The 72,089-nt window shown below is 50.0% G+C and overlaps 1 protein-coding gene across 2 annotated transcripts; it reads left to right on the top strand.

The window, feature by feature from the left end:
- Positions 1–16,180: 16,180 nt before the first annotated feature.
- On the top strand, positions 16,181–70,224 carry SNX18 (sorting nexin 18). 2 transcript variants are annotated; one of them, XM_063961947.1, is made up of 3 exons: positions 16,181–17,841; positions 41,151–41,227; positions 67,667–67,750. In XM_063961947.1, exons 1-3 carry the CDS (start codon positions 16,338–16,340, stop codon positions 67,673–67,675), a joined length of 1,590 nt encoding a protein of 529 aa, XP_063818017.1. In that variant the 5' UTR covers positions 16,181–16,337; the 3' UTR covers positions 67,676–67,750. The 2 variants fall into 2 exon arrangements, with proteins under 2 accessions (XP_063818017.1, XP_063818025.1); XM_063961955.1 differs by lacking the exon at positions 41,151–41,227 and having other exon boundaries at positions 16,190–17,841; positions 67,667–70,224.
- Positions 70,225–72,089: the final 1,865 nt, after the last annotated feature.

Here is a 72,089-nt window from a genome sequence, read left to right as displayed (position 1 = left end):
ATGGAGGAGAAGAATTGGGGATAATGGAATGGAAGAAGTTCAGAGAATATTGGATGAGGAGGAGATGCTGGGGAGTACCGGGATACTGGGAGTGGAAGCAGTACTGTAACTGGGATACTGGCTGAGGGGAGATGCTGGGGGGTTCCGGGATACTAGATTAGGAGAGATGCTAGAGAGTACTGGGATACTGGATGAGGAGGAGATGCTGGGGAGTACCGGGATACTGGGAGTGGAAGGAGTACTGTACTGGGATACTGGATGAAGGGAAATGCTAGGTAGTACTGGGATACTGGATGAGGAGATGCTGGGGAGTACTGGGATACTGGGAGTGGAAGCAGTACTGTAACTGGGATACTGGATGAAGGGAGATGCTAGGGAGTACCGGGATATTGGATGAGGGATCGTGCTGGGGAGTAACTGAGCTAATGGAGGAGGATAAGATGCTTGGGGATAGTAAAGTGGAAGAAGACATGGGGATATTGAATGAGGAGGAGATGCTGGGGGATACTTGGGTGTGGAAGAAGACATGGGGATATTGAATTAGGAGGAGATGCTGTGGGACACCGGGAGTGGAAGAAGTTACTAGGATGCTGGGAGAGGAGGAGATGCCGTGGGGTACTGGGATACTGGGACTGGAAGAAGTAACTGGGATACTGGATAAGGAAGAGCGGCTCGGAAGTACCGGGATACTGGAAGTAGACCCAGGGATATTGGATGAGGAGAAAATGTTGGAGAGAGTACCGGGATACTGGGAGTGGAAGAAGTAACTGGGATAGTGGATGAGGAGGATATGCTGGGAAATACCGGGAAACAAGGGGTGGAAGAAGTAACTGGGATAATGGAGTACAAGGAGATGCTGGGGGATACTGTAATACTGAATAGACCCAGAGGTACTGGATGAGGAGAAGATGCTGGAGAGAGTACCAGGATACTGGGAGTGGAAGAAGTAACTGGGATAGTGGATGAGGAGGATATGCTGGGAAATACCGGGAAACAAGGGGTGGAAGAAGTAACTGGGATAATGGAGTACAAGGAGATGCTGGGGGATACTGTGATACTGAATAGACCCAGAGATACTGGATGAGGAGGAGATGCTGGGAAGTACCGGGATACTGGATGAAGGGAGATGCTAGGGAGTACCAGGATACTAGAGGAGGAGGAGATTCTGGGGAGTACCGGGATACTGGATGAGGGGAGATGCTGTGCAGTACCGGGATACTGGATGAGGGGAGATGCAGGGGAGTACCGGGATACTGGATGAGGGGAGATGCAGGGGAGTACCGGGATACTGAATGAGGGGAGTTGCTGTGCAGTACCGGGATACTGGATAAGGGGAGATGCAGGGGAGTACCGGGATACTGGATGAGGGGAGATGCAGGGGAGTACCGGGATACTGGATGAGGGGAGATGCAGGGGAGTACCGGGATACTGGATGAGGGGAGTTGCAGGGGAGTACCGGGATACTGGATGAGGGGAGATGCAGGGGAGTACCGGGATACTGGATGAGTAGAGATGCTGTGCAGTACCGTGATACTGGATGAGGGGAGATGCTGGGAAGTGCCGGGATACTGGATGAGGGGAGATGCTGTGCAGTACCGGGATACTGGATGAGGGGAGATGCTGTGCAGTACCGGGATACTGGATGAGTGGAGATGCAGGGGAGTACCGGGATACTGGATGAGGGGAGATGCAGGGGAGTACCGGGATACTGGATGAGGGGAGATGCAGGGGAATACCGGGATACTGGATGAGGGGAGTTGCTGTGCAGTACCGGGATACTGGATGAGGGGAGATGCTGTGCAGTACCGGGATACTGGATGAGGGGAGATGCTGTGCAGTACCGGGATACTGGATGAGGGGAGATGCTGTGCAGTACCGGGATACTGGATGAGGGGAGATGCTAGGGAGTACCAGGATACTAGATGAGGAGGAGATTCTGGGGAGTACCGGGATACTGGATGAGGGGAGATGCTGTGCAGTACCGGGATACTGGATGAGGGGAGATGCAGGGGAATGCCGGGATACTGGATGAGGGGAGATGCAGGGGAGTACCGGGATACTGGATGAGGGGAGATGCAGGGGAGTACCGGGATACTGGATGAGGGGAGTTGCTGTGCAGTACCGGGATACTGGATGAGGGGAGATACTGTGCAGTACCGGGATACTGGATGAGGGGAGATGCTGTGCAGTACCGGGATACTGGATGAGGGGAGTTGCAGGGGAGTACCGGGATACTGGATGAGGGGAGTTGCAGGGGAGTACCGGGATACTGGATGAGGGGAGATGCTGTGCAGTACCGGGATACTGGATGAGGGGAGATGCAGGAAAGTACCGGGATACTGAATGAGGGGAGTTGCAGGGGAGTACCGGGATACTGGATGAGGGGAGATGCTGTGCAGTACCGGGATACTGGATGAGGGGAGATGCTGTGCAGTACCGGGATACTGGATGAGGGGAGATGCAGGGGAGTATCGGGATACTGGATGAGGGGAGATGCAGGGGAGTACCGGGATACTGGATGAGGGGAGATGCAGGGGAGTACCGGGATACTGGATGAGGGGAGTTGCAGGGGAGTACCGGGATACTGGATGAGGGGAGATGCAGGGGAGTACCGGGATACTGGATGAGGGGAGATGCTGTGCAGTACAGGGATACTGGATGAGGGGAGATGCTGGGGAGTGCCGGGATACTGGATGAGGGGAGATGCTGTGCAGTACCGGGATACTGGATGAGGGGAGATGCTGTGCAGTACCAGGATACTGGATGAGGGGAGATGCAGGGGAGTACCGGGATACTGGATGAGGGGAGATGCAGGGGAGTACCGGGATACTGGATGAGGGGAGTTGCAGGGGAGTACCGGGATACTGGATGAGGGGAGATGCAGGGGAGTACCGGGATACTGGATGAGGGGAGATGCAGGGGAGTAAAAGGATACTGGATGAGGGGAGATGCTGTGCAGTACCGTGATACTGGATGAGGGGAGATGCTGGGGAGTGCCGGGATACTGGATGAGGGGAGATGCTGTGCAGTACCGGGATACTGGATGAGGGGAGATGCTGTGCAGTACCGGGATACTGGATGAGGGGAGATGCTGTGCAGTACCGGGATACTGGATGAGGGGAGATGCTGTGCAGTACCAGGATACTGGATGAGGGGAGATGCAGGGGAGTACCGGGATACTGGATGAGTAGAGATGCTGTGCAGTACCGTGATACTGGATGAGGGGAGATGCTGGGGAGTGCCGGGATACTGGATGAGGGGAGATGCTGTGCAGTACCGGGATACTGGATGAGGGGAGATGCTGTGCAGTACCAGGATACTGGATGAGTGGAGATGCAGGGGAGTACCGGGATACTGGATGAGGGGAGATGCAGGGGAGTACCGGGATACTGGATGAGGGGAGATGCAGGGGAGTACCGGGATACTGGATGAGGGGAGTTGCTGTGCAGTACCGGGATACTGGATGAGGGGAGATGCTGTGCAGTACCGGGATACTGGATGAGGGGAGATGCTGTGCAGTACCGGGATACTGGATGAGGGGAGATGCTGTGCAGTACCGGGATACTGGATGAGGGGAGATGCTAGGGAGTACCAGGATACTAGATGAGGAGGAGATTCTGGGGAGTACCGGGATACTGGATGAGGGGAGATGCTGTGCAGTACCGGGATACTGGATGAGGGGAGATGCAGGGGAGTGCCGGGATACTGGATGAGGGGAGATGCAGGGGAGTACCGGGATACTGGATGAGGGGAGATGCAGGGGAGTACCGGGATACTGGATGAGGGGAGTTGCTGTGCAGTACCGGGATACTGGATGAGGGGAGATGCTGTGCAGTACCGGGATACTGGATGAGGGGAGTTGCAGGGGAGTACCGGGATACTGGATGAGGGGAGTTGCAGGGGAGTACCGGGATACTGGATGAGGGGAGATGCTGTGCAGTACCGGGATACTGGATGAGGGGAGATGCAGGAAAGTACCGGGATACTGGATGAGGGGAGTTGCAGGGGAGTACCGGGATACTGGATGAGGGGAGATGCTGTGCAGTACCGGGATACTGGATGAGGGGAGATGCTGTGCAGTACCGGGATACTGGATGAGGGGAGATGCAGGGGAGTATCGGGATACTGGATGAGGGGAGATGCAGGGGAGTACCGGGATACTGGATGAGGGGAGATGCAGGGGAGTACCGGGATACTGGATGAGGGGAGATGCTGTGCAGTACAGGGATACTGGATGAGGGGAGATGCTGGGGAGTGCCGGGATACTGGATGAGGGGAGATGCTGTGCAGTACCGGGATACTGGATGAGGGGAGATGCTGTGCAGTACCAGGATACTGGATGAGGGGAGATGCAGGGGAGTACCGGGATACTGGATGAGGGGAGATGCAGGGGAGTACCGGGATACTGGATGAGGGGAGTTGCAGGGGAGTACCGGGATACTGGATGAGGGGAGATGCAGGGGAGTACCGGGATACTGGATGAGGGGAGATGCTGTGCAGTACAGGGATACTGGATGAGGGGAGATGCTGGGGAGTGCCGGGATACTGGATGAGGGGAGATGCTGTGCAGTACCGGGATACTGGATGAGGGGAGATGCTGTGCAGTACCAGGATACTGGATGAGGGGAGATGCAGGGGAGTACCGGGATACTGGATGAGGGGAGATGCAGGGGAGTACCGGGATACTGGATGAGGGGAGTTGCAGGGGAGTACCGGGATACAGGATGAGGGGAGATGCAGGGGAGTACCGGGATACTGGATGAGGGGAGATGCAGGGGAGTAAAAGGATACTGGATGAGGGGAGATGCTGTGCAGTACCGTGATACTGGATGAGGGGAGATGCTGGGGAGTGCCGGGATACTGGATGAGGGGAGATGCTGTGCAGTACCGGGATACTGGATGAGGGGAGATGCTGTGCAGTACCGGGATACTGGATGAGGGGAGATGCTGTGCAGTACCGGGATACTGGATGAGGGGAGATGCTGTGCAGTACCAGGATACTGGATGAGGGGAGATGCAGGGGAGTACCGGGATACTGGATGAGGGGAGATGCAGGGGAGTACCGGGATACTGGATGAGGGGAGATGCAGGGGAGTACCGGGATACTGGATGAGGGGAGTTGCAGGGGAGTACCGGGATACTGGATGAGGGGAGTTGCAGGGGAGTACCGGGATACTGGATGAGGGGAGTTGCAGGGGAGTACCGGGATACTGGATGAGGGGAGATGCAGGGGAGTACCGGGATACTGGATGAGGGGAGATGCAGGGGAGTAAAAGGATACTGGATGAGGGGAGATGCTGTGCAGTACCGTGATACTGGATGAGGGGAGATGCTGGGGAGTGCCGGGATACTGGATGAGGGGAGATGCTGTGCAGTACCGGGATACTGGATGAGGGGAGATGCTGTGCAGTACCGGGATACTGGATGAGGGGAGATGCTGTGCAGTACCAGGATACTGGATGAGGGGAGATGCAGGGGAGTACCGGGATACTGGATGAGGGGAGATGCAGGGGAGTACCGGGATACTGGATGAGGGGAGTTGCAGGGGAGTACCGGGATACTGGATGAGGGGAGATGCAGGGGAGTACCGGGATACTGGATGAGGGGAGTTGCAGGGGAGTACCGGGATACTGGATGAGGGGAGATGCAGGGGAGTACCGGGATACTGGATGAGGGGAGATGCTGTGCAGTACCGGGATACTGGATGAGGGGAGATGCTGTGCAGTACCAGGATACTGGATGAGTGGAGATGCAGGGGAGTACCGGGATACTGGATGAGGGGAGATGCAGGGGAGTACCGGGATACTGGATGAGGGGAGATGCAGGGGAGTACCGGGATACTGGATGAGGGGAGTTGCTGTGCAGTACCGGGATACTGGATGAGGGGAGATGCTGTGCAGTACCGGGATACTGGATGAGGGGAGATGCTGTGCAGTACCGGGATACTGGATGAGGGGAGATGCTGTGCAGTACCGGGATACTGGATGAGGGGAGATGCTAGGGAGTACCAGGATACTAGATGAGGAGGAGATTCTGGGGAGTACCGGGATACTGGATGAGGGGAGATGCTGTGCAGTACCGGGATACTGGATGAGGGGAGATGCAGGGGAGTGCCGGGATACTGGATGAGGGGAGATGCAGGGGAGTACCGGGATACTGGATGAGGGGAGATGCAGGGGAGTACCGGGATACTGGATGAGGGGAGTTGCTGTGCAGTACCGGGATACTGGATGAGGGGAGATGCTGTGCAGTACCGGGATACTGGATGAGGGGAGTTGCAGGGGAGTACCGGGATACTGGATGAGGGGAGTTGCAGGGGAGTACCGGGATACTGGATGAGGGGAGATGCTGTGCAGTACCGGGATACTGGATGAGGGGAGATGCAGGAAAGTACCGGGATACTGGATGAGGGGAGTTGCAGGGGAGTACCGGGATACTGGATGAGGGGAGATGCTGTGCAGTACCGGGATACTGGATGAGGGGAGATGCTGTGCAGTACCGGGATACTGGATGAGGGGAGATGCAGGGGAGTATCGGGATACTGGATGAGGGGAGATGCAGGGGAGTACCGGGATACTGGATGAGGGGAGATGCAGGGGAGTACCGGGATACTGGATGAGGGGAGATGCTGTGCAGTACAGGGATACTGGATGAGGGGAGATGCTGGGGAGTGCCAGGATACTGGATGAGGGGAGATGCTGTGCAGTACCGGGATACTGGATGAGGGGAGATGCTGTGCAGTACCAGGATACTGGATGAGGGGAGATGCAGGGGAGTACCGGGATACTGGATGAGGAGAGATGCAGGGGAGTACCGGGATACTGGATGAGGGGAGTTGCAGGGGAGTACCGGGATACTGGATGAGGGGAGATGCAGGGGAGTACCGGGATACTGGATGAGGGGAGATGCTGTGCAGTACAGGGATACTGGATGAGGGGAGATGCTGGGGAGTGCCGGGATACTGGATGAGGGGAGATGCTGTGCAGTATCGGGATACTGGATGAGGGGAGATGCTGTGCAGTACCAGGATACTGGATGAGGGGAGATGCAGGGGAGTACCGGGATACTGGATGAGGGGAGATGCAGGGGAGTACCGGGATACTGGATGAGGGGAGTTGCAGGGGAGTACCGGGATACAGGATGAGGGGAGATGCAGGGGAGTACCGGGATACTGGATGAGGGGAGATGCAGGGGAGTAAAAGGATACTGGATGAGGGGAGATGCTGTGCAGTACCGTGATACTGGATGAGGGGAGATGCTGGGGAGTGCCGGGATACTGGATGAGGGGAGATGCTGTGCAGTACCGGGATACTGGATGAGGGGAGATGCTGTGCAGTACCGGGATACTGGATGAGGGGAGATGCTGTGCAGTACCGGGATACTGGATGAGGGGAGATGCTGTGCAGTACCAGGATACTGGATGAGGGGAGATGCAGGGGAGTACCGGGATACTGGATGAGGGGAGATGCAGGGGAGTACCGGGATACTGGATGAGGGGAGATGCAGGGGAGTACCGGGATACTGGATGAGGGGAGTTGCAGGGGAGTACCGGGATACTGGATGAGGGGAGTTGCAGGGGAGTACCGGGATACTGGATGAGGGGAGTTGCAGGGGAGTACCGGGATACTGGATGAGGGGAGATGCAGGGGAGTACCGGGATACTGGATGAGTGGAGATGCAGGGGAGTAAAAGGATACTGGATGAGGGGAGATGCTGTGCAGTACCGTGATACTGGATGAGGGGAGATGCTGGGGAGTGCCGGGATACTGGATGAGGGGAGATGCTGTGCAGTACCGGGATACTGGATGAGGGGAGATGCTGTGCAGTACCGGGATACTGGATGAGGGGAGATGCTGTGCAGTACCAGGATACTGGATGAGGGGAGATGCAGGGGAGTACCGGGATACTGGATGAGGGGAGATGCAGGGGAGTACCGGGATACTGGATGAGGGGAGTTGCAGGGGAGTACCGGGATACTGGATGAGGGGAGATGCTGTGCAGTACCGGGATACTGGATGAGGGGAGATGCTGTGCAGTACCGGGATACTGGATGAGGGGAGATGCAGGGGAGTATCGGGATACTGGATGAGGGGAGATGCAGGGGAGTACCGGGATACTGGATGAGGGGAGATGCAGGGGAGTACCGGGATACTGGATGAGGGGAGATGCTGTGCAGTACAGGGATACTGGATGAGGGGAGATGCTGGGGAGTGCCGGGATACTGGATGAGGGGAGATGCTGTGCAGTACCGGGATACTGGATGAGGGGAGATGCTGTGCAGTACCAGGATACTGGATGAGGGGAGATGCAGGGGAGTACCGGGATACTGGATGAGGGGAGATGCAGGGGAGTACCGGGATACTGGATGAGGGGAGTTGCAGGGGAGTACCGGGATACTGGATGAGGGGAGATGCAGGGGAGTACCGGGATACTGGATGAGGGGAGATGCTGTGCAGTACAGGGATACTGGATGAGGGGAGATGCTGGGGAGTGCCGGGATACTGGATGAGGGGAGATGCTGTGCAGTACCGGTATACTGGATGAGGGGAGATGCTGTGCAGTACCAGGATACTGGATGAGGGGAGATGCAGGGGAGTACCGGGATACTGGATGAGGGGAGATGCAGGGGAGTACCGGGATACTGGATGAGGGGAGTTGCAGGGGAGTACCGGGATACAGGATGAGGGGAGATGCAGGGGAGTACCGGGATACTGGATGAGGGGAGATGCAGGGGAGTAAAAGGATACTGGATGAGGGGAGATGCTGTGCAGTACCGTGATACTGGATGAGGGGAGATGCTGGGGAGTGCCGGGATACTGGATGAGGGGAGATGCTGTGCAGTACCGGGATACTGGATGAGGGGAGATGCTGTGCAGTACCGGGATACTGGATGAGGGGAGATGCTGTGCAGTACCGGGATACTGGATGAGGGGAGATGCTGTGCAGTACCAGGATACTGGATGAGGGGAGATGCAGGGGAGTACCGGGATACTGGATGAGGGGAGATGCAGGGGAGTACCGGGATACTGGATGAGGGGAGATGCAGGGGAGTACCGGGATACTGGATGAGGGGAGTTGCAGGGGAGTACCGGGATACTGGATGAGGGGAGTTGCAGGGGAGTACCGGGATACTGGATGAGGGGAGTTGCAGGGGAGTACCGGGATACTGGATGAGGGGAGATGCAGGGGAGTACCGGGATACTGGATGAGGGGAGATGCAGGGGAGTAAAAGGATACTGGATGAGGGGAGATGCTGTGCAGTACCGTGATACTGGATGAGGGGAGATGCTGGGGAGTGCCGGGATACTGGATGAGGGGAGATGCTGTGCAGTACCGGGATACTGGATGAGGGGAGATGCTGTGCAGTACCGGGATACTGGATGAGGGGAGATGCTGTGCAGTACCAGGATACTGGATGAGGGGAGATGCAGGGGAGTACCGGGATACTGGATGAGGGGAGATGCAGGGGAGTACCGGGATACTGGATGAGGGGAGTTGCAGGGGAGTACCGGGATACTGGATGAGGGGAGATGCAGGGGAGTACCGGGATACTGGATGAGGGGAGTTGCAGGGGAGTACCGGGATACTGGATGAGGGGAGATGCAGGGGAGTACCGGGATACTGGATGAGGGGAGATGCTGTGCAGTACCGGGATACTGGATGAGGGGAGATGCTGTGCAGTACCAGGATACTGGATGAGTGGAGATGCAGGGGAGTACCGGGATACTGGATGAGGGGAGATGCAGGGGAGTACCGGGATACTGGATGAGGGGAGATGCAGGGGAGTACCGGGATACTGGATGAGGGGAGTTGCTGTGCAGTACCGGGATACTGGATGAGGGGAGATGCTGTGCAGTACCGGGATACTGGATGAGGGGAGATGCTGTGCAGTACCGGGATACTGGATGAGGGGAGATGCTGTGCAGTACCGGGATACTGGATGAGGGGAGATGCTAGGGAGTACCAGGATACTAGATGAGGAGGAGATTCTGGGGAGTACCGGGATACTGGATGAGGGGAGATGCTGTGCAGTACCGGGATACTGGATGAGGGGAGATGCAGGGGAGTGCCGGGATACTGGATGAGGGGAGATGCAGGGGAGTACCGGGATACTGGATGAGGGGAGATGCAGGGGAGTACCGGGATACTGGATGAGGGGAGTTGCTGTGCAGTACCGGGATACTGGATGAGGGGAGATGCTGTGCAGTACCGGGATACTGGATGAGGGGAGTTGCAGGGGAGTACCGGGATACTGGATGAGGGGAGTTGCAGGGGAGTACCGGGATACTGGATGAGGGGAGATGCTGTGCAGTACCGGGATACTGGATGAGGGGAGATGCAGGAAAGTACCGGGATACTGGATGAGGGGAGTTGCAGGGGAGTACCGGGATACTGGATGAGGGGAGATGCTGTGCAGTACCGGGATACTGGATGAGGGGAGATGCTGTGCAGTACCGGGATACTGGATGAGGGGAGATGCAGGGGAGTATCGGGATACTGGATGAGGGGAGATGCAGGGGAGTACCGGGATACTGGATGAGGGGAGATGCAGGGGAGTACCGGGATACTGGATGAGGGGAGATGCTGTGCAGTACAGGGATACTGGATGAGGGGAGATGCTGGGGAGTGCCGGGATACTGGATGAGGGGAGATGCTGTGCAGTACCGGGATACTGGATGAGGGGAGATGCTGTGCAGTACCAGGATACTGGATGAGGGGAGATGCAGGGGAGTACCGGGATACTGGATGAGGGGAGATGCAGGGGAGTACCGGGATACTGGATGAGGGGAGTTGCAGGGGAGTACCGGGATACTGGATGAGGGGAGATGCAGGGGAGTACCGGGATACTGGATGAGGGGAGATGCTGTGCAGTACAGGGATACTGGATGAGGGGAGATGCTGGGGAGTGCCGGGATACTGGATGAGGGGAGATGCTGTGCAGTATCGGGATACTGGATGAGGGGAGATGCTGTGCAGTACCAGGATACTGGATGAGGGGAGATGCAGGGGAGTACCGGGATACTGGATGAGGGGAGATGCAGGGGAGTACCGGGATACTGGATGAGGGGAGTTGCAGGGGAGTACCGGGATACAGGATGAGGGGAGATGCAGGGGAGTACCGGGATACTGGATGAGGGGAGATGCAGGGGAGTAAAAGGATACTGGATGAGGGGAGATGCTGTGCAGTACCGTGATACTGGATGAGGGGAGATGCTGGGGAGTGCCGGGATACTGGATGAGGGGAGATGCTGTGCAGTACCGGGATACTGGATGAGGGGAGATGCTGTGCAGTACCGGGATACTGGATGAGGGGAGATGCTGTGCAGTACCGGGATACTGGATGAGGGGAGATGCTGTGCAGTACCAGGATACTGGATGAGGGGAGATGCAGGGGAGTACCGGGATACTGGATGAGGGGAGATGCAGGGGAGTACCGGGATACTGGATGAGGGGAGATGCAGGGGAGTACCGGGATACTGGATGAGGGGAGTTGCAGGGGAGTACCGGGATACTGGATGAGGGGAGTTGCAGGGGAGTACCGGGATACTGGATGAGGGGAGTTGCAGGGGAGTACCGGGATACTGGATGAGGGGAGATGCAGGGGAGTACCGGGATACTGGATGAGGGGAGATGCAGAGGAGTAAAAGGATACTGGATGAGGGGAGATGCTGTGCAGTACCGTGATACTGGATGAGGGGAGATGCTGGGGAGTGCCGGGATACTGGATGAGGGGAGATGCTGTGCAGTACCGGGATACTGGATGAGGGGAGATGCTGTGCAGTACCGGGATACTGGATGAGGGGAGATGCTGTGCAGTACCAGGATACTGGATGAGGGGAGATGCAGGGGAGTACCGGGATACTGGATGAGGGGAGATGCAGGGGAGTACCGGGATACTGGATGAGGGGAGTTGCAGGGGAGTACCGGGATACTGGATGAGGGGAGATGCAGGGGAGTACCGGGATACTGGATGAGGGGAGTTGCAGGGGAGTACCGGGATACTGGATGAGGGGAGATGCAGGGGAGTACCGGGATACTGGATGAGGGGAGATGCTGTGCAGTACCGGGATACTGGATGAGGGGAGATGCTGTGCAGTACCGGGATACTGGATGAGGGGAGATGCTGGGGAGTGCCGGGATACTGGATGAGGGGAGATGCTGTGCAGTACCGGGATACTGGATGAGGGGAGATGCTGTGCAGTACCAGGATACTGGATGAGGGGAGATGCAGGGGAGTACCGGAATACTGGATGAGGGGAGATGCAGGGGAGTACCGGGATACTGGATGAGGGGAGTTGCAGGGGAGTACCGGGATACTGGATGAGGGGAGATGCAGGGGAGTACCGGGATACTGGATGAGGGGAGTTGCAGGGGAGTACTGGGATACTGAATGAGGGGAGATGCAGGGGAGTACCGGGATACTGGATGAGGGGAGATGCTGTGCAGTACCGTGATACTGGATGAGGGGAGATGCTGGGGAGTGCCGGGATACTGGATGAGGGGAGATGCTGTGCAGTACCGGGATACTGGATGAGGGGAGATGCTGTGCAGTACCAGGATACTGGATGAGGGGAGATGCAGGGGAGTACCGGGATACTGGATGAGGGGAGATGCAGGGGAGTACCGGGATACTGGATGAGGGGAGTTGCAGGGGAGTACCGGGATACTGGATGAGGGGAGTTGCAGGGGAGTACCGGGATACTGGATGAGGGGAGATGCAGGGGAGTACCGGGATACTGGATGAAGGGAGTTGCAGGGGAGTACCGGGATACTGGATGAGGGGAGATGCTGTGCAGTACCGGGATACTGGATGAGGGGAGATGCAGGAAAGTACCGGGATACTGGATGAGGGGAGTTGCAGGGGAGTACCGGGATACTGGATGAGGGGAGATGCTGTGCAGTACCGGGATACTGGATGAGGGGAGATGCTGTGCAGTACCGGGATACTGGATGAGGGGAGATGCAGGGGAGTATAGGGATACTGGATGAGGGGAGATGCAGGGGAGTACCGGGATACTGGATGAGGGGAGATGCAGGGGAGTACCGGGATACTGGATGAGGGGAGATGCTGTGCAGTACAGGGATACTGGATGAGGGGAGATGCTGGGGAGTGCTGGGATACTGGATGAGGGGAGATGCTGTGCAGTACCGGGATACTGGATGAGGGGAGATGCTGTGCAGTACCAGGATACTGGATGAGGGGAGATGCAGGGGAGTACCGGGATACTGGATGAGGGGAGATGCAGGGGAGTACCGGGATACTGGATGAGGGGAGTTGCAGGGGAGTACCGGGATACTGGATGAGGGGAGATGCAGGGGAGTACCGGGATACTGGATGAGGGGAGATGCTGTGCAGTACAGGGATACTGGATGAGGGGAGATGCTGGGGAGTGCCGGGATACTGGATGAGGGGAGATGCTGTGCAGTATCGGGATACTGGATGAGGGGAGATGCTGTGCAGTACCAGGATACTGGATGAGGGGAGATGCAGGGGAGTACCGGGATACTGGATGAGGGGAGATGCAGGGGAGTACCGGGATACTGGATGAGGGGAGTTGCAGGGGAGTACCGGGATACAGGATGAGGGGAGATGCAGGGGAGTACCGGGATACTGGATGAGGGGAGATGCAGGGGAGTAAAAGGATACTGGATGAGGGGAGATGCTGTGCAGTACCGTGATACTGGATGAGGGGAGATGCTGGGGAGTGCCGGGATACTGGATGAGGGGAGATGCTGTGCAGTACCGGGATACTGGATGAGGGGAGATGCTGTGCAGTACCGGGATACTGGATGAGGGGAGATGCTGTGCAGTACCGGGATACTGGATGAGGGGAGATGCTGTGCAGTACCAGGATACTGGATGAGGGGAGATGCAGGGGAGTACCGGGATACTGGATGAGGGGAGATGCAGGGGAGTACCGGGATACTGGATGAGGGGAGATGCAGGGGAGTACCGGGATACTGGATGAGGGGAGTTGCAGGGGAGTACCGGGATACTGGATGAGGGGAGTTGCAGGGGAGTACCGGGATACTGGATGAGGGGAGTTGCAGGGGAGTACCGGGATACTGGATGAGGGGAGATGCAGGGGAGTACCGGGATACTGGATGAGGGGAGATGCAGGGGAGTAAAAGGATACTGGATGAGGGGAGATGCTGTGCAGTACCGTGATACTGGATGAGGGGAGATGCTGGGGAGTGCCGGGATACTGGATGAGGGGAGATGCTGTGCAGTACCGGGATACTGGATGAGGGGAGATGCTGTGCAGTACCGGGATACTGGATGAGGGGAGATGCTGTGCAGTACCAGGATACTGGATGAGGGGAGATGCAGGGGAGTACCGGGATACTGGATGAGGGGAGATGCAGGGGAGTACCGGGATACTGGATGAGGGGAGTTGCAGGGGAGTACCGGGATACTGGATGAGGGGAGATGCAGGGGAGTACCGGGATACTGGATGAGGGGAGTTGCAGGGGAGTACCGGGATACTGGATGAGGGGAGATGCAGGGGAGTACCGGGATACTGGATGAGGGGAGATGCTGTGCAGTACCGGGATACTGGATGAGGGGAGATGCTGTGCAGTACCGGGATACTGGATGAGGGGAGATGCTGGGGAGTGCCGGGATACTGGATGAGGGGAGATGCTGTGCAGTACCGGGATACTGGATGAGGGGAGATGCTGTGCAGTACCAGGATACTGGATGAGGGGAGATGCAGGGGAGTACCGGAATACTGGATGAGGGGAGATGCAGGGGAGTACCGGGATACTGGATGAGGGGAGTTGCAGGGGAGTACCGGGATACTGGATGAGGGGAGATGCAGGGGAGTACCGGGATACTGGATGAGGGGAGTTGCAGGGGAGTACTGGGATACTGAATGAGGGGAGATGCAGGGGAGTACCGGGATACTGGATGAGGGGAGATGCTGTGCAGTACCGTGATACTGGATGAGGGGAGATGCTGGAGAGTGCCGGGATACTGGATGAGGGGAGATGCTGTGCAGTACCGGGATACTGGATGAGGGGAGATGCTGTGCAGTACCAGGATACTGGATGAGGGGAGATGCAGGGGAGTACCGGGATACTGGATGAGGGGAGATGCAGGGGAGTACCGGGATACTGGATGAGGGGAGTTGCAGGGGAGTACCGGGATACTGGATGAGGGGAGTTGCAGGGGAGTACCGGGATACTGGATGAGGGGAGATGCAGGGGAGTACCGGGATACTGGATGAAGGGAGTTGCAGGGGAGTACCGGGATACTGGATGAGGGGAGATGCAGGGGAGTAAAAGGATACTGGATGAGGGGAGATGCTGTGCAGTACCGTGATACTGGATGAGGGGAGATGCTGGGGAGTGCCGGGATACTGGATGAGGGGAGATGCTGTGCAGTACCGGGATACTGGATGAGGGGAGATGCTGTGCAGTACCGGGATACTGGATGAGGGGAGATGCTGTGCAGTACCGGGATACTGGATGAGGGTAGATGCTGGGGAGATACCGGGATACTGGATGAGGGAAGATGCTGGGGAGATACCGGGATACTGGATGAGGGGAGATGCTGGGGAGTTACCGGGATACTGGATGAGGGGAGATACCGGGATACTGGATGAGGGGAGATGCTGGGGAGTTACCGGGATACTGGATGAGGGGAGATGCTGGGGAGATACCGGGATACTAGATGAGGGGAGATACCGGGATACTGGATGAGGGGAGATGCTGGGGAGTTACCGGGATACTGGATGAGGGGAGATACCGGGATACTGGATGAGGGGAGATGCTGGGGAGTTACCGGGATACTGGATGAGGGGAGATGCTGGGGAGATACCGGGATACTGGATGAGGGGAGATGCTGGGGAGATACCGGGATACTGGATGAGGAGAGATGCTGGGGAGATACCGGGATACTGGATGAGGAGAGATGCTGGGGAGATACCGGGATACTGGATGAGGAGAGATGCTGGGGAGATACCGGGATACTGGATGAGGGGAGATGCTGGGGAGATACCGGGATAGTGCCGGAGAGGGGACGGGAACTGTATAGCGCTGGAGAGCTGCGAGGGCCCGGCACACTCCGGAGACCCTGCTCGGACACTGCCGCGTCCGGCGGGTGAGAGCCTGGGGCAGAGGCCGGCCTGGGATCCAGGATGAGGGACGGGGTGGGGGAATGACAGAGGGGCAGGAGGCCGGGCCGGGGAGGAGGAGTCAGGGCCGCGGACAGCAGCAGTCCTCTCCCTCCACACTCAACTCCTGAGCAGCCCAGCATCAGCATCAGCGGCTCCTGCACGTCTCTCCCCACGCCCGGCCCGGGTGCTCGCCGCCTCCTCCTCCCCATCCTCACCATGGCGCTCCGGGCCCGCGCTCTCTATGACTTCCGAGCGGAGAACCCGGGCGAGGTGTCGCTGCGGGAGTCGGAGCTGCTGAGCCTGTGCAGCGAGCAGGACATCGAGGGCTGGCTGGAGGGGGTGAACAGCCGTGGGGAGCGGGGGCTCTTCCCGGCTTCCTACGTGGAACTCCTGCGGGGAGAAGCGCCCGCTCCTGCCCCGCCGCCGCCTCCGCCTCCCCCCGCCCCGGCCGCCGGGGACTCCCGCTACGCCAACTTGCCCCCGGGAGGCTACGAGCCGGCGCCGCCGCCAGCAACATCATCCGCAGCCGCCCACCCCTTCCAGAGCTTCCCCTACCGGCCGAGCTCCCTCCCCTACCAGCCCAGCCAGGCGAGCGACGACGACTGGGATGACGAGTGGGACGACAGCAGCTCCGCCACCGCAGACGAGCCCGGCGGGGCCCCGCTGGCCGCCACCCCCCTTGACTACGAGAGCAGCAGCCGCTACCGGCTCTCCACCCGCTCCGAGCTGCCGCCGGGCTCTTACGGCAGCATCTCCTCCCGGGGCTCCTCGGCCACGGTCGGCCGCAACCTCAACCGCTTCTCGGCCTTCGTGAAGAGCGGCGGCGAGGCGTTCGTGCTGGGCGAGGTGGCCGGCTTCGTGCGGGACGGCGAGCGGCTGTGCGCGGTGCTGGGCCTGCACGGCCCCGAGTGGCAGGAGAACCCCTACCCGTTCCACTGCACCATCGACGAGCCCACCAAGCAGACCAAGTTCAAGGGCATGAAGAGCTACATCTCGTACCGGCTGCTGCCCAGCCACACCGGCCTGCAGGTGCACCGCCGCTACAAGCACTTCGACTGGCTCTACGCCCGCCTGCTGGAGAAGTTCCCGGTCATCTCCGTGCCCCGCATCCCGGAGAAGCAGGCCACCGGCCGCTTCGAGGAGGACTTCATCTCCAAGCGGCGCAAGGGCCTCATCTGGTGGATGGAGCACATGTGCAGCCACCCGGTACTGTCCCGCTGCGACGCCTTCCAGCACTTCCTCACCTGCACGGACGAGAAGGCCTGGAAGCAGGGCAAGAGGAAGTGCGAGAGGGACGAGATGGTGGGGGCCAACTTCTTCCTCACCCTCAGCACCATGCCAGGGGCCCAGATCCTTGAGCCGCAGGAGGTGGAGGCCAAGCTGGATGCCTTCAAGGCTTTCGCCAAGAGGATGGACGAAGGGGTGCTGATGATGAACCAGACAGCCGGCGAGTTCGCCAGGAAGCAGATCACGGGGTTCAAGAAGGAGTACCAGAAGGTTGGCATGGCCTTCAAGGGTCTGGGCCAGGCCTTTGAGATAGACCAGCAGCCATTCTCTGGGGGGCTGAACCGGGCCATGGCCTTCACGGCGGATGCCTACGATGCCATTGGGGAGATGTTCGCTGAGCAGCCTCGCCAGGACCTGGACCCAATCATGGACTTGCTGGCAGTCTACCAGGGCCACCTGGCCAACTTCCCTGACATCATCCATGTCCAGAGAGGTAACAAATTCATTCATTCATTCATTCATAGACTGTGACAGTGCTGGTCTGAGAGGTAGTCTTCCCATTCATTCACTTATAGCAAGACTGCTGGTCTCAGAGGTAACTCCCATTCATTGCTACCTAGATACTGCTGGTCTGATCTAAGAGCTAACATCCCATTCACTTACAGCCTGGCACTGCTGGTTCAAAGGTACAGCAATCCTCCCCATTCCGCCATTCATTTTGTAGTTTACACAGCTGGTATGTGCGCTAACCCACCCATTCATTTATAGACTGACGCTTCTGGTCTGAGAAGTAAGCCCCCATTCCCTTATAGCCTGACTACTGGTCTGAGAGGGAACCTCAGTGCCTTATAATCTCACACTGCCAGTCCAAGTGGTAACCCCCACCTTCATTTACAGCCTGACACTGCATCTTGAGAGTGTACCCACCATTCATATACAGTCTGGCGCTGCTGCTCTGAGCGTTATCCTTCCCATTCCTCTATAGCAGCAGTTCCCAAACTCTGTCCTCAAGGATACCCAACAGTTCACTTGTTGTTCTGTGAGGAGACCTGGAAAATGTGAACTGTTGGGGTCCTAGCCCGACATTGCTGGTCCGAGAGGGAACCACATTCATTTATAGCTTGACGGTGCTGGTGCGAGTGCTAACCCCTTATTCATTTATAGCCTGACACTGCTAGTCTGTCCTAGGTCAGGCAGCTTCAGTCTAAACAGGCATTCTTCCAAAGTATGTGTCACATGAGCAGTGCTGTCAGTCAGTGACAGTCATTCATCTAAGTGCATGCATTATGTTGTTCTTTTTCATTGTTAGATACAACTGATACATATTTCTGCTGACACTTCAATACTTTGGAGTTGTCTTGAAGATAGACCATGTAAAAATGATGATTGCAGCGATGTACCTGCCAACTTTTTGACTGTTGTGATTGTGAGAGCAGCCTCTCTTTTACCTGGCGACGATGGGCTCTGATCAGCAGCTCACCTCTATGTCCATCCAGCAACTAGCAGCTGTATAGTACAGTATATCGCTTAGCCGGGTGTACCTGTCTGATGTCTGACCAATATGTATTCTCTGAGGAGATCTGTTTATGCACGGTAACAATCCTTTTGCCTATCAGATCTGATGCAGGGTGAGACAGTTAAGGGCCCCATACACTTGTCTGACCTCATGTTGGAGGCGATCACCCCGGCAGCCTCCCGGGGGCAGGATCGGCCAAGATACATCAGATGCTGCCCTTTTGCATCCGATGTATCCTGGGCGATCCCAGCCATGCCGCCAGGTTGGATCGTAGGGGGATATTCAAATGTTTGAAAAGTCGGTTGGGTGTCTGCTTTTCCCTGTCTATTAGATAGGAAAAAACAGACTCCCAACTCACTTTTCAAAGATTTGAATCTCCCCCTAAGTGTTCACTCTAGAATTGAGGCAGGGCGCTGGACTGAGAGGGGCACAAGCGCGTGCAGCAAAAAGGGGGCGTGGCCACGCAAAATAGGGAGTGTGGTCAATACGCATAATAAAAGTGGTTTTATTACGCGATTCAGCCCACAGACATTAAAAAAGTGGGCGTGGGTGGCCGGCGACGTCACTGTTGGGGACGTGCCCAGCACCTACGGTGGTGCTGGGCTTCCCCCAAGCGCTCTCACAGCGTGAATGGATGCCGCGCGCATGCGCACGGCATCTTTACACACTGGGAGGGCAGGAAGCGGGCGGCTGTTCTAGCAGGTCGCCGCAGAACGGGCAGGGCGGATTTTGCCCTTAAAAAATCGGGTAGGGAGCGGCGCCCTGCTAAAACAGCCTAGCGTGAACACTAGACCTGATTGAATGTGCAGCACATTCAATCCGGAGGATCCGATCTGATGCTCACGGGAATGCGCATCGGATCGGCCCGGAGACACCTCAAAAATGCCAGATTTCACCCAATATATCGGGCCGAATTGGGCTGAAATCGAGCATTATCACTCTAGTGTATGGGGCCCTTTAAAGCTGCTTATGTCTGTAATAGATCTACTGTAACTGACAAGTCAAATAATACTTTCATAGTCTGTTAAGTGGCAGGTGCATTACAGTTCATATCAGTAATAAAACTTTACACTATAAAAATGAATGGGGGAAGTGCATCTACAGTACTGTAGGTCAATAGTTGGTCACCAAATTTTGAAACAATTCACCCTACCACCCCACCTATAACTGTAACCAGCTGCATCTGCCTATCCTAGACACACCTTGGTATGATTTGTGTGACTGAGTAGCTGCTAAAAGAAAAAAAAAAATCTATAGACTTATAAATACCTGTCCCTGAAAAGCCGATCCCCTTACACCATGGCTGAATAGTCATTTCCTGGAGTCGTATTCTAGGATCAAACAAAGAATTCTACTATAAACATTATCCCTAATTTCCGCTTATACAGTTCTTCCAATAAATGATTACTATCTCAGCAAAATGATGCCACACAGTAACATTATGTAGCTCAAGCCAAAGGTGTGTTAAAATAAAATGGCATTTAATATTGGTTTTAAGCAACCGGGCATATTAGGTTTGTTTGGCTAACATGTTTCTATCATAGGTCAGTGAGGTTGTTTAGTAGTTGTGACTGACGGAACGCTAGTGCTTAGCGCTGTCATCGGTTGTGGTGTCATACAGATGCTTTAAACGCCACATTTAAAGTAGTGTTTGGCTCCAAACTGGAATGATTTATTTGTGTGCGCAATACAGTTAGGATATCACTCCAGGCCTGTAATTGCTCAAGTGGCTTTAAATTCTGCCAACAGTGTGACAGACAAGTGTCCTAAGTGCTTGATTAAACATGCTCTTCAATGGAAATTCATTATATTTGAGTTGGTATAAAAAAATGTCCATCTCGCCTAAGTCATTTGTATCCTGTCTGATCAGATATGTCTCATCCACGGCAGTCAATGGGAGAAAGCCAATTGTTTAATGGGCGCCCATAATTACATACCGCTTGTCATTGTAGGGGCGATATGTAATTGTTTGGGCGCCCATTGTTTGATCGCACCCATAAGTGCCGTGTAAAATGGCTATACCCTGACCAAAGTTCTGGGCGCGACGCCAAAAATGCAGTTTGGGCGCCAAGCTGGTCACACTTTACATATTTCTGCTTTCCACCTCAGGAGGCTGTGAGCAGGATTGTTGGCTCTGGAAGCTGTTCACGCCCAAACAGAGCAACAATTGAATTGCTCCGTCGGGCACCAGGCACTGCCGGCTGCCGGTGAAACAATTGAATTCCCCCTATTGTCTTTATCAGAGCTCATTTTTCCTACAGAAAGTGGGTGGTGGCTTACCTTACCCCATCGGTAATCAGTGCTGGTGGGGAGCCACGGAGAACACAGCACAGTAGTGACACCAGTGCATGATGACGTCACTTAGCACGATGTGCTGCCCTTCACTACAGCAAACATTTTCTATAATGCAGATAATGGGGTGAGGCAGAAGCCCACCTCTACCAACCCCCCTCCCTCCCCCATCTACCTCCTACCTTCAATGCTGGGATCACCCTCATTCCCACTTTCATAGACACCCACCCCCATGGGGCATGGGAGAGGGTGGATGTTTCTTCCCATCATGAGTTCCTTTAATTCAAGGGTTCCCACACTTGAAAGAGATAAGGTCTCCTCTTCCAAATGTTATGGGCGGGATGTACTAATGTACATCGCCGCCCTGCGCCATGATGCTGATCGCATATGTACTAACACATGCGATCAGCATTGCGGAGGACAGCTCTTCGGATAAGAGCTGTCCTCCGCGATGCACAGCAGCAGCCTGACTTCCGGGAGTCGGCCCCAGGAGTCAGTTTGCGCATGCGCGGGGTGACGGGGCGGCCGCAGGGCATGCTGGGAGGGATCCGATCGGATCCCTCACACAGCGCCGCGGAGAGAAGCCCATAGGCTTCTATGGACTATCGCCAGCTAAAGCTGGCGAACCCCGCCGCGGCGCTATTCTGCCGGACATGGGTTAGTACATCAGGAAAATGCGGTAAACGGGGTTTATCGCATTTTCCGCTTAGTACATCCCGCCCTATGTCCCTTAGTGGTCCCCAGACAAAACCCAAGACCTTACAGGAAACATTGCATTGTCCAGAGATGGGAGGGGTCCAATGCCTAGATCTCCTCCATTCTGGGTCACAGAAAGCAGGTGTCTCCTAATTTATTGCAGTTTGTTTTCTTGTGTTTTTTTTTCCCAATTATTATTATACCTTTCATATTACTCCTACACATTGGGCCTGACTTTAAATTGGATGCATTGGTGATGCCGGACGCACTGCAGCGATATTTTACCATCATCCTGATTGGTTAGTATAGAGTTACAGAACAGGCTATACGTACACTAGCAGAAGTGTATTGGAAATGTATTGGGCATTCCTGGGCACAGAAATGCTGCATACAGAGATGGATTTGTTCACATAGGGGCCATATTCAGACGTATAATCTGAACCTGCAATAGGGCTGGTGCAAAGTTCCATGGTCAAGTGTTCAGCATTATAGTCCTAGCACATTCAGATGTGCACCACGGCAGGGCTTTATAGCAGCAACAGCATAAAGGCGCATTTTGGCCAGATTATATTTGCCGCGTGGACAGCCAGACAGTAAAACCTCACTGTAAAGCAGCGGTTCTCAATCTTACTTGGATCACGGCATCTTGAAGTATTCAGCGTATTTTACACAGGACCGCTGAGCCAAATGTTTCTTACTGAGGTACTTGTCAAAAATTATTCAATTAAGAACATTGTGCTAAACAGTCATCCTTACGTTCAATTACGTATTTATGGACGTGGCTGTATTTGTGCTTGTTCATTTATTTTATGATAGGGAAAACTAGTTCTGCTGGCTGCCAATCACATTAACAATAAATCCATTTTATTTTGTAGTGAACCACCAAACCGTGGCACCCCTGAAGTGCCACGGCCCTGAGTTTTGGAACCACTGCTCTAACAGTACAGAACTATTACAAGTCCTTTCCCCATATCCGTTTATCACATTAATATGTATACATAGACGTCTGATATAGTTTTAAAATGAGGGGGCATATTTCTCCATAGTATTTATATACACAAAACATTTATATGATTATAATGCCTGCAGTTCTCCCAGACTTTAGCTCCTCTCAGCAATGGACACTGCTACCTCACAGATGTAGAGGAATTCTCCCTGTCCTCCAGTGATTTCACACTGCCCTGCTGTTAGCTGGCAAATAGCCCTTCTGTTATAATCTCCCTGGGGAATGCATTCCTATCTCCTGTGGAACACAGATCACACCAGGGTAAGGAATTCTCACCCCAAAGCTTGTGTTTATCTTGTGTACAGTGTGCGGAGTTGCACTTATTAAGAAAACATAATTAAAAAAAACAAACCCAGCTTTTGGGATCCGGTCTGAAGATCGACAGTGTTTAGGTCGACCACTATAGGTCGACAGTCACTAGGTCGACATGGATGGAAGGTCGACAGGGTTTCTAGGTCGACATGTGCTAGGTCGACAGGTCTAAAGGTCGACATGAGTTTTTCACATTTTTCTTCTTTTTTTTAAATTTTTTCATACTTAACGATCCACGTGGACTACGATTGGAACGGTAAAGTGTGCCGAGCGAAGAAAACGACCACACAAAAAAAAATATCCTCATGTCGACATTTAGACCTGTCGACCTTCCATCCATGTCGACCTAGTGACTGTCGACCTAAACATTGTCGATCTAGACACTGTCGATTTGATGAATCACACCCCAGCTTTTATCCGTCTTATATGTATTACCAATTGTCTTGGTGGACGCATGCTGCTGGTGGTATGTGGTGATGTGAGCATAACAATGCTACTACAGTATGAAAATGGCCTGCAGGGAAGCAGTGGTGCACAGAGATGGCACCTCACCCTGCCGTCAAATTCTCTGTTTCTATAAAATCTTCCTTTGGGATGTCTTTTGCTGCTAAGAGATCTGCCTTAATCGGCTCCAAAACTACCTGTTTGGTGAGGTGTCTATCACAGATCACAGAAATAGGGGGCTAGGTACTAACCCTTGGAGAGAGATAAAGTGGATGGAGCTAAAGTAACAACCAACCAGCTCCTAACTGCCATGTTACAGGCTGTGTTTGAAAAATGACAGTTAGGATCTGGTTGTCTGTACTTTTTTTTTCTATCCACTTTATCTCTATCTAAGGTTTAGTACATAAGGGGTAATTCAGACTGCATAGCTGCAGCGGCAGCGATCACAGTCTGAATGACTTTGTGGAGCATGCGCACCCAGGAAGCCCAGGGATTGACATGCAGAGGCAGCGTGCCAATGGTGTTAGAACGCGTCACACGCAGCTCCTGCGACCCGGTACTCGGCGGGCAGCGGCCTGCCAGAACGCAGGAGCTGTGCTGGCAGGGAGCTGCTTGTCGGGTACAGAAGCATCGCTGCCGTGCGATGCTTTTGTACCTGGGTGGGGGTAGGGTCTGACATGCGGGGCGGACTAGCCCTGTGCTGGGCGTCCCGCCGCGTGTCGGAGTAAATGATCGTAGATGTGCTAAATTTAGCACATCCACGATCAGATCTGAATTAGGCCCGTAGACTCCATAGCAGCTCCTGTGAATGCTGCTGGCACATTTGTCTGTGATTCTGCTAAATTGCTCCACACGCATTACATGTGGCAGACGAGAGCTGCCACTAGAGTGATAACTGGGTAGTATTATCTCAGTAGATCAGTTCTGCTCATGTTATGATGGTTTGCATAGTTGCAGGGTAGTGCGAGTACCTGTTGCTCCCACCTGTTGACTCGTCTCTTGGGGCTGCAAGTTTACAAATAGAGGTGATGTAGAATCACACACTTCACTGATGCTTTCGGACCTGCAAAAAACGCCACTTTCTATATGATGGGAAATAATACCAATCAACGTTGGTGATCAACGTTGTGATTACGTTTTCTGTGACGCATCATTTTTCATCATATCAGTAATTCAGCATAATGACAAGCAGTACATTGATTTTCAAAGCTCAACATACAAGTAGCATTGTAATAATAGAACATGTTTTGTATTTATAGAAGACCATAATGTGTGTGTGTGTGTGTGTGTGTGTGTGTGTGTGTTAGAACTATTAGATATATAAACAATTGCAATTCTAAAACCGTTTTCTCTAACGTCCTAAGTGGATGCTGGGGACTCCGTAAGGACCATGGGGAATAGCGGCTCCGCAGGAGACTGGGCACATCTAAAGAAAGCTTTAGGACTAACTGGTGTGCACTGGCTCCTCCCCCTATGACCCTCCTCCAAGCCTCAGTTAGATTTCTGTGCCCGACGAGAAGGGTGCACACTAGGGGCTCTCCTGAGCGTCTTAGTGAAAGTTTTAGTTTAGGTTTGTTATTTTCAGTGAGACCTGCTGGCAACAGGCTCACTGCATCGAGGGACTAAGGGGAGAAGAAGCGAACTCACCTGCGTGCAGAGTGGATTGGGCTTCTTGGCTACTGGACATTAGCTCCAGAGGGACGATCACAGGCCCAGCCTGGATGGGTCCCGGAGCTGCGCCGCCGGCCCCCTTACAGAGCCAGAAGAGCGAAGAGGTCCGGAAAAATCGGCGGCAGAAGACGTTCCTGTCTTCAATAAGGTAGCGCACAGCACTGCAGCTGTGCGCCATTGCTCTCAGCACACTTCATACTCCGGTCACTGAGGGTGCAGGGCGCTGGGGGGGGCGCCCTGAGACGCAATAAAACATGATAAAAATACCTTACATGGCAAAAAATACATCACATATAGCTCCTGGGCTATATGGATGCATTTAACCCCTGCCAGAATATACAGAAAAACGGGAGATAGGCTCCGCCCCCTTTTCGGCGGCCTTATCTCCTCAGCACACTGGCGCCATTTTCCCTCACAGCTCAGTTGGAGGGAAGCTCCCTGGCTCTTCCCTGCAGTCACTACACTACAGAAAGGGTTAAAAAAAGAGAGGGGGGCACTAATTAGGCACAGTATTAAAACATACAGCAGCTATAAGGGGAAAAACACTTATATAAGGTTATCCCTGTATATATATATATATATATATATATATATATATATATATAGCGCTCTGGTGTGTGCTGGCATACTCTCCCTCTGTCTCCCCAAAGGGCTAGTGGGGTCCTGTCCTCTATCAGAGCATTCCCTGTGTGTGTGCTGTGTGTCGGTACGTTTGTGTCGACATGTATGAGGAGAAAAATGATGTGGAGACGGAGCAGTGTGTCTGTAACAGTGATGTCACCACCTAGGGGGTCGACACCTGAGTGGATGTACTGTTGAAAATTACGTGACGGTGTCAGCTCTGTATAAAAAAACAGTGGTTGACATGAGACAGCCGGCTACTCAGCTTGTGCCTGTCCAGACGTCTCATAGGCCGTCAGGGGCTCTAAAGCGCCCGTTACCTCAGATGGCAGAAACAGACGCCGACACGGATACTGACTCCTGTGTCGACGGTGAAGAGACAACCGTGATTTCCAGTAGGGCCACACGTTACATGATTGAGACAATGGAAAATGTTTTATACATTTCTGATAATACGAGTACCACCAAAAAGGGGTATTATGTTCGGTATTACCTGTAGTTTTCCTGAATCTGAGAAATAAAATGAGGTGTGTGATGATGCGTGGTTTTCCCCCCGATAACAATTGATAATTTCTTAAAAAGTATTGGTGTATACCCTTTCCCGCCAGAGGTAAGGGTGCGTTGGGAAACACCCCCTAGGGGGGATAAGGCGCTCACACGCTTGTAAGAACAAGGGCTCTACCCTCTCATGAGATGGCCGCCCTTAAGGATCCTGCTGATAGAAAGCAGGAGGGTATCCAAAAATGTATTCACACACATACTGGTGTTATACTGCGACCAGCAATCGCCTCAGCCTGGAGGTGCAGTGCTGGGTTGGCATGGTCGGATTCCCTGACTGGAAATATTGATATCCTAGATAAGGATAGTATATTATTGCCTATAGAGCATTTAAAAGATGCATTTCTATATATGCATGATGCACAGCGGAATATTGCCGACTGGCATCAAGTATAAGTGCGTTGTCCAATTCTACCAGTAAAATGGTCAGGTGATGCGGATTCCAAACGGCATTTGGAAGTATTGCCTTTGAAAAGGGACATTTGGGGTCGGTCTTTTAGACCTGGTGGCCACGGCAACAACTGGGAAATCCACGTTTGTACCCCAGGTCGCCTCTCAAAATAAGACGCCGTATTATCAGGCGCAGTCCTTTGTTGGCAAGCGGACAAAAGGTTCCTCTTTTCTGCTCGTGACAGAGGGAGAGGAAAAAGGCTGAAGAGATTAGCCAGTTCCCAGGAACAGAAACCCTTTCCCGCCTCTGCCAAGCCCTCAGTATGACGCTAGGGCCTTACAAGCTCAGGCACGGTGGGGGCCCGTTCTCAATGAATTTCAGTGCGCAGTGGGCTCACTCGCAAGTAGACCCCTGGATCCTTCAGGTAATATCTCAAGGGTACATATTGGAATTCGAGACGTCTCCCCCTCGCCGTTTCCAAAAGTCGGCTTTACCGACGTCTCCCTCTGACAGGGAGGCAGTTTTGGAAGCCATTCACAAGCTGTATTCCCAGCAGGTGATAATCAAGGTACCCCTCCTGCAACAGGGAACGGGGTATTATTCCACACTATTGTGGTACCGAAGCCAGACGGCTCGGTGAGACCGATTCTAAATCTAAATCTAAAATCTTTGAACACTTACATACAGAGGTTTAAATTCAAGATTGAGTCACTCAGAGCAGTGATTGCGAACCTGGAAGAAGGGGACTACATGATGTCTCGGGACATCAAGGATGCTTACCTTCATGTCAAAATTTACCCTTCTCACCAAGGGTACCTCAGGGTATGGTACATAACTGTCACTATCAGTTCAGACGCTGCCGTAGGGATGGTCCACGGCACCCCGGGTCTTTACCAAGGTAATGGCCGAAATGATATCCCTTCGAAGGAAGGGACTTTTAGTTATCCCTTACTTGGACGATTCCCTGATAAGGGTAAGATCCAGGGAACAGTTGGAAGTCGGTGTAGCACTATCTCAGGTAGTGTTGCGGCAGCACGATTGGATTCTCAATATTCCAAAATCGCAGCTGGTTCCGACGACTTGTCTTCTGTTTCCTAGGGATGTTCCTGGACACAGTCCAAAAAAAAAAAAGGGTTTCTCCCGGAAGAGAAAGCCAGGGAGTTATCCGAGCTAGTCAGGAACCTCCTAAAACCGAACCAAGTCTCAGTGTATCAATGCACAAGGGTTCTGGGTAAAAATGGTGGCTTCCTACGAAGCAATCCCATTCGTTAGATTCCACGCAAGAACTTTCCAGTGGAACCTACTGGACAAATGGTCCGGGTCGCATTTTCAGATGCATCAGCGGATAACCCTGTCACCAAGGACAAGGGTATCCATCCTGTGGTGGTTGCAGAGTGCTCATCTTCTAGAGGGCCGCAGATTCGGCATTCAGGACTGGGTCCTGGTGACCACGGATGCCAGCCTGCGAGGCTGGGGAGCAGTCACACAGGGAAGGAATATCCAGGGCTTAGGGTCAAGCCTGGATACATCACTTCACATAAATATCCTGAAGCTAAGGGCCATTTACAATGCTCTAAGCTTAGCAAGACCTCTGCTTCAAGGTCAGCCGGTGTTGATCCAGTCGGACAACATCACGGCAGTCACCCACGTAAACAGACAGGGTGGCACAAGAAGCAGGAGGGCAATGGCAGAAGCTGCAGGGATTCTTCGCTGGGCGGAAAATCATGTGATAGCACTGTCAACAGTATTCATTCCGGGAGTGGACAACTGGGAAGCAGACTTCCTCAGCACGACCTCCACCCGGGAGAGTGGGGACTTCACCCAGAAGTCGTCCACATGATTAAAAAACTCGACAGGTATTGCGCCAGGTCAAGAGACCCTCAGGCAATAGTTGTAGACGCTCTGGTAACACCGTGGGTGTACCAGTCAGTGTATGTGTTCCCTCCTCTGCCTCTCATACCCAAGGTACTGAGATTGATAAGATGGAGAGGAGAAAGCACTATATTCGTGGCTCCGGATTGGCCAAGAAGGACTTGGTAACCGGAACTTCAAGAGATGCTCACGGAGGATCCGTGGCCTCTACCTCTAAGAAGGGACCTGCTCCAGCAAGGACCCTGTCTGTTCCAAGACTTACCGCGGCTGCGTTTGACGGCATGCCGGTTGAACACCGGATCCTGAAGGAAAAAAGGCATTCCGGATGAAGTCATCCATATCCTTATCTAAAGCCAGGAAGGATGTAACCGCAAAAACATTATCACCGCAATTGGCGAAAATATGTTGCGTAGTGCGAGGCCAGTAAGGCCCGACGGAGGAAATTCAACTGGGTCGATTCCTACATTTCCTGCAAACAGGAGTGTCTATGGGCCTGAAATTGGGGTCCATTAAGGTTCAGATTTCGGCCCTGTCAATTTTCTTCCAAAAAAGAACTAGCTTCAGTCCCTGAAGTTTAGACGTTTGTAAAAGGGGTACTGCATATACAGCCTCCTTTTGTGCCTCCAGTGGCAATTTGGGATCTCAATGTAGTTTGGGTTCCAAAAGTCACATTGGTTTGAACCACTTAAATCTGTGGAGTTAAAATATCTCACATGGAAAGTGGTCATGCTGTTGGCCCTGGCCTGGGCCAGGCGCGTGTCAGAATTGGCGGCTTTATCCTGTAAAAGCCCTTATCTGATTTTCCATTCGGACAGGGCGGAATTGAGGACTCGTCCTCAGTTTCTCCCTAAGGTGGTTCCAGCGTTTTCACCTGAACCAACCTATTGTGGTGCCCGCGGCTACTAGGGACTTGGAGGAATCCAAGTTGCTGGATGTTGTCAGGGCCCTGAAAATATTTCCAGGACGGCTGGAGTCAGGAAATCTGACTCGCTGTTTATCCTGTATGCACCCAACAAGCTGGGTGCTCCTGCTTCTAAGCAGACTATTGCTCGTTGGATTTGTAGTACAATTCAGCTTGCACATTCTGTGGCAGGCCTGCCACAGCTAAAATCTGTAAAAGCCCGTTCCACAAGGAAAGTGGGCTCATCTTGGGCGGCTGCCCGAGGGGTCTCGGCTTTACAACTTTGCCGAGCAGCTACTTGGTCAGGGGCAAACACGTTTGCTAAATTCTACAAATTTGATACCCTGGCTGAGGAGGACCTGGAGTTCTCTCATTCGGTGCTGCAGAGTCATCCGCACTCTCCCGCCCGTTTGGGAGTTTTGGTATAATCCCCATGGTCCTTACGGAGTCCCCAGCATCCACTTAGGACGTTAGAGAAAATAAGAATTTACTTACCGATAATTCTATTTCTCATAGTCCGTAGTGGATGCTGGGCGCCCATCCCAAGTGCGGATTGTCTGCAATACTTGTACATAGTTATTGTTACAAAAATCGGGTTATTATTGTTGGGAGCCATCTTTTCAGAGGCTCCTCTGTTATCATACTGTTAACTGGGTTCAGATCACAAGTTATACGGTGTGATTGGTGTGGCTGGTATGAGTCTTACCCGGGATTCAAAATCCTTCCTTATTGTGTACGCTCGTCCGGGCACAGTATCCTAACTGAGGCTTGGAGGAGGGTCATAGGGGGAGGAGCCAGTGCACACCAGTTAGTCCTAAAGCTTTCTTTAGATGTGCCCAGTCTCCTGCGGAGCCGCTATTCCCCATGGTCCTTACGGAGTCCCCAGCATCCACTACGGACTATGAGAAATAGAATTATCGGTAAGTAAATTCTTATTTTAGAGCAGCAATTTCCAGATTTAGACCCAGTGCATTGGTAACCTACATCCATGATGGGATCTAAAACACCTTGCATTAGATCTTCTAAATCAAAAATAGACTTTCTTGCAGAATGCAGAAGACTTGCTACCTGATAATCCTCAAGGTCAGACTGTCCAGCCTTCATAAGGGGCATATGTTACTGTATTGTCAATTCTAAAACCAAAGCCCAAAAGTCACCTACTGTCTCATCATCGTCCCAAAATGCCCCCACATGCCTTCACACCAACTTGCCTCAAAATGCCCCCACGTGCCACTCTGAGCCTTACTTCCTCCAAAATTTCACCACATGCCCTCTTACGTAGCACAGAAGGCCCAGCTCCCTCTTCCTCCTCTGATGTGCTGAGCTGAGTGCCTACATTGTGCTGGCTGCTTCCATCACGTCCAGGCTTATTTTGTGTTCTGACATAAAGAAGAGAACTGAATCTTAATTGTTAGTACTCACTGTTTAAAGTAGTTTAGCCGAGACATACTGTATGACAGTGACAGAAATTTGGCCTCGGGATTTGAGCTAGAGCCGGCTGTATGAAGGCGACATGAACGTGACAACTGTCATATGTGCTTTCTCTTGTCATACGGCTGCTTGAGGCAGGACATGTGTTCAGTGACTGTACCTCGTTCTTTCAATGCTTTTGTTCTGTACTGTTCTGTATTTTTTCGATTTTATCTTTTCCGGCAGCAATATTAAGTGACCTTTAAAGGCTAATTACTTTCTAAAATGTCTAAAATCAGGAATTAGGTGGTGATTACTGCAATGCAGAAATAACAGACTATGGGGTAAATGTATGAAGCAGTGATAAGAGTGGAGAAGTTGCCCAAGGCAACCAATCAGCTGCTCTGTATAACTTTATTGTATGCAAATTTTAAATGTTACTTCAATGCTGATTGGTTGCCACGGCTAACTTCTCCACTCTTATCACTGCTTCATACATTTACCCGTAAGGCTGCTAGATGTCCTAAGAGCTGACGCTTTTCTGTTTTCATCTAAAAATTGGTCACCTTGTGTCCATATATTGTCCAGTTTGTCTAGATCATGAACACACAGACTGGTAGACCGCACCAGCGATGCAATTGCCCCAGAGCCTCTGTGCAGCATGTTATTGTAGGGATGTAATTGAAATGCCGGAAGTTGGGATACCGACGCCGGAATGCCGGCTAACTGGCTATTCCCACTCGTGGGTGTCCACGACCCATAGAGTGGGACTAGCCTGCAAGGGGCTCCGTTGCGCTCGCCCCCCCCCCCCCTCCCCCCCCCACAAGCTGGCATTCTTGTGGCTGGGATCCCAGGGTTGGTGTGCTGACCTCTGGGATCCCGACCACCAGCATCTCAGCCCCAATCCCTTTTTAAAATGCTGAAGCTTCACAAAATAGCATGCATCTATCTGTGTGCTTTGTAAGGATAACGTGAGTCTGATGCTTGAAGAGCTCTTGGTTGCATTGATTTCTGAATGTCTTTCAGTGCAGCATAAAGGCATAATAAGCCTCTCCCATCCTCTGACCTCAGCAGTGAAACACTAGATGCAGATCCCAGCCATTACTCATTACATAGTTGTACTTTTCTGTAGAGCTTTTTTCCCCCCTCAGTCTGTCTGCCATGGTGGAATTCCAGTTAGACTTGGGAGTAAACTTACTAATCCGCACTTTTCAAAGCCATTGTGTCTTTGGCAGTTTTGGCCGCTGGTTTTAAAGGGGCAGTGATGTTAAATATACCTGGTTTCACATTTAATATTATTAATTGCCACTTTAAATCCAGATGAAGCTGCTTTGAGAAGGCCACGTAGTAAATTACCCCTTTGGACTCTGTTGTAGTTGGGGTCAGGCCAATTTAAAGTGAGAATTTTTTATTTTAAATATTTATTTTTTATGGGTCACGTATACGCCACCTTTCATAGTTACAGGAATGCAGCTACAGGCCCTGGGGTACTGAGGGATGGGATCTCTACAGTAGTGAATTTGTTCCTAAACCTTACCAGATGGTTCGGTCAGACCAATTTTGAATTTGAAATCGTTGAACCCTTACCTGAGGGTGTTCAAATTCAAAATGGAGTCTCTATCAATTTCATGCACTGCCATTCGGCCTCTCCACTGCACCGAGGGTGTTCACCAAGGTGATGGCAGAGATGATGGTTCTCCTCTGCAGACAGGGGGTGAACATAATCCCATATCTGGACAATCTGCTGATAAAGGCATCGTCCAGGGAGACGACGTTGCAGTCCATTGTTCTCCCGACTCATCTGCTCAGGGAACACGGTTGGATCCTGAACCTTCCAAAGTCACTTTTGGAGCCGACACGGAAGTGCAGAGGGTTTTTCTGCCAGAGGAGAAAGCGGTGATTCAAACAATGGTCCGGGATGTCCTGAAGCCAGCCCGGGCAATGGTTCATCAGTGCATTCGCCTTCTGGGGAAGATGGTTGCCTCCTACGAGGCTCTACAGTACGGAAGGTTTCATGCTCTGTCCTTCCAACTGGATCTCCTAGACAAGTGGTTGGGATCTCATCTACACATGCACCAGAAGATACGTCTGTCGCCGAAAGCCAGGATTTCACTCCTCTGGTGGCTGCAAATGCCTCACCTTCTGGAGGGCCGCAGGTTCGGGATTCGGGACTGGATCTTTTTAACCACGGATGCAAGTGTCCGGGGCTGGGGCGCAGTCACGCAGGGAGAAACCTTCCAAGGAAGGTGGTCAAGCCTGGAATCCAGTCTTCCGATAAACATTCTGGAACTAAGATCCATCTACAACAGTGTGCTCCAAGCGGCTCATCTTCTGCGAGATCGAGCCATTCAAGTACAGTCGGACATTGTAACGACGGTGGACTACATAAATCGGCAGGGCGGAACGAAGAGCAGAGCTGCAATGTCAGAGGTAACAAGAATCATCCTATGGGCAGAAAAACACGCATTGGCACTGTCAGCAATCTTCATTCTGGAAGTAGACAACTGGGAAGCGGACTTCCTCAACAGACACGATCTCTATCCAAGAGAGTGGGGCCTCCATCCGGAGGTGTTCATGGAGGTGACAGATCTTTGGGGTGTACCTCAAATCAACATGATGGCCTCTCGTCTCAACAAGAAGCTTCGGAGGTATTGTTCCAGGTCAAGGGACCCGCAAGCCGTGGCAGTGGACGACCTGGTGACTCCGTTGGTGTTCCAGTCAGTGTACGTGTTTCCTTCACTTCCACTCATTCCAAGAGTTCTAAAACTCATATGAAGAATAAGAGTTCAGGCAATCCTCATTGCTCCGTACTGGCCAAGAAGGGCTTGGTACGCGGATCTTCTGGGTCTTTTGCTGGAAGATCCGAGGCCTCTTCCTCTTCAGGAGGACCTAATGCAACAGGGGCTGTTCGCTTATCAAGACTTACCACGGCTACGTTTGACGGCATGGAAGTTGAACGCCAGATCTTAGCCCGGAAAGGTATTCCGAACAAGGGTATTCCTACCCTGATACAGGCTAGGAAAGGAGTAACGTCTAAATATTACCATCGCATTTGGAAAAAATGTGTTTTGGTGTGAATCGAAGAAGTTTCTTACGGTAGAGTTTCAACTGGGACGGTTTCTCCTCTTCCTGCAAGCAGGTGTGTGTATATGGGCCTGAGGTTGGGATCCGTAAATGTCCAGATTTCGGCCCTATCCGTTTTCTTCCAGAAACAACTGGCTTCCCTCCCTGAGGTTCAGACTTTCTTGAAAGGGGTTCTGCACATCCAACCTCCCTTTGTGCCGCCTACGGCACCCTGGGATCTTAAAGTGGTGTTACAGTTCCTCCAATCAGATTGGTTCGAGCCTTTACCGGAGGTTGAGCTTAAGTTTCTCACGTGGAAGGCTGTCACTTTGTTGGCCTTAGCTTCTGCTAGACGTGTGTCGGAGTTGGGGGCTTTGTCTTGTAAGAGCCCCTACTTGATTTTCCATGAAGATAGGGCTGAGCTCCGGACACGTCACCAGTTCCTTCCTAAGGTTGTGTCAGCATTTCATATCAATCAACCTATGGTGGTGCCAGTTGCTACTGACTCCTCAATTTCTTCAAAGTCCTTGGATGTTGTAAGGGCTCTGAAAATCTATGTAAAGAGGACTGCTCATCTCAGAAAATCGGACTCTCTGTTTGTCCTGTATGATCCCAAAGATTTGGGTGTCCTGCTTCTAAGCAGACGATCTCTCGCTGGATCAGTCACTATCCAGCATGCGTATTCTACGGCAGGCTTGCCGTGTCCAAATTCTGTTAAGGCCCACTCTACTCGTAAGGTGGGTTCTTCCTGGGCGGCTGCCAGGGGTGTCTCGGCTTTACAGCTTTGCCAAGCAGCAACTTGGTCAGGGTCAAACACGTTTGCTAAGTCCTACAAGTTCGATACTTTGGCCTCTGAGGACCTCAAGTTTGGTCAATCTGTTCTGCAGGGGCCTCCACGCTCTCCCATTCTGGGAGCTTTGGTACATCCCCATGGTACTAATTTGGACCCCAGCATCCTCTAGGATGCAAGAGAAAATAGGATTTTAATTACCTACCGGTAAATCCTTTTCTCGTAGCCCGTAGAGGATGCTGAGCACTCGCCCAGCGCTTCGTTATCCTGCAGAGGTTACTCCCATGGTACTAATGTGGACCCCAGCATCCTCTACGGACTACTAGAAATGGATTTACCGGCAGGTAATTAAAATCCTATTTTTCCTGTGTGTGTGTTGTCACATTTACACTATGTCAGGCAAAGAGTGTGTTTCTTGTACAGCGGAATGTTCCTCTTCACCAGGGGGCTCACTACTGGATACTCAGGGCATTGCACCTTCCCAGAATAGCGGGCTGAACCGGAGTGGGTTAATTCCATTAAAGGAATGATCGCCAATATTTCTACGAAATTACCCCGCAATGAGAAAGAGACGCAATACTTAAGACAGACTGTGGATGGGTTTATGAATAGAGACTCCATCCCCAAACCAGCGTCTCAATCCCCTCCCATTTGTCCGCAAAAACGATCTTTGGCCCATATCCTGCACTCTGACGGGTCAGACATGGAGGAGGACGAGGTGGATTTGGAGGAGGGGGTGCTACTCTGTCACAGGGAATAGAGGCTCTTATAGAGGCTATCAGAGATGTTCTGCAAATTCCTGATAAGGCGTCAAGAGGAGTGTGAGGAATTTTATTTTAATGCAAAAAAGAAGTACTGAGTCACTTTTCCTGCGTCAAAGGAATTGAATACCCTCTTTGAAGAACTGTGGGTTAATCCTGATAAGAAATTTCAAATCCCTAAAAGGTTGCTCTCATTTCCTTTTCCTCTGGAGGATAGGAAAAAATGGGAAAATCCACAGATAGTGGACGCATCAATCTCTAGGCTGTCACAAAAAATTGTATTGCCTGTCCCTGGTGCAGCCTCCCTAAAAGACACGGCTGATAGTAAAATTGAGACTACACTCAAATCATTGCACACAGCTGCTAGGGTGGCCCAGAGACCCACTATTGCATGTGCATGGATCACAAAAGTCATTGCTAAATGGTCAGGTAACCTAATTGAGTGGTTAGATTCCTTGTCTAGGGGGGATGTTGTTTTACTCCTGCAGCATATACAGGACTCTGCGAACTTTATGGTGGAAGCCATAAAAGAGATAGGTTTGCTTAATGCACGCACCACCGCTATGGCAATGTCGGCACGCAGGAACTTATGGCTACGTCAGTGGACTGCTGATGCGGACTCCACGAAAGGCGTGGAAGGCCTACCATTCACAGGAGAGGCCTTGTTTGGAGATGAACTAGACCAGGCCTGGCCAACCTGTGGCTCTCCAGATGTGGTGAAACTACACATCCCAGCATGCCTTGCCACAGTTTTAGCATTCCCTAATAGCAAAACTGTGGCAAAGTATGATGGGACTTGTAGTTTTACAACAGCTGGAGAGCCACAGGTTGGCCAGGACTGAACTAGACAAATGAATCTCCAAAGCTACTGCGGGTAAGTATATGTATCGTCCTTCCGCAGCTCCCCCAGCCAGGAAAGTTTATTCAACTTCAAATTTACAGTCCTTTCAGACTTAAGGGCAAGTTTAAGGGCAAATCCAGGGGTGCTTCTACGGCCTCCAGAGGCGCAAGAAATAAACCACGCAAACCAGCAACTGCAGGTGCTCAGGAAAAGAGCTCAGGCTCTGCTTCCTCAAAGCCTTCAGCATGGTGGTGGACCGCGATGCCTGGCGGGCTATCAGGTGGGAGTCTGAGTAAAATTCTTTAGTCACATCTGGTCAAGTTCGTGCCAGGCTCCCTGGGTCATAGATCTTATTTCCCAGGGCTACAGACTGGAGTTCCAAGAGCTCCCACCTCACAGATTCTTCAAATCAGGCTTACCAGTTTCATAAGAGGCAAGTTTAACTTTACAGCAGGCCATCCAACAACTGGTAGAGACTCAAGTCATTGCTCCAGTTCCACCTCATCTGCACAACAAGGGGTACTATTCCAACTTGTTTGTAGTACCAAAACCGGACGGTTCGGCACGGCCGATTCTGAACCTCAAGTCTCTGAACCCGTTCTTAAGAGCATTCAAGTTCAAGATGGAGTCTCTGAGAGCGGTGATCTCAGGTCTGCAGGAAGGGGAATTCCTAGTGTGTCTGGATATCAAGGATGCATACCTTCATATTCCAATCTGGCCACCTCTTCAGGCTTATCTGCGGTTTGCACTGCAGGACTATCACTACCAGTTCCAGGCCCTGCCATTTGGTCTCTTCTCGGCACCGAGGGTGTTCACCAAAGTAATGGCAGAGATGATGTTTATACTCCGCAAACAGGGAGTGAGTATAATTCCGTACCTGGACGATCATCTGATAAAGGCGCCGTCTAGGGAGAGGTTGCTGGACAGCATTGGTCTCTCAACCAAACAGGATCCAGTTCTGAATTCCGAACCTCGACAAGGTGAGAAGTCTGTAGCCACCACAGAAGGGAGATCCTGGCTTTTGGCGACAGACGGATCCTCTGGTGCACGTGAAGATGCGATCCGGACCATTTGTCTACCAGGATCACGGGTGGATTCTGAACCTTCCAAAATCTCACCTAGAGCCAACAACGGAGGCTCCCATTCCTGGAATTGATACTGGACACAGTCGCAAAAGGTGTACCTTCTGTTGGAAAAGGCATTGGTAATCCATTCAATGTTTCGGGATGTCCTGAAGCCAACCCGGATATCGGTGCATCTATACATTCGCCTTCTGGTGAAAATGGTGGCCTCTTATGAGGCGCTTCAATACGGAAGGTTTCACGCTAGACCCTTCCAGCTCGATCTGCTAGACAAATGGTCCGGATCGCATCTTCACGTGCACCAGAGGATCCGTCTGTCGCCAAAAGCCAGGATCTCCCTTCTGTGGTGGCTACAGACTTCTCACCTTGTCGAGGTTCGGAATTCAGAACTGGATCCTGTTAGCCTCAGAGGTTGGGGAGAAGTCACCCAGTGGGTGCAGTTTCAAGGAAGATGGTCAAGTCAGGAAGTCATCCTTCCAATCAACATTCTGGAACTCAGGGCCATATACAACGCCCTTCTTCAGGCCTCGTATCTTCTTCAAGATCGGGCCATTCAGGTCCAGTCGGACAATGTGACGGCAATGACGTACATAAACCGACAGGGCGGAACGTAAAGCAGAGCAACGATGTCAGAGGTGTCAAGAATTCTCTGGGCCAGGGCTGGCCAAACCAGTCCTCGAGATCTACCAACAGTTCACATTTTCCAGACCACCTAGCTGGTGCACAGGTGTAGTCATTACTAATTAAGATGTGCTGCATTCATTCCTAACTGACAATTCTACAGATCTCCAGGAGGCCTGGAAAACATGAACTGTTGGTAGATCTCGAGGACTGGTTTGGCCAGCCCTGCTCTGGGCAGTAAAAAATGCTGTAGCGTTGTCAACGGTCTTCATTCCGGGAGTCGATAACTGGGAAGCAGAGTGGAGCCTTCACCTGGAAGTGTTCAGGTGCTTGACACGTCGATGGGGATATCCACAAATTGACATGATGGTCTCTTGTCTTAACAAGAAGCTCAAGCGGTATTGTTGCAGGTCAAGAGACCCACAGGCGGTAGCGGTAGACGCTCTGACGACTCCATGGGTCTATCAGATGGTGTACGTGTTTCCTCTGATCCCAAGAATTCTGAAAAGAATAAAAAGGGAAAAGGTTCAAGCAATACTCATTGCTCCGGACTGGCCAAGAAGGGAAGGGCCTGGTACCTGGACCTTCTGGAGATGCTCCTCGAAGATCCGTGGCCTCTACCTCTTCGCGAGGATCTTCTGCAACAGGGCCCGTTCATCTATCAGGACTTAACGCGGCTACGTTTGACGGCAGAGAAGTTGAACGGCTGATTCTAGCCAGAAGAGGGATCCCTAACAAAGTTATCCTGACTATGATCCAAGCCAGGAAGGGGGTAACGTCCAAACATTACCACCGTATTTGGAAGAAATACGTCTCTTGGTGTGAGAGCAGACAATTTTCTGCGGTGGCATTTCATCTGGGACGTTTCCTGCTTTTCTGCAGACAGGTGTGGATGTGGGCCTACGTCTGGGCTCCATAAAAGTCCAGATTTCGACCTTGTTCATTTTCTTTCTAAAACAATTGGCTTCTCTCCTTAAGGTCCAGATGTTCTTGAAAGGGGTTCTGCACATCCAACCTCCCTTTGTGTTTTCCAGGGCACCTTGGGATCTCAGTTTGGTGCTGCAGTTCCTCCAATCGGACTGGTTTGAACCGTTACAGGAGGTGGACGTAAAATTTCTTACGTGGAAAACCGTAACACTGTTGGCCTTGGCTTCAGCAAGACGTGTGTCGGAACTGGGGGCTTTGTCTCACAAAAGCCCCTATTTACTTTTCCATGAGGATAGAGCTGAACTCCGAACTCGTCAGCAATTTCTTTCTAAAGTGGTGTCTGCGTTTTACATTAACCAACCTATTGTGGTTCCGGTTGTTACCGACACCTCTGCTACTTCAAAGTCTTTGGCTGTTGTGAGGTCTTTGAATGTATACGTAAAGAGGACAGCTTGTCACAGGAAATCCGACTTTCTGTTCGTTCTCTATGATCCCAATAAAATTGGGTGTCCTGCTTCAAAGCAGACAATTGCACGCTGGATCAGGCTCACTATCCAGCATGCTTATTCCACAGCAGGCTTGCTGGTTCCAAAATCTGTACATGCCCACTCTACTAGGTCGGTGGGCTCTTCCTGGGCGGCTGCCCGGGGTGTCTCGGCTTTACAGCTCTGCCGAGCAGCTACTTGGTCTGGTTCGAACACGTTTGGTAAGTTTTACAAGTTCGATACTTTAGCCTCTGTGGACCTTCAGTTTGGTCAATCAGTTCTGCAAGAACCTCAGCACTCTCCCACCCGGTTTGGGAGCTTTGGTACTTCCCCATTGTACTAAATGGAACCCCAGTATCCTCTAGGACGCAGGAGAAAATAGGTTTTTAATTACCTACCGGTAAATCCTTTTCTTGTAGTCCGTAGAGGATACTGGGCGTCCGCCTGGTGCTTTGTTCTTCCTGCACTGACACTTGGTTAAGTATTGTTGTTTGGTTCAGCTGTTGCTGTTCCTGTTTCAAGTTTGGTTAGCATGGCTTTCTTCTTGTTTGCGTGTGCTGGTTCGGAATCTCACCACTATACTTATCTATCCTTCTCTCAAAGTATGTACGTTTCATCGGGCACAGTTTCCTAGACTGAATCTGGTAGGAGGGGCATAAAGGGATCAGCCAGCCCACACTATCAAATAAAGTGCCCATGGCTCCTAGTGGATCCGTCTTGGAACCACGGTATCCTCTACACTACAGACTACGAGAAAAGGATTTACCGGTAGGTAATTAAAATCCTATTTTTTTTTTTTATGGCCACCACCCCACCGTTGCGTGACAAAATATTTATGCCATGCTTATTGTAGAACGTGGTGGCACGACCTATGTTAACTGTTCAAGAGTTTGTATCTGCAAATGCAGAAGCCATGAAAATGCATAACGAAAACTTGCCTAAGGGGCTTTCTAGTTTTCAAGTGTTTTTTCCCATTTTCCCAGCACACATGCGTGATCAAGCCCAAGGCTACATACTGTTATAATCATTGCAGATTGTCATGTTTGTATTTATGTTATCCTTATAAAGGTTAGAGTAAGCTTGGAATGCATGGTTACATTGTCGATTTAAGGTGCATACACACTGGGCGTTTTTGCCCAGCGTGTATACACAGCAGTGATCGCTGACATCGTTGGGCTGAAAAGCGCTCAGTGCATACACAGAGTGCTTTTCCCCGCTGCCCAGTGATGTCAGCAGGGGTGAGCGGCCCTCCATAGCAGGACGCTATGGAAAGCCGCTCTCCCCGCCGTTCATCTACTGGTAATACCAGTAGATGAACTGCGGCCGCCAGCGATGAAGCGGGAGCGCGCACATCAGTGCTCACTGCTCATCGTTTGGCCATACACACTGGGTGGCTTTGAGCTGAAAGCAGCTCAAAACACCAAAAGCGAGCTGATTTCAGCTCAAAATCACCCAGTGTGTATGGGCCTTTAGCATTCCTGAAAATCACTTCTTCTTTTTTTTTGGTCTATTTTTACAAAATCATTTACGTTATCTCACCAGACCCGCTGCGAAAGAGTCCAATTGTGAGGCGAAAGAGCTTCTGTCAACTGCACACTTTGAAAGCAGCTGTATTGCTGGTCAGTATTCTTGATAATGCAAACTATCGTTTTAGAATGAGCAGTTAATACTAGTCACAGTGCATCAGGGACTGGGGACTGGTCTCTACTCAGTAGGGAGGTTGCCCTTTCGGTATATTAGTTCAGTGCACATGACTCCCTCCACGGTGAAGGTAAGGGGCTAGCTAATTGTGACGATAAGTACAGATGAGTGGCTTGTTAGATAATTGAATATGTAAAGGGTGACACCAGGGCTTAAAGTGGTCCTAGAGAGGTGGTGAAACTCATTTACCCCACCACCTACAGCAACTCACCGCCTGTGTCCCTCCAGCAGCTCCATGCCCTGTATAACTCCAGCAGCTTCCCCACCTCTCTTGTCACTTCAGCCCCCTCTCATCTTGTCTGCAAGATGCAGAGCCTGCTCCTCCTTATGGCTCTTCTTCAGCTGCAGTGACTGCATGACATCACATATGCCGTGCCGGAAAATGAAGCAGATGGGACCTGAGGAAGGGAGGAATGCTGTCCAACAGACACAGTGTGTGAGTACCAGGAGGGGGTGGAATGTAGATGGTGGAGGACCATGGAGCCACCAGGACCAAAGTAATGGGTGCTGGTGTCACTTTTCGCACATTTCAGCTCGCTACCTCTGGGTATAGAGCAGAAATGGCGGTGCAGGCAGCTGATCACGCCTGAATGGATAAACAATTCAAAAGCTCTGTTGGGCACCATCTACTGGCTGCCGGTTGCACGGACAATTGATTTCCTTCCATTGTTAGTAGGCTATGCTTGCTGCTTACATAATAGTTTTTCTGCCATAAAAGATCACGTATCACAAGTAGTCACATGGTAAGAGTAGGATTCACGTCTCCTGCAACAAAACTATTGCCTCCCCTACTCCTAGAGGAACCAGCTATAGATTTCCAGCTTTCAGAACTGGTCAAAGGTCCACCTTGCTTTGAATATATTGTTTACCCTATAGCCATGTCATGCCAGTGTCCTTTGTATCAAATTATCTGAAATCCTGATCTCTTGAAAGCAGATGGATGTCCTTTCCCCATATGTTTTGTCATCCTCCAGATTAGGATGGTTATTTCTCCATGTGGACATGGACTTAACAGAAAGAGAAGTTTTTAAAGTCAAGCACAATAGATAGTCCATATACAGGTAGGTTTTTATGGGGGACCCACCAAGACAGTTTTGCTATGATCTCTCATTATGCTTCATATGCGTTATCGCCATCTGCACTATTTGTGATCCCATTGTGTGTCTTAAAGGATCACTACACCGGATAGTCTAGTTGTCTATGGGAACTGAAGATATTTGAGATGGAAAGTGGATTGTATAGGAAGATATTTTCAGATACACTGCAAACTTCCTGCCCAGTTATCCCTTGTCTGGGTTACTTCCTGCATACAGCTACTGCACTATCTCCATCTAGCCATGATACAGTATATCTGGCCTTTCATACAGGTGAGCCATAGTAGCCCAGAGTGGACGGATTTTGGAATACATGTGGATCCTCTAAAACATTCATTAGTTGTAGGTATGGACATTAGAAGCTTCTATGCACTCGTAATTAACCATTGCGTCAAAAGAATTTAATGATAAAGCATTGCAGTGAAAAAAACAATCTTGGCACAGACGCGCAATAGTGACTACAATGTTAAACAACTGAATTCAGCTGTTTACCATCAGAAAGCCATCTCAACCATTGAATATCGATGTCCATCCCTAATTACTGTAGTTGCAGAGCGACGTTATCAGTGTTGTTGGTGCAGGAGAGCTGATATTCCACTAACCGCTCCACTTCATTTCTTCTGAGGCCTGAAGCTTATCTTTCGCTAGTTTAGGAACCCAAAGGCTTTGAGAAAAGAACAAAGCAGTTTATCTAAACTTAGAGAATGTGTGTTTCTTGGACAGGTGTGTCCCTATATAAATACAAAAGGCCAAGCAGAAAAACCTTTCCTCTAGGCTGGGGGACTTCTGCTTGCATAGATAATTTTATGCTTCAAGCATTTTTCTTCTTCTGTTAATACCCAGGAATTTAAAGGACTCAACCGTCTCCACTTCCTGGTTATTTACAGCTATAGGACAAAAGGGCTGCTTATGCGATTTCCTAAAATCTGCAATCATTTCTTTAGTTTTTTTTTACATTTAAAATTAAGTGATTAGTTTTACTCCAAGCCTCTAACCTAGCGACCTCAGATCTATATTCTAACTCATCGTCCTTACTAACTAAACCTACAACTGCAATATCATCGGCAAATTTCATAATGTGAACTGACTCCGATTTAGAAATGCAATCGTAAGTAAACAAGGAGTACAGCAGGGGACTCAGTACACAACCCTGGGGCACCCCTGTACTAATTACAAGCTCGCTAGATAGAGAATTATGCAATCTAACAGATTGGGGCCTATTTGTCAGAAAGTCCAAGATCCATCTACATACAAAATGATTTAATCCTAACTGAGATAGTTTACACACTAACGATGTTGGGTTTACCGTATTAAACGCTGAACTGTAATCCACGAACAAGATTCTCGCCGAAGAACTTGTGGATTCTAGATGGGTAGCCACACAGTGGACCAAAGTAATAGCAGCATCATCCGTCGACCTATTTGCTTTGTATGCAAACTGAAAAGGATCCAGATTAGCTGGGATATTTTTCTTTATATATCCCATAACCAATCCTTCAAAGGCCTTCATTATAAGAGATGTCAGAGCAATTGGTCGGTAATCGTTTGCCTCACAGGCCTTACCATTTTTGGGAACCGGGACAATAATAGATGACTTAAAACACTTAGGCACACAACAAGTGGCAAGGGAAAGATTAAAAATCATAGTAAAAATCCCAGCCAACTGCTCAGAACATGTCTTAATTACATTTCCTGGGATCCTATCTAGACCGGGGGCCTTACCTGATTTAGAACTGGCAAAGCACCGTCTAACGGACAATTCATCCAGTACCAGGGGCTCCGCATTTTCCAGATTTCCATCCCATTCAACAGGGCAAACAACCATGCTATCAAAACGAGAATAAATACATCTGCCCCATAATTCTGTTCAGTATCATAGGCTGCTGAACAGATGATGTAATGAGGAGAGAAGCTTTGGAACACTTCTCTGAACGATCTTCTGTGTAATATAAAGTACACCCCCTTCCTCCATTTCCCTGTGCCTTCAAATGACATATTGTGAGTCTGTGTAACTGGCAGCCGTCCGGAGCAGTTTGAAAATCAGATGGATATTTTACTTAGCTGCCCTTCTACAAATCATTACTGGATCCATGACTAAAAGGTTCTTGCTATTTAACGGAGCTTTACTGCCATACATATGACAGTCGGGGCTGGCGATGAACATTTAGTAGTGTCGAGGCCTTGTTGTTCCACCAGTGTTTGGAGCCAAGAGTAAGGTTTAATTTTTATATATATACATATATATATACCCCGTCATGTCCTCTATGAATTACCTTGAGATACATAATATAACAGTGGAAAGGTTAGTAAAATTCCTGTTCCTGGGAAACACGGATATAACTGATTTCACGCCTCACAAAGTTGTAAGGATTGTATTACATAAAGACTAGTATAGTCTGTAATTGGTTAAAACTTGGTCCAAGCCCGGAGTGATGGCTTTCAGCTGTAATCTGTACCCTTGCTTGGCTCTCTCGTAGAAAAAGGAAGGGCATGCTGGGTTATATTATATATTAAACACAGATGATAAGTAGGTAGAGGGGGAGTGTTTCCAGTTAACGGCAAAATTGATAATTACATCTGTTCTGTATTTTCTCAGCCTTTGTCTGTATCCACTTATATAAATACTAGCTGAGTCAGAACGTTGAAAGCTTAAAAAAAAAACCAGGCTGGCGGGCAGGTCACAAACATTCCTACGTCCTCACAAAGCGTCTTCAGAGGAGGCAGGATGGGGTGTATGCGAGGTGGGTCTTTCTTTCCCTGAAGGCCCCGTTTTACATTCTCTGCCACTCCTGGAGTTACGTTTCCCCCCTGAATCCTACATTCCTCAAGTACAGTTATCGGTACTGTCATACTGCTGTCTATGTTTCATATTTTGCCAATGGGGCTATCGAGAACTGTACATTATGGGGTATATTCAATTAAGGTCGAAACTGCCGTCTTGTCGAAAAGACGTCAGTTTTCGACTTTTCAGGTTGGAAGGGGTTCCGACCTATTCAGTCCCCTGCTGTTTTAGTTGACAAGTCGGGGAATTCGGCTTGTCGAATAGTACGTGAATCGGCAGTATAGCTGATGGAGGGAAACGGGGCCAAATTCGACAGGTTTTGGCCCCGTTTCCGACCATCTCAGTCCGACTTAAAAGAAAAAAAAAAAAAAAAAGTCGGACTGAGATGAGGGACCTGAGAGGAGGAGAGCTGTGGGCAGACGGGGGCAGCAGCGATACAGCACAGCGCTGAAGGAGGATGTGGCACAGCCGCCGCTTACGGCAGTGTCCACCCGGCTCCAGCAAGTGAGGTCCCGCTTGCTGGAGCCGGGTGGACGCTGCCGTGAGGTCTGGTGGTTGTGCCACATCCTCCTGCAGCGCTGCTGTCCCCTGTCTGCCCGCTGGTCTCCCCCCTCTCCGGTCTCTCCTCTCAATTTAACTTTTTTAAAGTCGACTTGAGATGGGCATTGAATAGCCCTTTTCAGATCCATTCCGACAAATGCATGTCGGGATGGATCCGACCTCAATTGAATATACCCCTTAGTAAATCATTTAGATATATTGGACCAATTGGTTACAAATATGCATTTTATTATTAATCACATCCCCAGCTTATAAAATGACACACTGAGGCCCTGCGCGTGAGACCTTACATTGTAGGGGAACTGTAGGCAGACCTAAAGAGGGGAGCAGAAGTGTTGGATGGGGCAGTAAGCTGTATTGGAGATGGGAGTTTTAAAGGCTGGTAGGTTATATGATTGTGTGAGAGGGCGTTGGAGGTTGGGAGCAGCACAGGAGATATCATGTCTCCCTCCTGGACTTTGTTAAAACTCTTCATATATTTGAAAGTTTCTGTCATGTCCTCCTTTTCCCTTCTCAGCTCCAAACTATACATACTGTATTGAGATTTTTTTAGTCTTTCTGGGTATGTTTTGTGATGTAGGCCACAGGGACGTGCAGTCAGGGGAGGCAGGGGAAGCAGTGCCTCCCCTGTCATTAATGATTAAAATAATGCAAAGAAGATACTTATGACACATGTTCTGTGTCATAAGTATCTGCTTTAGGCTTTGTATTTTAGGGCCGTCCCTACCATTAACTCTGGAACTGGTACGAGGCTGCTTAAGGTGCGGGCACGGCACCACAATTAGGAGGGCACCGCAGCCCTACATACCCTGTCACAGTGAGTTATTCAGATGCACAGACCCCTGTTTCCCCCGTATCCCTTTGACCCTGGTATCTCACGGTGTCCCCGCTGCCAGCACACAGTGCTCTGTGTTCCCCCGCCCCCTCTTCTCCTGGTGTCCCAGCCAGTGCGCACAGTCCCCCTGTGTTCCCCCGTCCCCCCAGCCAGCGTGCACAGTCTCCCTGTGTTCCCCCATCCCAGGCAGGGGGTGGGGGGGATCAGTACAGTCACTGGGAGTCTTGCAGGGTGAGAGGGATTGCTGCAACTGCAGAACTCTGCTGCTAGGTCTACTTGGTAGCGTGAGAAAGGCTCTCTCATACCCTCCAGCGTGACCCATACCATTAGGTACAACATGCTCTGTTCCTGGACTCCCTTGCCAGTGGCTGTTACAGAGGTGGTGCTGCAGCACAGTCTAAAATTCAGATAGGGGAGCCTAAGGTTACTGGTTTTATAAGCCATTTATAGTTATAAAGATGCCATTGGTTGTTTATAGCATGGGATTCAAACCTACTAATGGGCTCAATTCAGTTCGGTGGGATGTTGCCATTTCCAGTAGTTTTGAGAACTTTTGTCGCCAAAACAAATTCCCACTAATTCAATTCTTGGAGATGTTGCTCTTTAGTTGGAGATGTTGGATTTTAGTTGGAGATGTTTTTACAATTCCTGACAATTGTTTTCTATATAGCTTATAAGGGCCAGACCAATTCAATTAAATGTCGGTTGTGGTGAGAGTTCTAATTCCTGACAATTTTATTCTAAATCTCTCTCCATTTTTTTCTCTCATCCCCAAAGGGGTGAGCGTTTACAAATTTTTGTTTTTAATTTAATACTAAGCTATTAGAAATGCTGTAAATAGGTCTCATTTTTCAATCCAACTTGTTTATATTCCCACTGGCTAGTTTAGCAAGTGGTTTGTCCCTCCCCCATTGTTAGTTGTTTCAACTAACATATCTTGCTGCAGTAGAGTATTTTATCTGAAGAGGGAGGACAGCATGAACCTGAGTGGAGTTTGAAAAGGACGCAATGTGTTTTGTGCCGCAGCGTACCGTCACTACCCTGCACCCCCCTCCCCACACCCAGTACACTAGGCCGGACAATCGGTTGATCAGCAGTTCACGCTACCATATTAGTAACGGTGCACAGAGACCTCTGTATTTACTATATGAGAACATAAGACATTTGCACAGGGGCAATTCCCAACGTGAAAAGGGCAAACACATATGCATGGACAAATTCACTGCATGTCAGTATTTTTGTAACTGTGGAAGTAATTTGGAGTTGGGTGTATACCCATTTGCATAGTGAAATATCCACGTTTGACCTGTGCATGCCTACCTCTCAACTAACACTCCCCTCCCCACACACAGTACACTACCTCTCACCCTGCATCCCCCTCCCCGCAAACACTACTGCAGCTACCCTACACCTTCCCCATGCGCACACTACACTACTTCACTGTACACACCCTCCCCTCCATACTACCGCTGAACAAGTGGATACCTTTAAATACCTGGGTTCAACTATCAATGGTCAACAGATAGCCGCTACAAGTGACATCACGAGTCACATAGGTTGTGCCACAGCTGCCTTTGCATCTCTGAAAAAAGGCCTCTGGGGCCAACAGGACATTACCATTGCCACAAAAATTAGGGTATTCAACGCATCAGTTAGAACAATATTACTTTATGGTTCAGAATAATGGCAATACTTAAAAATGACCTAACAAAGCTGGAACGTTCCCAAATGAGGTGCTTACGAAATATACAAGTAAAACTAACAGACCGGAGAAATTAAAACATCCAAAATCTATACAAAGACCAACCCCCAGTTGAATCGTATATTAGAAGACAGCATTGAAAGTGGTTTGGACATGTCTGCAGAATGGAGCCTAAAAGAATACCATACCAGTGCCTAAATACTCTAACACATGCCCGGAGGAATGGAAAATAGTAAGTGATATGCCAAAGAAAACATGGCTAAAGTCAATTGCCCAAGATTTTCAACCATTACACTTCCATATTGATGATGCCAAGCTAGCCACCCTAAACCAATCCCAGTTGCGTGTGATAATTAGAGATTCCCTGCCTTTGGCTGTCACACAGTGCCAGCAAGCTTAGCCTACTGGTGCCAAAGACAATTAAGTCACATTATAAAGCGATGATTGATGTTTTTCCACACTTTCACAGAACATTGTACTGCTTCCCACTGCTGCTACCATTCCTTTCATGTCAGTACCAAAATGGTTGTGGCTTCTTCTCCAAAATCTTGTCTTATATAACATTGCATTCCTGGGAGTACAAGGTGGGAAAATAAGTCTCCTCCCTGTCCCTTCGCCGACTTGCATATTTAAGTCAAACTAATTACAATATCTCTCTCTCTCTGAATTGAATTGCAGACTAAAAAAAACACACTCCTGACAATTGAATTCCCGTGATGCACGGGAGTGTGAAAAGTCAGGAATTTGAAGACAAACTGTCACTGAATTGAATTGACCCCAAAAAGCTTGAAAAAGCTGTTGAGGTTGTCGAGATTTTTGGCAGTTCACCAACGAGTAACTGATTTTATTTTGATTTATTTAGTTTCCTAAAAAGGTGATATCTTTGCATATCCCATAAATAGCTGAGTGCTGTAGGGGGGGGAGTGGAGTAAGAGGAGCCATTTATTACTTATGCTAATTACATCCCCACTGTACAGTCCGCACACAGGGGCCGATTCAATTGTTTTGGGCGTCTAAAAATCCCGTCTAAACAGGACTGCCCAAACAACTGTCACAATTCAATTGTATTTGGGCACCCATACACATAGAGCCCAAACACACAAGGTTCAGTCATCTAAAACTGGAAAAAATATTTTGATTTTTTTTTTTTTTTAATTTTCATCAATCACTCAAAAAATGAAAACTCTTACAGCATATGAGCCATCATGATTGCAAAATAAAACTTTGTGGATTTATTAAACAGCATCAACAAATTTATTTATTTATGTTCAAAAATGTTGATTATTAGATTTTGTTTTTGAAAGTTTTTGAAAGTTCAAATTTTCACTTTTTATGGAAACATGCTGCTGTGTATTATATCACACGAAAGCCCATAAAAATAGATTTAGAATAAGACCTTCCCCAACTCTCTAGCTCAATTAGGTGAGCTGCAAGTGCAATTTAAAAAAAAGTTACTAGCAATTTTTTTGTGAAAAAATTGCAGCTTTCAAGGTATACAGTATATACTCAAAACCATTGAAAATATCGGCCTAGAATTGGGGGTTTTCTTTACACCCATGGCAGCGTTTATCAGGGCCGTAACTACCTATGGGCCAGCGGTGCCTGGCACACAACACAAAAGCACTGTGGGTGCAGTACTGCCGGCAGAACCCGCGGGACCAAGACCAACGCCGCTAGCTTCAGCGCTGGCAGCGATGAGGTATGCCTGGCCCCTACTCCCGCAATTGCCGCAACCACCAGCACTGCAGCTGCCCACCCCCTCCTGGCTCTCTTTACACACACATAGTCTAGATCAAGCATGTCCAAACTGCGGCCCTCCAGCTGTTGAGAAACTACACATCCCAGCATGCCCTGACACAGCTTTAGCATTTTCTGACAGCAAAACTGTGTCAGGGCATGCTGGGATATGTAGTTTCACAACATCTGGAGGTCCGCAATTTGGACATGCCTGGTCTAGATGCATCGTCGCTTGGAAAGTGATAAAATGGAGAGGTGAAAAAGTGCCAGCCAATCAGCTCCTAAGTGCCATGTCGCAGACTGTGTTTGAAAAATGGCAGTTAGGAGCTGATTGGTTGGTACTTTTTCACTCTCCATTTTATCACTTTCCAAACCATGATGCATCTGGCATTCTTTTCACACATATACACACACACACACACACACACACACACGCACGCACTCACTCACTCACTCACTCACTCTCTCTCTCCTCTACCTAGCTAGCGTAATGTCTATAAGGGGCTCTTCTATGGCGTAACTTATATTAGGTGACTGACAAGGGTGTGGTTCATTAGGGCGACATACATTGGGTCGACCACGTTTTGTTGACATGCATTAGGTCGACATGGAAAAAGGTCGACATGAGGTTTTTTACCTTTTTGGGGTCGTTTTCTTCGTAAAGTGACTGGGAACCTCAATTAGTGCACCGTGTCCCCTCGCTTCGCTCACCATGCTTCGGGCAAGGTGCCTCGCCCCTGCGGCGCTCTGCACATATTACCGTTCCCAATTGTAGTCCACGTGGATCGTTAAGTATGAAAAAGGTCAAAAAATGAAAAAAAAATGGTGAAAAACTCATGACCTTTTTTAATGGGACTGACTGACGCTGCTGTGCAGTGTAATGGTACTAACCGATGCTACTGTCGGGATGCGGTTACATTGCCGGAAGTCAGGATACCAACGCCGGAATCCCGACCACTGACAATGCAGACAGCCGTAGTCCCCTCTAACGGGCTGTTCCCAATCGTGGGTGTCCACGACACCCATAGAGTGGTAATAGAACCTGCCCGCAAGGGGCTTCTTTGCGCACGCCCCCCCTGCCGGCATTCTGGCGGCTGGGATCTCGGCGTCTGTATGCTCGCCGCTGGGATCACGTTACATACCCCTACTTTCTGGTGTAGTGTGAATTGGTACAATTTTGCTGCGACGCCCCGTTCCCATAAATAAATGCTCTGTCATTTATTATACCAAATTTCATAGCAGTCTGAAACGGTCAGTATGAAACCTGTGTTGAGTTTCATGTGATTGTTGAAACAAGTCCAAAAATATTGGTCTGACAATAGTTGAGGCCCACACTGTTAATGCCAAAGCACATTAGAATGCAAAGTGACCCTGGGTAATTCTGAAGATATTGCGTAAGCCTTCTAGTAACTAACAGTACATTGTCACCATATTGGTGCGGGTTACCTGCATGGGTTGCCTGTACATGCGTGCTGACTTACAATGAAACCGTGGTACTACCGTGTTTGAAAGATTCTTAAATCACAATAGACAGGAATTTAAGAGGACGTGTGAAGGGGAATACCCTTTACTTGCTAAATAAAGCTGTACCTTACAGATCCGCAATCACATGAATGCATTTACAGGCGTGTCTGACGCCCTTGCATGGCTATGACACACGAGACTGATCCTGTCAGAGAGGAAAATATTAGCATTGTGCTATAAAAGTCTGCAGTGCGTCCGTTGCTCTGGATTGCTGCCATTACATTTCTAAGCATGCTAGCCATTAACCCTGTAACAGCTTCTGACATCGCACATAGATTCCTGGAGACGTGCAAGGTAAGTAACTGCTGCCTGCTAGGAGGCTGAATGGTGACAGTACTCTGGGTGTCATTCCGAGTTGTTCGCTCGCTAGCTGCTTTTAGCAGCATTGCACACGCTAGGCTGCCGCCCCCTGGGAGTGTATCTTCGCTTAGCAGAATAGCGAACGAAAGATTAGCAGAATTGCGAATAGAAAATTCTTAGCAGTTTCTGAGTAGCTCCAGACCTACTCACAGATTGCAATCAGCTCAGGCCGTTTCGTTCCTGGTTTGACGTCACAAACACGCCCTGCGTTCGGCCAGCCACTCCCCCGTTTCTCCAGACACTCCCGCGTTTTTCCCTACACTCCCAGAAAACGGCCAGTTTCCGCCCAGAAACACCCACTTCCTGTCAATCACACTCCGACCACTACAACGATGAAAATTCTTCGTTCGGACGTGAGTAAATCTACTAAGTTTTGTGCTAAATTACTTAGCGCATGCGCACTGCATACCATGCGCATTTTAGCCTTAATCGCTCCGTTGCGAAAATCGGCAACGAACGATCAACTCGGAATGACCCCCTCTGTCCCAAATAGAAACATAAGGGGTTATTCAGGTCGCATTGCTAAGTGATGCAAACGCAATATCCTCATTTGCGGCGCTTTGTATGCTGCTGCACACACGCGTAGGTCCCGTCCTGCATGTGTGCAGCATGGCCAATGCGATGCGAACGCCTCTGCCTGATTGGCAGGTAGAGGCTTTCGCGGGGTGGGCGAGGGTGACGACTGAACGTTGCGGGGGCAGTGCGGGGAAAACGAGGGCGGATAACGCAGCATTTTGAGGCTGCTGCATGACGTCATATGCAGCCGCTCCAATAGAAAAAATGGCAGCGCCTGCCCTCGCAGCCGGGCTGCGGAGGCAGAGGGTCGTGCACAGTTGCTGCGATCGCAATTAAATTGGGTGACCCCCAGCATGTGTGCGAATGGATTACAGAATCTGCAATTCAACCTAAATAACCCCCCTAGTGTGCAATTTGTGTATATTTGACCACACTGGCTCTGTAACAAGGTTATGCTTTGGGTGCATGAATGTATATAACTTTCTCTTACGTCCTAGAGGATGCTGGGGACTCCATAAGGGCCATGGGGTATAGACGGGCTCCGCAGGAGACATGGGCACTATAAAGAACTTTAGAGTGGGTGTGCACTGGCTCCTCCCTCTATGCCCCTCCTCCAGACCTCCAGTTAGATCCTGTGCCCAGAGGAGATTGGGTGCACTACAGGGGAGCTCTCCTGAGTTTCTCTGGAAAAAGAATTTTGTTAGGTTTTTTATTTTCAGGGAGCACTGCTGGCAACAGGCTCCCTGCATCGTGGGACTGAGGAGATAAAAGCAGACCTACTTAAGTGATAGGCTCTGCTTCTTAGGCTACTGGACACCATTAGCTCCAGAGGGAGTCGGAACGCAGGTCTCCCCCCCGCCGTTCGTCCCAGAGCCACGCCGCCGTCCTCCTCACAGAGGCGGAAGATTGAAGCCGGGTGAGTATAAGAAGAAAAGAATACTTCTAAGGCGGCAGAAGACTTCAGATCTTCCCTGAGGTAAGCCGCTGCGCGACATTGCGCCCACACATTACACACACTACCAGGCACTGATGGGCGCAGGGGGGGGCGCCCTGGGCAGCAATATAAACCTTTAAGTCCGGCAATATGGATATAGGCTGCGGAGGCAGTAAGTGTATAAATTCCCCGCCAGTTTTATAAAATTGAGCCGGACCGAAGCCCGCCACTGGAGGGGGCGGAGCTTGGTCCCTCAGCACTAACCAGCGCCATTTTCTCCACAGAGCACTGCAGAGAAGCTGGCTCCCCGGACTCTCCCCTGCTGAACACTGTGACACAGGGCTGAAAAGAGGGGGGGGGGGGGGGGGCACTTGTAAGGCGCAGTGAGTGTATTACACGATTTATTATATATAAAAGCGATATTATCTGGGAATTCTGTTTCCAGTGTCAGTTGGTGCTGGGTGTGTGCTGGCATACTCTCTCTCTGTCTCTCCTAAGGGCCTTGGTGGAGAACTGTCTCCTTATAGATATATCCCTGTGTGTGGTGGGGTGTCGGCACACGTGTGTCGGTATGTCTGAAGCAGAAGGCTCATCTAAGGAGGAGGTGGAGCAGATGATTGTGGTGTCTCCATCGGCAACGCCGACTCATGATTGGGTGGACATGTGGAATGTTTTAAATGCAAATGTGAACTTATTACATAAGAGAATGGACAAAGCAGAGTCCAGGGAAAAGGCAGGGAGTCAATCCACGGATTGGACTGTGTCACAGGGCCCTTCAGGGTCTCAAAAGCGTCCCCTATCCCAAATAGCAGACACTGATACCGACACGGATTCTGACTCCAGTGACGACTACGATGATGCGAGGTTACACCCAAGGGTGGCCAAAAGTATTCATTATATGATTATTGCAATAAAAGTTGTTTTGCATATCACAGAGGACCCCTCTGTCCCTGACACGAGGGTGCGCATGTATAAGGAAAAGAAACCTGAGGTAACCTTTCCCCCGTCTCATGAGCTGAATGAGTTATTTGAAAAAGCTTGGGAAACTCCAGACAAAAAACTGCAGATTCCCAAGAGGATTCTTATGGCGTATCCTTTCACAGCACAGGACAGGGTACGCTGGGAATCCTCACCCAGGGTGGACAAGGCTTTAACGGGCCTGTCCAAGAAGGTGGCGCTACCGTCTCCAGACATGGCAGCCCTCAAGGATCCTGCTGATCGCAGACAGGAAAATACCTTAAAATATATTTCTCTGACGTCCTAGTGGATGCTGGGAACTCCGTAAGGACCATGGGGAATAGCGGGCTCCGAAGGAGGCTGGGCACTCTAGAAAGATCTTAGACTACCTGGTGTGCACTGGCTCCTCCCACTATGACCCTCCTCCAAGCCTCAGTTAGATTTCGTGCCCGGCCGAGGTTGGATGCACACTAGGGGCTCTCCTGAGCTCTTAGAAAGTTATAGTCTAATGGGCCCTACTCACTGGCCGAGGTGCCCGACGGCCGATACGGCCGACGAGCATCCCGGCGGCGGGGGGGGCAGTGACGGGGGAAGTGAAGCTTCTTCACTCCCCCCGTCACCCGGCTCCATAGACGTGCAGGCAAATATGGACGAGATCGTCCATATTGGCCTGCATGCACAGCCGACAGGAGACCAGCGATGAACGAGCGCGGGGACGCGCATCGTTCATCGCTTAAGTCTCCACACTGAAAGATATGAACGAGATCTCGTTCATTTATGAACGAGATCGTTCATATCTTTCAAAATATCGGCCAGTGTGTAGGGCCCATTAGAATTTGTTATTTTCAGTGAGACCTGCTGGCAACAGGCTCACTGCAGCGAGGGACTAAGGGGAGAAGAAGCGAACTTGCCTGCTTGCAGCCGCAATGGGCTTCTTAGGCTACTGGACACCATTAGCTCCAGAGGGATCGACCGCAGGCCCAGCCTTGATGTTCGGTCCTGGAGCCGCGCCGCCGTCCCCCTTACAGAGCCAGAAGCAAGAAGATGGTCCGGAAAATCGGCGGCATGAAGACATCCTGTCTTCACCAAGGTAGCGCACAGCACTGCAGCTGTGCGCCATTGCTCCTCATACACACTTCACACTCCGGTCACTGAGGGTGCAGGGCGCTGGGGGGGGGGCGCACTGAGGCAGCAATAAAAACACCTTGGCTGGCTAAAATACCTCAATATATAGCCCCTGGGGCTATATATGAGGTAAATACCCCTGCCAGAATCCCATAAAAAGCGGGAGAATAGGCCGCGAAAAAGGGGCGGAGCCTATCTCCTCAGCACACTGGCGCCATTTTTCCCTCACAGCTCGGCTGGAAGGAAGCTCCCTGGCTCTTCCCTGCAATTCTACAGTACAGTAAGAGGGAAAAGAGAGGGGGGGCATTAAAATTGGCACTGTATACAGTATATTATATAAAAAGCAGCTATTAGGGACATAACTCAGTTAGTCCCTGTATATATATATATATATAGCGCTCTGGTGTGTGCTGGCATACTCTTACTCTGTCCCCCCAAAGGGCTTTTGTGGGTCCTGTCCTCTATTTGAGCATTCCCTGTGTGTGTGGAGTGTGTCGGTACGGCTGTGTCGACATGTTTGAGGAGGATAATGATGTGGAGGGGGAGCAGATGCCTTTAGCAGGGATGTCACCCCCTGGGGGTCAGACACCTGAGTGGATGGTATTATGGCAGGAAATGAGTGCACGTATAGACTCCTTACATAAAAAATTTGACGACATGCCGACTGTGGGACAGCCGAGTCTTCAGCTCGTGCCTGTCCAGGTGTCTCAAAAGTCATCAGGGGCTCTGAAACGCCGTTATCTCAGGTGGCACAAGTAGATGTCGACACGGATACTGACACCAGTGTCGACGACGATGAGTCAAATTTAATGCCCGTTAAGGCCATTCACTGCATGATTGAGGCAATGAAAGAGGTGTTAAATATTTCTGATTTACATCCAGGTACCACAAAAAAGGGTATTATGTTTGGGGAGAAAAAACTACCTGTAGTTTTTCCCCCGTCAGATGAATTAAATGAAGTGTGTGAAGAAGCGTGGGCTTCCCCTGATAAGAAATTGGTAATTCCTAAGAAGCTACTAATGGCGTTCCCTTTCCCGCCAGAGGATAGGTTACGTTGGGAAACACCTCCTAGAGTGGATAAAGCGCTCACACGTTTGTCTAAAAAGGTGGCACTACCGTCCCAGGATACGGCCGCCCTTAAGGAACCTGCTGATAGAAAGCAGGAGGCGATCCTGAAGTCTGTATATACACACTCAGGCATTATACTCAGACCAGCTATTGCGTCGGCATGGATGTGCAGTGCTGCCGCTGCGTGGTCAGATAAACTGTCAGAAAATATTGACACGTTAGACAGAGACACGATCCTGCTAACAATTGACCATATAAAAGACTCAGTCTTATACATGAGAGATGCACAGAGGGAAATCTGCCGGCTGGCATCTAAAATAAGTGCATTATCTATCTCTGCTAGGAGATGCTTATGGACTCGCCAGTGGACTGGAGATGCAGATTCCAAAAGGCACATGGAAGTTTTGCCTTATAAGGGGGAGGAATTATTTGGGGATGGTCTCTCCGACCTAATTTCCACAGCAACGTCTGGGAAGTCAGAATTTTTACCCCATGTCCCCTCACAGCCTAAGAAGGCGCCATTTTATCAGGTTCAGTCCTTTCGGTCCCAGAAAAACAAGCGGGGAAAAGGAGGGTCTTTTCTGTCAAAAGGCAGAGGCAGGGGAAAAAGGCTGCAGCAAACAGCAGGTTCCCAGGAACAAAAGTCCTCCCCAGCTTCCTCTTCCAAGTCCGCCGCATGACGGTGGGGCTTCACAAGCGGAGCCAGGTACGGTGGGGGCCCGCCTCAGGAATTTCAGCGATCAGTGGGCCCGCTCACAAGTGGATCCCTGGATCCTTCAAATAGTATCTCCGGGATACAGGCTGGAATTCGAGGCGACTCCACCCCGCCGTTTCCTAAAATCCGCCTTGCCGATTGCTCCCTCAGACAGGGAGGCGGTGCTAGCAGCGATTCACAAGCTGTATTCCCAGCAGGTGATAATCAAGGTACCCCTACTTCAACAAGGCCGGGGTTACTATTCCACACTATTTGTGGTGCCGAAACCGGACGGTTCGGTGAGACCCATTTTAAATTTGAAATCCTTGAACACATACATAAAAAAATTCAAGTTCAAGATGGAATCGCTCAGGGCGGTTATTGCAAGCCTGGACGACGAGGGGGATTATATGGTATCCCTGGACATCAAGGATGCTTACCTGCATGTCCCCATTTACAATTCTCACCAGGAGTACCTCAGATTTGTGGTACAGGATTGCCATTACCAATTCCAGACGCTGCCGTTTGGACTCTCCACGGCACCGAGGGTATTTACCAAGGTTATGGCGGAAATGATGATACTCCTTCGAAAAAAGGGAGTTTTAATTATCCCATACTTGGACGATCTCCTAATAAAGGCACGATCCAAGGAACAGTTGTTAGTGGGAGTAGCACTATCTCAGGAAGTGCTGAGCCAGCATGGCTGGATTCTGAATATCCCAAAGTCACAGCTGGTCCCCACGACACGTCTAATGTTCCTGGGAATGATTCTGGACACGGCCCAGAAAAAAGTGTTTCTCCCGGAGGAGAAAGCCAGGGAGTTGTCTTCTCTAGTCAGAGACCTCCTAAAACCAAAACAGGTATCGGTGCATCACTGCACGCGGGTCCTGGGAAAGATGGTAGCTTCTTACGAAGCAATTCCATTCGGCAGGTTCCATGCCAGGATTTTTCAGTGGGACCTGTTGGACAAGTGGTCCGGATCGCATCTTCAGATGCATCGTTTAATAACCCTGTCTCCACGAACCAGGGTGTCTCTTCTGTGGTTGCTGCACAGTGCTCATCTTCTGGAGGGCCGCAGATTCGGCATACAGGACTGGGTCCTGGTGACCACGGATGCCAGCCTACGAGGCTGGGGGGCAGTCACAAAGGGAAGAAATTTCCAAGGACTATGGTCAAGTCAGGAGGCTGCCCTTCACATAAATATTCTGGAACTAAGGGCCATTTACAATGCCCTAAGTCAAGCAAAATCCCTGCTCCTACACCAGCCGGTGCTGATCCAGTCAGACAACATCACGGCAGTCGCCCATGTGAATCGACAGGGCGGCACAAGAAGCAGGATGGCGATGGCAGAAGCCACAAAAATTCTCAGATGGGCGGAGAATCATGTACTAGCACTGTCAGCAGTGTTCATCCCGGGAGTGGACAACTGGGAAGCAGACTTTCTCAGCAGGCACGACCTCCACCCGGGAGAGTGGGGACTTCATCCAGAAGTCTTCCAAAACAAAACGTCCCGCCTAAACAAAAAACTAGAGAAGTATTGCGCCAGGTCAAGAGACCCTCAGGCGATAGCTGTGGACGCTCTAGTGACACCGTGGGTGTACCGGTCAGTTTATGTGTTCCCTCCTCTACCTCTCATACCAAAGGTATTGAGAATAATAAGAAAGCGAGGAGTAAACACAATTCTCGTGGTTCCGGATTGGCCGAGAAGAGCGTGGTACCCGGAACTTCAAGAGATGATCTCAGAGGACCCGTGGTCTCTGCCGCTCAGACAGGACCTGCTGCAGCAGGGCCCCTGTCTGTTCCAAGACTTACCGCGGCTGCGTTTGACGGCATGGCGGTTGAACGCCGGATCCTGAAGGAAAAGGGCATTCCGGAGGAAGTCATTCCTACGCTTATTAAAGCCAGGAAAGATGTTACGGCAAAGCATTATCACCGCATATGGCGGAAATATGTTGCATGGTGCGAGGCCAAAAAGGCCCCAACAGAGGAATTTCAACTTGGTCGATTTCTGCATTTCCTGCAAGCAGGAGTGAATATGGGCCTAAAACTGGGCTCAATTAAGGTACAGATCTCGGCTCTGTCGATTTTCTTTCAAAAAGAACTAGCTTCAGTACCTGAAGTTCAGACATTTGTGAAAGGAGTGCTGCATATTCAGCCCCCATTTGTGCCTCCTGTGGCACCTTGGGATCTCAACGTGATGTTGAGTTTCTTAAAATCACATTGGTTTGAGCCACTAAAAACCGTGGATCTGAAATATCTCACGTGGAAAGTGGTCATGTTATTGGCCTTGGCTTCAGCCAGGCGAGTGTCAGAGTTGGCGGCTTTATCATGTAAAAGCCCTTATCTGATTTTCCATATGGATAGGGCAGAATTGAGGACTCGTCCCCAGTTTCTCCCTAAGGTGGTGTCAGCGTTTCACCTGAACCAGCCTATTGTGGTGCCTGCGGCTACTAAGGATTTGGAGGACTCCAAGTTGCTAGACGTTGTCAGGGCCCTGAAAATATATGTTTCCAGGACGGCTGGTGTCAGAAAATCTGACTCGCTGTTTATCCTGTATGCACCCAACAAGCTGGGTGCTCCTGCTTCTAAGCAGACTATTGCTCGTTTGATTTGTAGTACAATTCAGCTTGCACATACTGTGGCAGGCCTGCCACAGCCAAAATCTGTCAATGCCCATTCCACAAGGAAGGTGGGCTCATCTTGGGCGGCTGCCCGAGGGGTCTCGGCTTTACAACTTTGCCGAGCAGCTACTTGGTCAGGGGCAAACACGTTTGCAAAATTCTACAAATTTGATACCCTGGCTGAGGAGGACCTGGAGTTCTCTCATTCGGTGCTGCAGAGTCATCCGCACTCTCCCGCCCGTTTGGGAGCTTTGGTATATTCCCCATGGTCCTTACGGAGTTCCCAGCATCCACTAGGACGTCAGAGAAAATAAGAATTTACTCACCGGTAATTCTATTTCTCGTAGTCCGTAGTGGATGCTGGGCGCCCATCCCAAGTGCGGTTTATCTGCAATACTTGTACATAGTTATTGTTAACTAAATCGGGTTATTGTTGAGCCATCTGTTGAGAGGCTCTATTGTTTCATACTGTTAACTGTGTTTCATATCACGAGTTGTACGGTGTGATTGGTGTGGCTGGTATGAGTCTTACCCGGGATTCAAAATCCTTCCTTTTTGTGTACGCTCGTCCGGGCACAGTACCTAACTGAGGCTTGGAGGAGGGTCATAGTGGGAGGAGACAGTGCACACCAGGTAGTCTAAGATCTTTCTAGAGTGCCCAGCCTCCTTCGGAGCCCGCTATTCCCCATGGTCCTTACGGAGTTCCCAGCATCCACTACGGACTAAGAGAAGTAGAATTACCGGTGAGTAAATTCTTATTTTATACGCATACGGGTGCTTTACTCAGACCGGCAATAGCATCGGCATGGGTATGTAGCGCAGTTGCAGCTTGGACAGATACCTTGTCAGCTGACCTTGATACCCTAGACAGGGATACCATTTTATTGACCTTAGGTCACATTAAAGACGCAGTCTTATATATGAGAGACGCTCAGAGACGTTGGGCTGCTAGGTTCAAGAGCCAACGCCATGGCGATTTCTGCTAGGCGAGCCCTGTGGACCCGCCAATGGACGGGTGATGCTGATTCAAAGAAGCATATGGAGGTTTTACCATACAAAGGTGAAGTTTTATTTGGGGAAGGTCTCGCGGACCTGGTTGCCACAGCTACCGCGGGTAAATCTACTTTTTTGCCTTTTGTTCCCCCACAGCAAAAGAAAACTACACAATATCAGATGCAGTCCTTTCGGTCGCATAAGTCCAGAAGAGGTCGGGGCTCATCCTTCCTCGCCAGGGTAGAGGGAAGAGAACACCTGCTTCGGCTAGTTCCCAGGAGCAGAAGTCCTCCCCGGCTTCTACTAAATCCACCGCATGACGCTGGGGCTCCACTGAGGGAGTCCGCACCGGTGCGGGCACGTCTTCGACTCTTCAGCCACGTCTGGGTTCAGTCAGACGTGGATCCTTGGGCGATGGATATTGTATCCCAAGGATATAAACTGGAATTCGAAGAGGTGCCCCCTCGCCGATTTTTCAAGTCGGCCTTGCCAGCTTCTTCCCCAGAGAGGGAAGTAGTGTTAGCTGCAATTCAAAAGCAGTGTCAACAGCAAGTGATTGTCAAGGTTCCCCTAGTCCAACAGGGAAAAGGATACTATTCGACCCTGTTCGTGGTCCCGAAGCCGGATGGCTCGGTCAGACCCATTTTAAATCTAAAATCCCTAAACCTGTACTTGAAAAAGTTCAAATTCAAGATGGCATCGCTCTGGGCTGTGATCTCCAGTCTGGAAGGGGGGGATTTTATGGTGTCACTTGACATAAAGGATGCATACCTTCATGTCCCCATATATCCGCCTCATCAGGCGTACCTGAGATTCGCTGTACAGGACTGTCATTACCAGTTTCAGACGTTGCCGTTTGGGCTTTCCACGGCCCGAGGATTTTCACCAAGGTGATGGCGGAGATGATGGTGCTCCTGCGCAGGCAGGGAGTCACAATTATCCCATACTTGGACGATATCCTGATAAAAGCAAGATCGAGAGATCAATTGCAGAAGAGCGTGTCGCTCTCCCCGAGAGTGCTACAACAACACGGTTGGATTCTCAATCTGCCAAAGTCACAATTGATTCCAACGACTCGACTATCATTCATAGGCATGATTCTGGACACGGAACAGAAGAGGGTTTTTCTCCCGATGGAAAAAGCTCAGGACCTCCAGAACATGGTCAGAGACTTGCTAAAACCAAAAAGAGTGTCTGTTCATCAATGCACTCGAGTTCTGGGGAAAATGGTGGCAGCCTACGAGGCCATCCCCTTCGGCAGGTTTCATGCAAGGACGTTTCAGTGGGACCCCCTGGACAAGTGGTCCGGGTCCCATCTACTAATACATCAAAAGATAAGCCTGTCCCCCAGGGCCAGGGTGTCTCTCCTGTGGTGGCTGCAAAGTGCTCACCTTCTAGAGGGTCGCAGGTTCGGCATTCTAGACTGGGTTCTGGTGACCACGGACGCGAGCCTCCGAGGATGTGGAGCAGTCACACAAGGAAGAAATTTTCAAGGGCTATGGTCAAGCCAGGAGGCTTGTCTACACATCAACGTACTGGAATTGAGGGCCATATATTATTAGTATTATTTATTTATTACCAGTTATTTATATAGCGCACACATATTCCGCAGCGCTGTACAGAGAATATTTGCCCATTCACATCAGTCCCTGCCCCAGTGGAGCTTACATTCTATATTCCCTACCACATGTACACAGACACATTCATACTAGTGTTAATTTTGTTGGGAGCCAATTAACCTACCAGTATATTTTTGGATTGTGGGAGGAAACCCACGCAAGTACAGGGAGAATATACAAACTCCGCACAGTTAGGGCCATGGTGGGAATCGAACCCATGACCTCAGTGCTGTGAGGCAGTAATGCTAACCATTACACCATCCGTACTGCCCCATATACAACGGCCTACGACAAGCGGAGAATCTTCTTCGCGACCTACCGGTTCTGATTCAATCGGACAATGTCACAGCCGTGGCTCATGTAAACCGCCAAGACTTCGCTGGGTGGATAATCACGTAAGCGCTCTGTCAGCGGTCTTCATTCCGGGAGTGGACAACTGGGAAGCAGACTTCCTCAGCAGACACGATCTCCATCCAGGAGAGTGGGGACTTCATCAAGAAGTTTTTACAGAGATAACAAGTCTTTGGGGAATTCCTCACATAGACATGATGGCGTCACGCCTCAACAAGAAGCTTCGGAGGTATTGTGCCAGGTCAAGAGACCCTCAGCCAGTAGCGGTGGACGTCCTGGTGACCCCTTGGGTGTTTCAGTCGGTCTATGTGTTCCCCCCTCTTCCTCTCATCTCAAAAATATTGAGAATCATAAGACAAAAAAGAGTGAAAACAATACTCATTGTTCCAGATTCGCCTCGAAGGGCCTGCTATTCAGATCTTCAGGAGATGCTCACAGAAGATCCGTGGCCTCTTCCTCTCAGGGAGGACCTGTTACAACAGGGGCCCTGCGTGTTCCAAGACTTACCGTGGTTACGTTTGACGGCATGGCGGTTGGACACCGAATCCTAGCTGGGAAAGGTATTCCGGAGGAAGTCATCCCTACACTGATAAAGGCTAGGAAGGAGGTGACGGCAAAACATTATCACCGTATCTGGAGGAAGTATGTTTCTTGGTGTGAAGCCAGGAATGCTCCTACGGAAGATTTCCATCTGGGCCGTTTTCTCCACTTTCTACAGACAGGAGTGGATATGGGCCTAAAATTAGGCTCCATTAAGGTACAGATTTCGGCCCTGTCTATTTTCTTTCAGAAGGAATTGGCTTCTCTCCCAGAAGTCCAGACTTTTGTAAAGGGAGTGCTGCACATCCAGCCTCCTTTTGTGCCCCCAGTGGCACCTTGGGACCTTAACGTGGTGTTACGGTTCCTGAAGTCTCACTGGTTTGAACCTCTTCAAACGGTTGAATTGACATTTCTCACTTGGAAGGTGGTCATGTTGTTGGCCTTGGCATCTGCAAGGCGGGTGTCCGAATTGGCGGCCTTGTCTCACAAGAGCCCCTATTTGACTTTCCATGTGGATAGAGCAGAGTTGAGGACTCGTCCTCAATTTTTACCTAAGGTGGTTTCTTCATTTCATATGAACCAACCTATTGTGGTGCCTGTGGCTACGGGTGACTTGGAGGATTCCAAGTCCCTGGATGTAGTCAGGGCCTTAAAAATCTATGTAGCCAGGACGGCTCGGGTTAGGAAAACAGTAGCACCGTTTGTCCTGTATGCAGCCAACAAAGTTGGCGCTTGCTGCTTCGAAGCAGACTATATCTGTAACACGATTCAGCAGGCTCATTCTACAGCAGGATTGCAGTTTCCAAATTCGATAAAGGCCCATTCCACTAGGAAGTTGGCCTCTTCTTGGGCGGCTGCCCGAGGCGTCTCGGCTTTACAGCTTTGGCGAGCAGCTACCTGGTCAGGTTCAAACACTTTTGCAAAGTTCTATAAGTTTGATACCCTGGCTGATGAGGACCTTGCGTTTGCTCAGTCGGTGCTGCAGAGTCGTCCGCACTCTCCCGCCCGGTCTGGAGCTTTGGTATAAACCCCATGGTCCTTACGGAGTCCCCAGCATCCTCTTGGACGTAAGAGAAAATAAGATTTTAAACCTACCGGTAAATCTTTTTCTCCTAGTCCGTAGAGGATGCTGGGCGCCCGTCCCAGTGCGGATATATTTCTGCAAGGCTTGTATATAGTTGTTGCTTACATAAGGGTTATGTTACAGTTGAGATCAGTCTTTAGCTGATACTGTTTTGTTCATACTGTTAACTGGTTGCGTATAGCCCGGGTTATACGGTGTGGATGGTGTGGGCTGGTATGAATCTTGCCCTTAGATTAACAAAATCCTTTCCTCGTATTGTCCATCTCCTCTGGGTACAGTTTCTCTAACTGAGGTCTGGAGGAGGGGCATAGAGGGAGGAGCCAGTGCACACCCATTCTAAAGTTCTTTTTATAGTGCCCATGTCTCCTGCGGAGCCCGTCTATACCCCATGGTCCTTACGAAGTCCCCAGCATCCTCTACGGACTAGGAGAAAAATATTTACCGGTAGGTATAAAATCTTATTTGCATTTTAAAGTCTGCAATTATATATTTATATAGCGTGATAACTTGAAAATGAGACATCTCAAACGCTAAGAACTATGAACACCTCGGAAAGCACTTGTATATACATGAAAGCAGTGCGTCCTTGCTACATACGTACTTTTTTGTGTACGTTGTAGTAGGGAATATAGATTCTAAGCCTCGCTGGGGCAGGGGCTGCAGTGAATGATTGAATTCTCTCTGTAAATCGCTGTGTAATATGTGAGCAGACTTGATGGACCAGTTGTTAATCTGTGGTCATTCTTCTGTGTTTCACCTCATGTTAACACCCGCCTTTTTGTTATTTAGCTGGAATATATTATTAGGTGGTTGTGTAAACTAGTTTTACCACTTTAATGCTTACTTGTTAGTGAGTAAAGTATAAAAGCTCACTGGGCGGGATGTACTAAGCGGAAAATGCGGTAAACCCCCTGTTTACCGCATTTTCCTGATGTACTATCCCCCGGCCGCCAGGTCTTCGCCGCGGCGGGGTTCGCCAGCTTTAGCTGGCGATAGTCCATAGAAGCCTATGGGCTTCTCTCCGCGGCGCTGTGTGAGGGATCCGATCGGATCCCTCCCAGCATGCCCTGCGGCCGTTCCCCGTCACCCCGCGCATGCGCAGTCTGACTTCTGGGGCCGAATCCCGGAAGTCAGGCTGCCGCTGTGCATCGCGGAGGACAGCTCTTATCGGAAGAGCTGTCCTCCGCAATGCTGATCGCATATGTTAGTACATATGCGATCAGCATCGTGGCGATGTACATTAGTACATCCCGCCCTCTGTCCTTAAACAGACTTCCGGCGAGCGTGACTGAAGCCATGATGTGCCACATGGATTGCTATCACTCTGCTGATTGACTGAACCCAGGACCATGCTTCCAGTGTAGCATCATTGTGTGGGCACCTAGTTATCTTTACTGCTCTGTGGGTGTTAACGATTACTTTATGTGCGTCGGCTGGCGCTGAGCGTCCTTATTACTGGAGTGTGTGTCTTAATTACAAGGCAATGCAACAAAACTGCTTCACAAGACACTGCTGATGTATTTGATTGGCAGCACTTGTATATCTGTGTGTGACAAGCAGAATGATGTAGAGAGCTATTCTTGAAACCTGGACTGTTAGTGTGCCTAGAGGACCGTAATTGGGAACCCCTGATCTACAGTATACAATGCAGCATTTATTTTCCAGCCCTGTCTTTTTTTCATTGTCCGTTGTTTCCCTTCCCTTTGTCATTTCAGTTTATTAGGCTCGGTAATGCAGGAATGCACTTTGACACTAATTGCTATAAAACTTATATTGGGTGAACGAGGAGGACATTTATGGTGTTTCTAACCGGAAAGATAAATTGTGCAGGATTTTATTGCGCACTCTCCATACACAATGTCATCTGTTAACCTGTGGTACTCCAGCTACTGTGGAACTAGACCTTTCAGCATTCCTTGCCACAGTTTTGCTGTTAGGGCATGCTGGGGTGTGTAGTTCCAAAGCAGCTAGTGTGCCACTGGTAAGGGTTTAGACTGTAGACTACATATTCCATTCCATATATCATGTGACTGTAAACATGTATGCAGCCTTCAAAGACCCCACAGTGTCCGTTATTCTAAGAACTCGGCAGATGTTAGATTTGCTGAGCATTCTAACAAGGGTGCTTAATGTGTAGTTACAGAGCTAACATCAGTCTGTGGTGTTTACAGTTCACCAGGGAGTGCAGTTAGGAGAGATGGATGAGATCGGTTTCCATTTCCGGATGCCCAGAGTGCTCTCTACGTCATTCTATTTGTTGGACAAAGAGGAAAAATATATTTCAGCTTTCATTTATCTCTTATTTTAAAATTAAAGATAAACTAAACCAGCAGTAATGAAATTTAGAATGTAAGCTCTCTAGAACACAGGTTCTCAAACTCTGTTCTTAGGACCCCACACAGTGAATGTTTTGCAGGTCTCCTCACAGAATCACAAGTGAAATAATTAGCTCCACCTGTGGACCTTTTAAAATGGGTCAGTGAGTAATTAATACACCTGTGCACCTGCTGGGTTACCTGCAAAACATGCACCGTGTGGGGTCCTGAGGACCGAGTTTGAGAACCACTGCTCTAGAACATAAGAGCATGTACGCTCTCACAGGCAGGGCCCACCTTTCTCATGTTGTTCCCCAGCGCTATTCTTGCTTCCTGCGCTCACTGTCCCTGGTCTCCTAGTCCCTGTTAGCGACTCTTGAGTGCTCCCCACTTATGTTAGATAGAGACTCATTGAGTGCTGAACAGTTATCCTCCCTGTGACTCACCTCCACTGGCCTATAAAGATAGTGAGTTCCCCAAACCTCGCCTCTAGTATACGTCCTACCTAGTTTGTCAGATTATTGCCTCATGGTGTTACAAAAACATGTCTCCATACAGTTACTGTACCACTGATATGTTATGGTTTACTGTTACCGTGTATAGACCCTGTACAGTGCTTCAGAATAATAGATGATAGTAACAAAATAATAGGTTGGGATTGAAATGCCGGCATTCGGGATACAGGTGGTCAGAATACCGACCGTAGTATCCTGATGTTCAGAATCCCAACAGGGGAAGGTAGTATACTTATACTTACCACTGGCCCTCTAACCCTCCCTTCCAGCAGCCTTACTGTAAATTCCTCCCCTCCTGCAGCCTAACTGTAACGCACTCCAGAGGTGCCTAAACCTGAAATGTTCATGTATATGTTTGTGAATGTTTTTAGTGTCTCTCTTCTTTATACAGACGTCACATATATGACCTGTCCTCTCTCCTCTACCATAGGTGCGCTAGCCAAAGTCCGAGAGAGTAAGAAGCATGTGGAAGAAGGCAAGATGGAGCTGCAGAAAGCTAGTGACATCCAGGAGCGCTGTAACGTTGTGTCCTATGCCACCCTGGCCGAAATTCAGCATTTTCACAAAATCCGCGTGCGGGACTTTAAGTCGCAGATGCAGCATTACTTACAGCAACAGATAACCTTCTTCAAAAAAGTGACGCTAAAGTTGGAGGAGGCGCTTCAGCAATATGACGCAGCCTAGCACTTGTTTCAGACTCTGGACTTGTTCTCCTCATTTTTCGAGGTTTGGAACTGGGGTTATAGTCTTCCACCCCCTCCCTTAACAGCCTGTTGCCAACAATTGGCGATGGTACACCAATGGTCCTACACTTTTATAGTATACTGTGATGAAGAAAGAAAATGGAGCCATTTTCCTCATAAATCCAGCATAGCACATTTATATTTAAATTTTATTATCTATGCTTACACACTACCATTGTAGCTGTCTAGAGGAGTACTGAGTATGCACTTTGCCTTACTGTTTCCTGACGTATACAGCAGCACATACTTTGAAGTGGACTAATTGACGCGTGAAATGTCATCAGTTGCCTTTATTTTTTGTTTTTTTTTATTACATTTTCTGGATTTACCAAAATCCTCAGTTTACAAAACTTCTACTTGAGCAATTATTCAATTCTTGTGCCTTCCTTTTTTTTTTTTTCCTAGTAATAAATTCATATTTTACCACAGGAGAAGAATGCATCCCATGTGAACGTTAAATTGTGTTCTGCTCCCGATCTTTGTTCCTTAATGAAACATTGCACGTGTTATTTTACGCACTTTTGCTGGATTTATTTACGTTCAGTCACTTGCAGGATGCAAACGTAGATGTTTGACTCTCGGGTTTATGTCAACCAAGATATAACCATGTTACCTGGTCACACAAAATAACGAGCCTAGGTCTTAACGGAGTGTTATATTTGCTTTCCTCTTAACATCTGCTTATTATGTTTCACCACTTTGTGATTTAACCTGTTCAGTTTCAATGTATTTACAGGTTTCTTTTTAAAAAAAATGTTATTCGGGGCATTAAAGACCACCTGCTGAGTAAACTTAATGGAGGCAGCCATTTTGTTGCTCCTGAGAGTGCAGCCTATTTACTCAGGACTAACGCCTTTTGAACCACGGTCATGAAGTGCCTAAGTGGTGTCGCTAGTTTACCGTGAATTGATAAGCTACGTTCTAATGGCTGCCTCCATTTTGTATGACAGGGGCTGTTTATAATGAAGTTGCAGGAAAAAAGCTTTTTTTACTAGATTAATGAAGCACAAATGTAAGAAAACACAATTCTTTCCAGGGACTGACCTGTTTGCAATATGGCCGTTTTTAACGATAATGCAGTTTTTTCCAAGTCACACAATCCTACCCTTTATGCAGATATTGATTGCTGGAATAATATTTATTTTGTATGTTATGTATGTAACCAACCTATTAGTTTTTCTATATTGTAAGTTTCAGAATTACAGCAGTCAGAGTTTTATATTTATATGGTAAGTATACGGATCTGCAATTACTTTATTTTAAACGACATGTTCGGCTGTCCAGTAGCTCTGTCGCCTCTAGCATGATGCAGGGATTAGAGTTTTTAATACTTTTTCTAGAAAGGTTTGTTATTTATATAAAGCATTTATACATTCCTCTCTCGGTCTTGAGCAGACAAATGATTTCTATATGTTCAGTTTTGTGGCATTTGGCACTGTTTAACAAATCACTGCGTCACTTCTCTTGTGTTTGGCCTGTCAGTGTTATTAGTCGCTTTTCATTTAATTATGAAACATGCATCCAATTCACTCTGACCTCCATCCTCTAGAACTCTGTCTCCTCCAGTTTAAAGAACCCTTTTCCAAAAGATAATTTGAGTGCACCCTAATATATTCTCCAATCTTTGCAAGGGTCTCATACTAACCTTTATTTTAAAAGTGTAAAAATATTCCAAAATGCCCACATACCTTTAATTTGTTTCAAACTTGTGCCACCCCACTCAGACCTCACACATGTTCCAAAATGCCTCCACCTACCAAAATGCATCCAGGTGCCCTCCGTACACCACAAACACTCCTCCCTCATGTATTAAACTCTCCCTTAGGTCTCTCAGACCTGTTTACAAGTCCACTGCACATGGCAGACACTTATGGACACTCCTCCATGTCCTTCACCTTCTTGCAGCCGCTTCAGCCTGCAGGAGAAGGAAGGAGGGCACATTGCAGGATACACAGCCCTCTCGCCTCCTCTGATTGGATGAGCTGCATGATCTCTCTCATGTAGGAATTTTACAAGGCTGCTCCTGTTCAGTATTATCTGCTTCTCTGTCTGTTGTCCACCTTACACCCTGCAGCTTGTGTGTGCTGTAAAGTCACTCCCAGAACTCTGTCAGCACTTTTCCAGCCAAGTATGTACAGTAGGGTATAAGCGTGCAGAGTAACAGAGTTCTCTAGAGGCAATCATGTCTTGTGCACTTTCTAAATGTCTGTTATGTAGTTCATTAAACACATTTGTTTTACAAGTTCTCTTATCCTAGGAATGTGTTTTATTTTGTGATCACTTTTCTGGAATCCTAATGGTCTAGAAAATTCTTAAAGTAGGGGAAGAAAATGTAAATGACGTCATTTTTCCCCCTGATATACCTGCAGGGATCATCAAGTATTTTTACTCCGTATAGCAGGGATGGGGAACCTTCGGCCCTCCAGCTGTTGTTGAACTACACATCCCAGCATTCCCTGAAACAGTTTTAGCATGGCCAAATAGCAAAAGTATAGCAAGGCATGCTCGTATGTGTAGTTCAACAACAGCTGGAGGACCGAAGGTTCCCCACCCCTGCTGTGTGGACTAGGAGCAGCTCTACTAAACACTTTAATGACGAAGGGAATGTTGAGAACAGGGGAAGACTTTAGGCATGATGCTCCAATTAACAGAACAAGAAACCTCTTTTATGGAAATGGGTAGGCTGCAGCCTTATGTATCTTGCTTACTCCAGAGTGGGAAGGTTATGGGCAGTGCGCCGTGACCGGGTACTAATTCCACGGGCCCAGGTCTGATGGAGGGACCCAGATACCCCCTGCCCTTTCCAAGCAGCAGCACCTGCAGCTCTTCTCCTCAGCTCAGCCTACGCTACTGTGTGCTGGGCTGCAGTGTGGCAAGAGAGAAGCTTAAAATAAAAAAAATTCTAAGTGTGCATGGCCACGCCTCCTGTGATGAGGCCACACACCCTGCAAAGTACCTGGGCCCAGCCAGGCCCTCTACTGCCCTGGCTGTAGGTGCAAGTAAACATTGATTTCTACTGCAGAGCTCTTAAGTAAAATATGTTACAATACTTTTACCATTGTAAATCACAGAGTGTATCCCTCAGTTTGACTAAATAGTTACTGTGATGTTCTGAATAGCTGGATGCTTGCATTGTTTGCTTTCAGTACCTATTTCTCTGACGTCCCAGTGGATGCTGGGAACTCTGTAAGGACCATGGGGAATAGACGGGCTCCGCAGGAGACTGGGCACTCTAAAAGAAAGATTAGGTACTATCTGGTGTGCACTGGCTCCTCCCTCTATGCCCCTCCTCCAGACTTCAGTTAGAATCTGTGCCCGGCCAGAGCTGGGTGCTCCTAGTGGGCTCTCCTGAGCTTGCTAGAAAGAAAGTATTTGTTAGGTTTTTTATTTTCAGTGAGATCTGCTGGCAACAGACTCACTGCTACGTGGGACTGAGGGGAGAGAAGCAAACCTACCTGCTTGCAGCTAGCTTGTGCTTCTTAGGCTACTGGACACCATTAGCTCCAGAGGGTTCGAACACAGGGCCCGACCTCGATCGTCCGTTCCCGGAGCCGCGCCGCCGTCCCCCTTGCAGAGCCAGAAGAGAGAAGAGAAGCGATGAAATCGGCGACAGAAGACTCCTGTCTTCATTAAGGTAGCGCACAGCACCGCAGCTGTGCGCCATTGCTCCCACAGCACACCACACACTCCGGTCACTGTAGGGTGCAGGGCGCTGGGGGGGGGCGCCCTGGGCAGCAATTAAAATACCTTTGGCATAAAAATACACATAATACAGTCTGTGACTGTATATGTGTAAAACCCCCGCCATTTTCTCTAACGTCCTAGTGGATGCTGGGGACTCCGAAAGGACCATGGGGATAGCGGCTCCGCAGGAGACTGGGCACAAAAGTAAAAAGCTTTAGGACTACCTGGTGTGCACTGGCTCCTCCCCCTATGACCCTCCTCCAAGCCTCAGTTAGATTTTTGTGCCCGAACGAGACGGGTGCAGGCTAAGGGGCTCTCCTGAGCTGCTTAGTGTAAAGGTTTAAAGTAGGTTTTTTATTTTCAGTGAGACCTGCTGGCAACAGGCTCACTGCACCGAGGGACTAAGGGGAGAAGAAGCGAACTCAC

This window comes from Pseudophryne corroboree, chromosome 1 (assembly GCF_028390025.1).
Source record: "Pseudophryne corroboree isolate aPseCor3 chromosome 1, aPseCor3.hap2, whole genome shotgun sequence".
NCBI classification, from domain to species: domain Eukaryota; kingdom Metazoa; phylum Chordata; class Amphibia; order Anura; family Myobatrachidae; genus Pseudophryne; species Pseudophryne corroboree.
The sequence above is the reverse complement of the archived record's forward strand: the minus strand, read 5'-3'. Positions and strand labels throughout refer to the sequence as shown.

What these genes read in the sequence shown, in the direction of transcription:
- SNX18 (XM_063961955.1), top strand. Translation starts at nt 16,338, where the DNA reads ATGGCGCTCCGGGCCCGCGCTCTCTATGACTTCCGAGCGGAGAACCCG. An exon ending in CATCATCCATGTCCAGAGAG is followed by an intron (nt 17,842 to 67,666) that starts GTAACAAATTCA and finishes CCTCTACCATAG; the next exon opens with GTGCGCTAGCCAAAGTCCGA.